Source organism: Bidens hawaiensis, unplaced genomic scaffold, assembly GCF_021521415.1.
Source record: "Bidens hawaiensis isolate Kalapana, Puna unplaced genomic scaffold, B.hawaiensis_p1.1 tig00419396_1, whole genome shotgun sequence".
In the NCBI taxonomy this organism is placed as follows: domain Eukaryota; kingdom Viridiplantae; phylum Streptophyta; class Magnoliopsida; order Asterales; family Asteraceae; genus Bidens; species Bidens hawaiensis.
The window spans coordinates 418,650-490,738 of record NW_027504847.1 but is presented as its reverse complement, the minus strand read 5'-3'; the positions used below and the strand labels follow the sequence as shown (position 1 = coordinate 490,738).

At 35.1% G+C, this 72,089-nt stretch overlaps 2 protein-coding genes across 3 annotated transcripts; one reads left to right on the top strand and one right to left on the bottom strand.

The window, feature by feature from the left end:
- The first annotated feature begins 24,877 nt into the window (after positions 1–24,877).
- LOC143608543 (auxin response factor 2B-like) lies at positions 24,878–30,513 on the top strand. Of its 2 annotated transcripts, XM_077083561.1 has the most exons (15): positions 24,878–25,091; positions 25,616–25,731; positions 25,826–25,921; positions 26,349–26,405; positions 26,495–26,650; positions 26,747–26,831; positions 26,914–27,004; positions 27,097–27,261; positions 27,353–27,472; positions 27,548–27,623; positions 27,704–27,875; positions 28,670–29,487; positions 29,579–29,769; positions 29,859–30,039; positions 30,107–30,513. In XM_077083561.1, exons 1-14 carry the CDS (start codon positions 25,031–25,033, stop codon positions 30,001–30,003), a joined length of 2,349 nt encoding a protein of 782 aa, XP_076939676.1. In that variant the 5' UTR covers positions 24,878–25,030; the 3' UTR covers positions 30,004–30,039; positions 30,107–30,513. The 2 variants fall into 2 exon arrangements, with proteins under 2 accessions (XP_076939676.1, XP_076939677.1); XM_077083562.1 differs by lacking the exon at positions 30,107–30,513 and having other exon boundaries at positions 24,880–25,091; positions 29,579–29,773; positions 29,863–29,999.
- An 8,178-nt stretch (positions 30,514–38,691) lies between these two features.
- Positions 38,692–40,802, bottom strand: LOC143608540 (transcription factor ICE1-like). Its single transcript, XM_077083557.1, has 4 exons — positions 39,578–40,802; positions 39,225–39,464; positions 38,966–39,136; positions 38,692–38,882 (listed from the first exon to the last, which is right to left on the bottom strand). Exons 1-4 carry the CDS (start codon positions 40,571–40,573, stop codon positions 38,799–38,801), a joined length of 1,491 nt encoding a protein of 496 aa, XP_076939672.1. The 5' UTR covers positions 40,574–40,802; the 3' UTR covers positions 38,692–38,798.
- Positions 40,803–72,089: the final 31,287 nt, after the last annotated feature.

Genomic DNA, 72,089 nt, shown 5'->3' with positions numbered 1-72,089 from the left:
TTATTTTAAAATATATATATGTATTATTTAAATTAAAAAACCAATTTTATAGTAAAAAAATAAACGGGTCTTGGGTCTCATCAAACCATAAGTATATTATTAACTTTCATAAATATTATTTATAATTAAAAAATCAATTTTATAGTAAAAAAAATAAACGGGTCTTGGGTCTCATCAAAACCATATAGCTTTTAAACCGAGTTATAACATCTCATTTATTTGTCAAACAATTTATCATCAAACCATTAGTATATTATTAACTTTCATACAATAAAAAAAGTATAAATTCAAAAAATAAATATATATTAGAACAAACAATATAAAACAACCCTCGTAATACGGGGATAAAAACTAGTATGTACATAAATTATGATAAGTGCCAGCTAAGATGATAACTTAGGTTAATTGGGATAATATTTTTAATTTAAAAAGTAAAATAGATGATAATAGTGTACAACGAAGGTGGAACATGCAACATAACAGGAAGCATTCTTAGTTAACTCGCTTTAAGGGCACGTTTAGTTTAATATTAAACTTAAATATTGTTTTGCTAATAATTAATATTATCTACAGGTGTTGAAAGCTGCTTCAAGATAGTTTATGTTCGAAATAAATTAGTTTAGTGTAACTATTAAAATTTAAATATTATTATTATAACTTATTTTTTAAAGTAAATCATAATTAGATTGAAATTAAACAAAGCTAAGGGAGGCAGTGAGGTTAATTGTGTCACCTACAACTAAATTATTGTATTATTAACACCAAAATAATTAAAATTTAATATTCTTAAAACATAAAAAAATTGGTTGTAAGATGGTTAATTGGTTATACGGTAGATTAAATTATGAATTTAGTCAAAATGTTAGTTACCACTTCACGCGTTTGATCCTTTATATCGATAGATAATAAAAATTTTGTTTTAAAATTGATACAGAATAGTCAGTTTTTTTTATTATCAAAATGATGCATAAAGATTGATTTTAAATTATGCATAACTGATTTATTCAAACGGTCATATGACCGTTAGAGGTGTAGATAGTAGGCACAACTATACTAATCCGGATGAAACTCATCGATAGAATCTTGGGGTGGGGCGGTAATCAACCAATCTTGTCATTACCGAACGCTTGATTAACCAATAAAAATGATTTTAATCCTACATTACATGCATTTTGTGTGGCCTAATAGTTTTTTTACTACAAATTTAAACAATCCTAATAGCTTTTTTACTATAAATTTAAAGAATTCATACACGCTCAAAGCTAGCTATTAACTTATGCTTAAGTTAACTGAACCATTTTTCAATAACCGGGTTAGTTAAACCCATTATAATAGAATGGATTTGTTATGCAAATCTCAAAACTGTAACATCAGCAGAATGTTTGTTTTCATATCATAAACGAACCGATGCGCCCTGTGTTTATACCCCTAACTCATCACATTCAACATAACTATAGTATTAAACAAACGTTAGGGTAGACGAGACAATGAGGTTAATCATGTCACAATCAGGGCCGACCCAACCTTTTTAAAGGCCTAAAGCAAATAAAAAATTTTTAGGCCCTTTTACAAGTTAAATTATTATCAACTTGTTAATTTATTTTGTCAAATATTGATTATAATAAACTTTAATAACATAAATATTTATGTAAATATTAAAACATTTAACCTTTGAAACGTACCATCTATAAATGGATTTAGACATTTCTTATAAATATCATAAGATAATATACATAAAAAGGTTAAATATTGATAAAAAAGTATAATTATAAATAACGTAAATAATGGAAATGTGCAACAAACTATTTGATTATAAAAAGAAAAAAAGAGTAAAAAGATTTTAACAAAAAAAATTGAAAACACAAATAAATTAACAGAGAAAAAAATGAGTGGCTGACATTCACTTGTGAGTTTTCCTTTAACCATTAACCATCTCCCTCTTTAAAAAAAACCTGCAACCTCTTTTTTATTATTACATATGTATGGGAAACACTTCACGGACTCAATTGAAACTTCCAGCTTGTCCAATTGATCTGGCTTCCTACTCCTATCGATCTCTCCACCTGATGGTACAAACTTAGGTTCTACATGCTTTTAAAATATGGAGGCCTTATTAAATTAGAGGCCTCAAACACCAGCTTCACTTGGTTATATAGTAGGACCGGTACGGGTCACAATTGATCCAACACATCATTTTGTGTACCCACCTTCACCCACATCACATACCACTTTAGTTATTGTATTATCTAACACTAAAGGTAAATAAATATAATATTCCTAAATATGCTAATTTTTAAAATGTATGCCACAAGAAAAATAGTTACGAAGATTGTTCTACGTCAAGTTTAAATTATAGATTTGGTCACCAACAACGATCGGGTGTAATACATCTTTCTCTTCATTTTATTTCCTTTAATGCGGCTCGAAAACATAACCTAATAGGCATTGGGACATATGAGACTCAGACTTAGCTCGTTTACAACCTTAGGCCTCACAGTTATATTTTATTTTAGGCTTCATATTTTGTTAGTAATGTAAATTCTTATTAAAGGATAACGTTATTACACATATATTTTTTATATATAGATATAAGTGTGTGCATATGTATGTATGATGCTATCCAACATTTTGAACCGGTTTGGCCAGTAAAACTAACCATTCGATCGTTGATATGGTTAAACGCACATTAGAAATGAAACTACAAGACAATGCTTAGTGAGACGCCTACCCCCCATCCCCGATCCTAGATGATCAAAACCATATACGCATTGATGAACTTTATGTACAAAAACTTCAATATGAATGCTCCAAACGTGTAACAAAATCTAGACCTCAAAATCCCAAAACAACCATGCATACCCCCCCTCCCCCCCCCCCCCCCCAAAAAAAAAAAAAAAAGAAAAAAAACACACACACACACACACAAATCTATTAATCCAACTACGTTGTTATATTGTTTGTCTTCACCCTTCACCAATTAGGGTCATGGTCTTCAATCTTCATCTCTTCGTTCTCCTTAGCCATGGGTCCATTCTTTTGTGTGGCATGCGGATCCAGGTAAACGTTAGTTATTTGGTAAGGGTGCAAAACAGTCCACTCTTAACCAACTAAGGTCTAAGTTACACACCAAAACCAATGGTTTAATTTCAGTTTTAATATTAGTAGAAAAATATAATGTTTTCATATTTTAATTTGACTTTTGAATCCTATGAGTTGTGTTTTAGCTAGGGTTTTTAAACCAAAACATTGAAGATGAACAACCGTTATTATGCCAAGTTGCAAACCGAACTATTAATTGTAAAACAATTGTTTCTTTCATTGATGTTACCTTATTACCCATTTTAATAGCAATATGCATATATAACACCTAAAATTCATTATAATAATTTATTATCGAATAACTACTATAATTTGTGGGACCTTAATATTTAAAAATTCAAAAAAAAATATATATTAATTCTTGGTGTTATACCAAGTTGAAAAGAATGCTTAGAATTTATTGTCATGGTATAAAATTGAAGTGGTGATGGGCTATAATAATACACAAAAGTTGAAAGATAAATAGTTGAAAGGATTGAGTGGAATATGAGGAATCACCATTTCATTTGTACCAATAGTAAAGTTTGATATGTGATTTGGCATTGGGTGCTTCTAGAGAGATATACAAGGAAATTGATAATGAAGTTGGATGAGTATTGCTAGACAAATTCCTTGTTATTCTCAAGCTCTTGAAGGAAATATCTTTCTTTTCGAAAGACAAGCTTTATAATATAAGAAACAACCTAGTTAGCAGACCGCTAATCAGGAAAGAAACATGTCAATTTCATGAAGAGAATAACTGAATGAGATTTTGCAACCAACCTGTTCACCCAACCTTACATTTACTGTTACGACTGGAATACCGTAAACTTAGAAACATGTATGAGGTTATTTCACCTTATCTGAAAAATAGTATATCAAGGAGTGGGTTCATTTTTTATATTTGAAGTGGGGGTTGGAGACATGTATGAAGTTAATATCGTAACACTTGGTGAACAATTACTAGTACTTTCATTGTGATATCACATGCTTCACGTGAAATATGAACAATTACTAGTTTTTTATAACTACGGGTCCATTCTTTTGTTCTTGACTTTTTACACATGCATCATCATCATGGAGACATGGACCAATTTCATTATGATTTCAATATGAACAAATATGCATAAAAGCGCGGTTTTATATTGTTTTTGATAAAGATTATGGGTCCATTCTTTTAGCCTTGAGCTTTTATACATACATTGTCATCGTCATTGACCGCTGGTGTGATGATAACGGTAAAAACATTACTAACATGTAAAACTAAATGTCATCTAAACTTTTTTCAACAACACTTTATTTTCCGTTAAGTGTGTGTGTGTCACTTCCCATCCTTAAGTGCAAGCATGCACATCCTACCCTCGAGTTGCGCTTATGGCATATATTGAACACACACACCACTGCACAACGAATGCAAAACACATACCTACTTCATGGCTCATGCTTAACTAAATCGCACAAACAACCACTATCAAGACACACAAATATTATCCAAATCTTATGATAATACTTGTAACACACTAAAAACATTGTATACATACACAAATAGACATCTATCTTCCTTATATGAACAAAACATGTATACATATTGATTGAGAATTTGAAGAAAACAAGTTGTGAAAGGATATAAAAGTATTGACAACCAAAATAAAAGAAAATGGATTAGCTAATTAATATTATTAGATAAATTTTAAATAAAGCTATCACACTTAATATTCGCACGTTTTTCATATCATATATTGTCCTAGAAACAACATGAGCATGTCAAGTGTTGTCCATTCACATGTTTGTAGCCTTCAATGCAATGCACGTTTCTTATAAGATTTTTGTTTGTCCTATACGTAATGATATTCTAAAGTACATTACTTTTTATTTATTTATAAATATATATGGTCAAGTGACGTAGCGTGATGATAAAATTGGATGTCAAACACGTTGATTCTAAGAATACCCGTGAAGAACTTCCCAAAACTCTCAAAAAATACGTAGATCGTAAATAAGATAAATAATTGAACCTGTTAATTCACACGAATACCAGGATCAATTCTTCCAACTATCGTTGATTCACGAAGAATACCGATAATTAGGTCCTTCACACACTAACACACACTGTGATAGAGAGGAAATTATTTTTTTATATATTCCAAACCTTCTTTTTCTTACATGACAAAATCTCAAGTATTTAAAAGAAACTATAAACCATTGGGCTTCTAATGATTAAACCAAAAGACATAAAGTATAATTATAAACTCTTGTAATTCCATAACCTATGTCTTCATTATTTGGTAAATGTTTGATCTCCCCACATCATTCTCTCCACCTTTGAAAAACTCGCCCTCGAGTTTTTGTCTTTGAACCGTAGCCACCTGGGTCAAAGGGACCATCCATCCGATTCCAATTTATAGTTATGATGACCTGCTCAAATAGTTCAACTTTACTAATCATCTTGTCCGACTCTAGGCTTGTGCCACAAGGGTCAAAGGGGCATCGATACACTTTCTTTTTTCTTCAGGTTCATGTGATCTTGATAATATTTCTTTGCTTGCATATTTAATAATTGACCCCATTATATCTTGTGCATTTTAAGATATAATTGATTGACTTCTAACCTTAGAGTGTTGTCTTTGAAACTTGCATACAAATCTTCATAAATGACATTGCTAACCATATTAATGTTAGCATTTGACAAAAATCTATTCCAGTGGTTTTTTTCTTCTTGAGTAATATCCACGCCACCTGAATAAATTGTAGACCACTCATGTTTTCTTTTTAAACTTTCAAGAACATCATCGGTTGCCCAAACATACCATTCCTCGTCCTCGTATTCATCAAACACGGGCCAAGAATCATAGATATTGTCCCCCTCACAAGCCATATTGAGTCAGGAATTCGGCTCTGATACCAACTGACGTAGCGTGATGATAAAATTGGAAGTCAAACACGTTGATTCTAAGAATACCCGTGAAGAACTTCCCAAAACTCTCAAAAAAGACGTAGATCGTAAATAAGATAAATAATTGAACCTGTTGATTCACACGAATACCAGGATTAATTCTTCCAACTATCATTGATTCACGAAGAATACCGATAATTAGGTCCTTCACACACTAACACACACTGTGATAGAGAGGAAATGATTTTTTTATATATTCCAAACCTTCTTTTTCTTACATGACAAAATCTCAAGTATTTAAAAGAAACTATAAACCATTGGGCTTCTAATGATTAAACCAAAAGACATAAAATATTAATTATAAACTCTTGTAATTCCATAACCTATGTCTTCATTATTTGGTAAATGTTTGATCTCCTCAACATAATCAAGCTTCTCATATTACAAGATTTTTTAGTGAACCTACTTTGCTTCGGTGTAACATTTGGTGTTGTATGTAGATGGTCTACATGACACCAATTTCATTAAAAAGTTGTCTAGATATATTAACGAGTCGCTACTAGTTTATTTCACAATAAAATGTTTTGTAGGCAAGTTTAATCATTACAATATGACATAAATACAAATTTTTTCTTTTAAACATACCTAATTTAAGAATCATGTCCTTTAAAATGTTTACCTTCAAGTGATGTCATTTACATGTTATGTTTATTTGATTTTTGTTCTTTAAGCTAACTGTCATCCAATTTGTAACACCATGAAAATTTCGAGTTCAAAGTATCAACTTTCTAAAGTCTAGGGACTAAAATTGTCAAAATCCAAACTTAAGGGTTAAAAATGAAAAATTTGTTTTCCTGATCCATCGCGCTACGCGATGATTCAGAAGAGACTCCCATCGTGTACCGCGATGGGGTGTCTAACAATGTTTGACACGTGTGCCACGTGGCACTATGTGCTGCCACGTGTCCCCACGTGGCAACACTGCCGCCACGTGTCGCCACATGGAGCGGCGCCTGCTACGTGTCAACACGTGGCAGGTCTACACCTCTGCGTCATTAGGTCTATATCGCGGTACGCGATAGGCCTGCCCAGGGATCTATCGCATAGCGCGATGGGACACCAAATTTCGCCTATAAATAGCAAGGTCCGGGTTTCATTCTTGGCATCCCACGACTCAGCTCTCTTACCTCTCTCTAACATCTCTCTACAATACCACAATCGTATATTCGATTTACCTCGATAAACGTGCCATATTTCCTCGTTAAGCGTGTCCCGAACCTTCAATTGTATACCGACGTTTCCTTAAAGAAGTTGTGCCACCCTCCACCCACATACCAAAAAGGTGTTGTTGAAATGGCAATGAGTCTCGATAAGAGTGTCAACGAGTATTGAAGTTTGGTGTACTTGTTTGATGATCGAGAAATAAAGCGGCGTCGTAGTGCTGCTCAAGTCCCTAGGATTCCGGTACGCCACTAAGGTTAGGCGTCATAATGATTTTAATATAATATAATATAATATTATATTCAAGGCTTAGGCCTAAAGTCGAGGATATACTCGATACCTCGATAAAAGAAAAGAAATGCAAACATAACAAAGAAAAGAATAAAGAAATGATATGTTAAGATAAACATATATATGTGTGTAAGTATATATGTACATATTATTTGTCATGATTTTATTATTTATTGAATAATGAGTATTCGTAAATAATAAAAGAAAAGATTACGTTTCTTGGAGAAGAAGAAACGTCGGGTTTTGAATATAAAAACTAAAGGTTTATAATTTACTTTTAAACAAGAGGTTTTCAAGTAAATAAGAATTGAACTAAAGGTTCAATCGAGGATTGAGATATAAGACTAAAGGTCTTAAGCCGGATCGTGTATCCGACTAACAAGTATTTATACTCGTAACTATAGGTTCGAGATAAAGAAAAGGGAAAAACCCTTGGACGGTGAGTGAAGCCGATCCTAAAGAGATAAGGTGAATACGCTCCCAAACTTTTAAACTTGTTTTCAAAAGAGTCAACTTGTTATATGAAATTGTTTACAAGGAACTATCTGTTCCTAAAACCGTTATAACTATGGGTATAAACCTAGCCCTCAGGCTGTGGTATACATATGTCTGGATCCTTACATAGGTGGTACTATGCGATGTATGGGCATGATCGCACCACCCTTGGTCGTAAGATGCTCTCCTGCAGGGAGTACGACCGTATGTGTATATTTACGGGTACTTAACTAAGTCGAACACTGCGGTGTTTGCTGAGGTGACCTAGCGTAAGAGGCTCGTATTTATAATGTGTTATTTGACTTGGTTATTCCTAAGCCACGTTGGGCCGAGGCAGGCGTAGCCTCGAGGAGTAATTAAGTAAAAGAAAATATTTTTTGCGTCAGCGTGTTCACCAGCATTCGTTGCTGACGTATTTTCTTACATTTTGCTGGTGAACAAGTTTAGCACTCGGAGTGTCGAAGTGCTACTAATATCCGATGGCTCGGATTATATTGTAATAACTTAATATGGTGGTTTGTAATCATAAACACATAAATATTTTGTAATAACTTAAACGGGTATTTTATAATCCCGTCTTTTGATTATATATAAAGTTACACTTTCGATCCTTAAAGTTTTATAAGTCTTCCGCAACTAAATGCAACTCTGATTTATTTACAAACACGATACCAACTTATGGGTCGCACTCCTAGGCCCTAGACGGGGGTGTAACAGGTTGGCATCAGAGCCATCGATCTTAGCGAATTGGGTATCATAAAACAATACCCAAGCTTCGATCCAAGTTTAGGAAATAATTGCTTATGTGTTTAGGGATAAGATAGGCTGATAACCTTTCTTTCCCCTCTACATCTAAACCACCCATAAAATGTAGATGTCATTTAAAGCTCACATCGAAAACTTTATATGCAAGGCTGAGGAAGCCGGAATAGCCGAACCCTATCCCGAAGACAACATGAGCGATGGATACTACGAGGCATACTTTGATCAAGACATGGAACGAGACCTGTCCAAGCCTTTATACTATCCCAGAAGTCGACACTACCCGATTGACGTCCCCGATAGTCCACCGAAGCCAAGTGTTGAGGCATCAAGGCACTCAAGCTATCATCCACCGACTATGTCAATGTATCAACCGTCAGAAGTACCAACGTATCACCCATCGGAGATCCTTACTTATCAACCCACGAAGGTACCACAATATTTCCCAACTGGTTATGTACCGCCAAATCCACATCCGTCATATGCCTTTTTGTCTAACATACCTATCAAAGAAGAACCAAAGTCTCCATCTTCTGATTGGATGAAATGTCATTCGGACCCTTGCCGATGGTTTACCGGAAGCTCTACCTTTAATGAAGTCAGCTCAAAACCCAACAATGGAGAAGGACCGTCCCGAAAGCCCAAGATGAGGATTATGATTCCTTTCGAGAGTTTCAAGATCCCTTCCATGAATATTGAGACTACACAACCTACGGAGGAAGATGAATCAGAAGAAGAAGAGGAACCCATGGAAGAAGAAGATCCCGACGAAGAGGAAGATTCCAAAGAAGATAAGAAAGACCCTATAGAAGAGTCCGAGGAAGATATGGAAGAAGAGCATCCTGAGAATCATAACGAGATATCAAGCTCGATGAATGAATCACTCACTTCCCACAATGCAAGCTTTGGTTTTGTGGATCCATATGTACAATACTTGGAGAAATTAAGGATCCGAACCTTGTCAAGCTTTCCACCATTTCAAGGAGAAGTTCCTTCAATTCAAGAGCAAGCCGATGAGATCCGCGAGCAGAATCAAGCTGCCAAGACTTACCTCTACCTCGCAACCGACAAGGCTTATGTTCCGTATCCTGAACCGCGGAACCATTACGAAATGTTGACGCTGGGTTACCGTGACCAACCTCCGCAGTATGGATACCCCAACATAATCGCGCAGTCATATGAAGAACACCTGGATCGCGCATTACACGAGACCGATGACTGGAGGAAGAAGGTAGACAAAGAGGAGAAGAAAAAGAATAAAGTCGGAGAAACAATCCTTCGTAAGTGCAACAAGATAACGAAGGTTGTGAAGAAGTTATTAAAGAACTAAGGATGGTGGAGATGTGAAGACTATGTGTAAAATAGTGTTCTGTATGCTATGTGTATAAATAAAGAACGTTTGAAACGTTCTAATGTAATGATAGGACAAATTATATATATCGTTGGAACGATATATATAAATGTGTAATATGAAATATATATATCTTGGGATATATATATATATATATATATGTGTGTGTGTGTGTGTGTATAATAAATAAACGTTTGTTTAATAAAAGAAATGTTGTACAAATTTCAGACTTGAATTGAAAAGAAAGAAAATGTCTGAACAAAGTAACAATAACGAGAATGAAAATGCTCGTAAAGAGAGAGAGAAAGAAATGAGAGATAAGGGGAAAGGTCCTGAGAATGTGAATGAAAGGGATGAGGAAATTCCCGAAAAAAATATATGAACAAAATCCAAAAAGTGATTAAAGATGCTGTTAGGGAAGAATCAGCGTTTAGATCTCAATCTAGACAATCTAAACATTCCCGAACTGTTAACCCTTCCATTCATCCCTCTAAATCTGTTAAATCTCATCCTAAACCATTCCATGATGAAGAAAGCGATCATGGGTCTAATGCCGACAAAGGTATTAGGCAAAAGTTTAAAAGGATGAATGTTAGTGGGTGTACGTTCAAAGATTTTAAATACTATGGACCGAAAGAGTTCCATGGTGATGGGAGCTATCACAACCGTGAGATGGCTCGAGTAGATGGAGACTCTTGTGATCACAAGCAAGTGTTCTGAGGAGGAGAAAATTCAATACTCCGCTCTCATGTTTAAAGGTGAAGCGCACGAATGGTGGAATGCTCTGTTGATGAGCAAGGGAAGAGATAAGATGTATTCTTTGATGTGGGATGAGTTTAAAGCCTTGGTGATGGCGAAGTTTTGTCCCATGCATGAAACCGACCAAGTGAAAACAAAGTTTCTTAATCATAAGGTCGTGGGGACAAATCTTCGAGAGTACAACACGAAGTTTCTTGAGTATTGTCGCCTTGTTCCCCAGCTGGTTAACCCTGAGTCCAGCAAAGTAACACGATATATTTGGGGACTTCCGCGGGAAATTCGCGACATGGTGAGGTCTCACCTACCTCAAACCGCCGACTCCATAATAGAGTTAGTTGGTTACTTGATGGGCGGCATGGTCCGCAACAAGGAAGAGGACAAGAAGGTGACTCCAACAAATGCTCAAGGAAAGACTGGAGGAAGTTCCAACTTTAGGGGCAAGGGCGTAAACCGAAACAACTCTACGCCATGCAAGATTTGTAAGAGATACCATAAGGGCCGATGCAATTTCGCCCCGTCTCCTAAAGTATGTGGGTCCTGTAATCGTACGGGACATGATGCTGCTAACTGTTAGAAGAAGAAGATGACTTGCTTTAATTGCAAGGAGATGGGCCATCTGAGTTTTTAGTGCCCAAAGAACAAGCCTGCTGCTGGTGGTGCTGGTGAAAGTGGCCAGAACAAAAAGGGAAACGCTCGAGTCTTTGTACTCGACACAAAAAGGGCCGCTGATATGCCGGAAACCGTAACCGGTACGTTTTCTAGTCAACGACACCTATGCTAGAGTTTTATTTGATTCAGGTGCGAATTTAAGTTTTTTAGATTATAGTTTCTGCAGTCTATTAAACGAACCATTAACAAAATTAGATAAAACTCTAAGCGTCGAGACTGCTAGTGGCGAAATCGTTAAGATCTCTGAAGCCCTTGAAAACGGAAAAATCCTTCTAGCTGGTTATATCTTACCAATTTGCTTGTTGCTTATGAGTTTGGTTGGTTTTGATATTGTACTTGGTATGGATTGGTTATCCGATAACCAAGCCCATATTATTTGCAATAGCAAAACTATTGAACTTCAAGCCCCCGATAAACGAACGATTCGAATTGAAGGGGACAAAGACGCTGGCCAAGTTAGCATAATTTCTATGATTAAGGCTAACAAATGTTTGAATCAAGGATGCTTCGCATTCATGGCCTACGTCACCAAAGAATCAAAGCCAAAAGAAATCAAAGACGTTCCTATCGTTTCTGATTTTTCTGACATCTTTCCTGATGAACTTCCTGGAATTCCTCCCGATCGTGAAGTAGAGTTTAGAATTGATCATATTCCCAATACTGCTCCGATCGCCAAAGCTCCATATCGCTTAGCGCCAACCGAAATGAAAGAGTTAAAGAAGCAACCCGACGAGCTTCTTGAGAAAGGTTTCATTCGAGCGAGTTCATCGCCTTGGGGAGCGCCAATTCTATTCGTCAAGAAGAAGGACGGATCTATGCGTATGTGTATCGACTATCGTGCGTTAAACAAAGTCACAATCAAAAACCGATATCCACTCCCTCGTATCGATGATCTTTTCGACCAACTTCAAGGTGCTAGCTATTTTTCTAAAATCGATCTTCGTTCCGGCTATCACCAACTCAAAGTCCTGTCTGAAGATATTCCAAAGACTGCTTTTCGAACAAGGTATGGACATTATGAGTTCACGGTTATGCCGTTTGGACTTACTAATGCTCCGCCCGCATTCATGGACATGATGAACCGAATTTGTAAGCCTTACTTAGATAAATTTGTTATCATCTTCATCGACGACATACTTATCTATTCTAAATCCAAGACCGATCATGAAATTCATCTTCGAACGTTGCTTGAAATTCTTCGAACCGAGAAGTTGTATTTCAAGTTCTCGAAATGCGAGTTCTGGTTACACGAGGTGCAATTTCTTGGTCATATCATCAATGTTGACGGCATTCAAGTGGACCCCGCTAAGATTGAAGCTATCTCTAAGTGGAAGATCCCAAAGTCGCCAACCAAGATCCGAAGTTTCTTAGGTTTGGCCGGCTATTACCGTACATCGAAAACTTTTCTCGTATCGTCGTTCCCTTAACCTATTTAACTCGTAAGAACATCAAGTATGAATGGGGAACGAAGCAACAAGAGGCGTTCGATATACCTAAGCAAAAGCTCACTCAATCACCTATCTTGGCTTTGCTAGAAGGTACGGAGGATTTTGTTGTCTTTAGTGACGCGTATCACTTGGGTTTGGGATGCGTACTAATGCAACGCAAGAAAGTAATTGCTTACGCCTCTCGTCAACTCAAAGTACACGAGAAGAACTACACGACTCACGATTTAGAGTTAGGCGCCACAATCTTTGCACTTAAGATATGGAGGCACTATCTCTATGGAGTAAGATTCACCGTGTACACTGATCATAAGAGTTTGAAACATATCTTTGACCAAAAAGAGTTGAACATGCGCTAACGACGATGGATGGAAACGCTCAACGACTACGATTGTGAAATCGTTTATCATGAAGGAAAAGCCAACGTTGTGGCTGATGCCTTAAGTCGCAAGGAACATGAGAAACCCAAAAGAGTCTGAGCATTGCGTCTAGAACTTCAAACTGATCTCATTGAACAAATCAAAACCGCGCAAACTCAAGCAATCAATGAAAACCAAATCGCCGATGAAAAACGCAACAGCACCATTGACTCGTTAGTCAAAGGTTACGACGGTATCCTTAGACTTGATAATAGGATTTTGGTACCAATCATTGGAGGTTTGCGTGAGAAAATTTTGAATGAAGCTCATGAATCGAAATATATGATGCATCCCGGAAGTGATAAGATGTACCAAAATCTCAAAGAGAATTATTGGTGGAACGGAATGAAAAGGGATGTCGCTTCGCATGTTGCGAAATGTTTAACTTGTTTAAAGGTCAATGCTGAACATCAAAAGCCTTCGTGATTGCTTCAACAACCCGAACTTCCCGTTTGGAAGTGGGAGTTAATCACTATGGATTTCATTACCAAACTCCCGAAGACGACTCGACAACACAATGCTATTTGGGTGATTGTAGATCGATTGACGAAATCCGCACACTTTATACCCATCAATGAGTCATACTCTATGGATAGATTAGCGCGTATCTATGTAAACACCATTGTCGCTTTGCATGGAGTACCGCTATCTATAATATCTGATTGAGACGGTCGTTTTACGACTCATTTCTGGAAAAGCTTCCAACAAGCAATTGGTACGAAATTGAACCTTAGCACTGCCTATCATCCACCAACCGATGGGCAAAGCGAAAGGACTATTCAAACGTTGGAAGATATGCTCCGCGCTTGTGTGATAGACTTAGGTGGAAGTTGGGATGACCACTTACCCCTAATGGAATTCTCGTATAACAATAGTTATCATGCAGGTATTCAAACCGCACCGTTCGAGGCGTTATATGGTCGAAAGTGTAGAACGCCCGTATGTTGGTCTGAAACCGGAGATAATCAATTGTCTGGACCCGAGATAGTCCAAGAAACCACCGACAAAGTACTTCAAATCCGAGAACGACTTAAGACGGCACGTGATAGTCAAAAGAGTTATGCAGACGTCCGCCGTAAGCCATTGGAATTCAATGTCGGTGACAAAGTTCTATTGAAAGTCTCGCCTTGGAAATGCGTTGTTCGCTTCGGTAAGAAAGGAAAGTTAAGTCCTCGATTCGTTGGACCTTTTGAGGTACTCGAATGAATCGGCAATGTTGCATACCGTTTGCGATTGCCCGAGGAAATGCAAGGAATACATGATGTATTCCATGTTTCGAATCTGTGTAAATGTTTGACCGATGAGTCTTTGGCGATGCCATTGAAAGACGTAGAAATAAACGAAAATTTGAAATTCATAGAACGTCCAATTAAAATCGAAGATTCGAAAACAAAGAAATTGAAAAGAAAAACTTTGAAAATTGTGAAAGTAAAATGGGACTCGCGTAGAGGGCCCGAATATACTTGGGAACTCGAATCGGAAATGAAAAGAAATACCCACACTTGTTTGAGTAAAGCAATCTCAATGACGAGATTTGTTTCAAGGTGGGGAGGATGTAACACCATGAAAATTTCGAGTTTAAAGTATCAACTTTCCAAAGTCTAGGGACTAAAATTGCCAAAATCCAAACTTAAGGGTTAAAAATGAAAAATCTGTTTTCCTGACCCATCGCGCTACGCGATGAGTCAGAAGAGACTCCCATCGCGTACCGCGATGGGGTGTCTGACAATGTTTGACACGTGTGCCACGTGGCACACGGTGGCACTATGTGCTGCCACGTGTCACCACTTGGCAACACTGCCGCCACGTGGAGCGGCGCCTACCACGTGTCAACACGTGGCAGGTCTACACCTCTGCGCATCAGGTCTATATCGCGGTACGCGATAGGCCTGCCCAGGGACCTATCGCGTAGCGCGATGGACACCAAATTTCGCCTATAAATAGCAAGGTCCGGGTTTCATTCTTGGCATCCCACAACTCAGCTCTCTTACCTCTCTCTAACATCTCTCTACAATACCACAATCGTATATTCGATTTACCTCGATAAACGTGCCATATTTCCTCGTTAAGCGTGTCCCGAACCTTCAATTGTATACCGACGTTTCCTTAAAGAAGTTGTGCCACCCTCCATCCACATACCAAAAAGGTGTTGTTGAAATGGCAATGAGTCTCGATAAGAGTGTCAACGAGTATTGAAGTTTGGTGTACTTGTTTGATGATCGAGAAATAAAGCGGCGTCGGAGTGCTGCTCAAGTCCCTAGGATTCCGGTACGCCACTAAGGTTAGGCGTCATAATGATTTTAATATAATATAATATAATATTATATTCAAGGCTTAGGCCTAAAGTCGAGGATATACTCGATACCTCGATAAAAGAAAAGAAATGCAAACATAACAAAGAAAAGAATAAAGAAATGATATGTTAAGATAAACATATATATGTGTGTAAGTATATATGTACATATTATTTGTTATGAATTATTATTTATTGAATAATGAGTATTCGTAAATAATAAAAGAAAAGATTACGTTTTTTGGAGAAGAAGAAACGTCGGGTTTTGAATATAAACTAAAGGTTTATAATTTACTTTTAAACAAGAGGTTTTCAAGTAAATAAGAATTGAACTAAAGGTTCAATCGAGAATTGAGATATAAGACTAAAGGTCTTAAGCCGGATCGTGTATCCGACTAACAAGTATTTATACTCGTAACTATAGGTTCGAGATAATAAAAAGGGAAAGACCCTTGGACGGTGAGTGAAGCCGACTTGTTATATGAAATTGTTTACAAGGAACTATGTGTTCCTAAAACCGTTATAACTATGGGTATAAACCTAGCCCTCAGGCTGTGGTATACATATGTCTTGATCCTTACATAGGTGGTATTATGCGATGTATGGGCATGATCGCACCACCCTTGGTCGTAAGATGCTCTCCTGCAGGGAGTACGACCGTATGTGTATATTTACGGGTACTTAACTAAGTCGAACGCTGCGGTGTTTGCTGAGGTGACCTAGCGTAGAGGCTCGTATTTATAATGTGTTATTTGACTTGGTTATTCCTAAGCCACGTTGGGCCGAGGCAGGCGTAGCCTCGAGGAGTAATTAAGTAAAAGAAAATATTTTTGCGTCAGCGTGTTCACCAGCATTCGTTGCTGACGTATTTTCTTACATTTTGCAGGTGAACAAGTTTAGCACTTGGAGTGTCGAAGTGCTACTAATATCCGATGGCTCGGATTATTTTGTAATAACTTAATATGGTGGATTGTAATCATAAACACATAAATATTTTGTAATAACTTAAACGGGTATTTTATAATCCCGTCTTTTGATTATATATAAAGTTACACTTTCGATCCTTAAAATTCTATAAGTCTTCCGCAACTAAATGCAACTCTGATTTATTTACAAACACGATACCAACTTATGGGTCGCACTCCTAGGCCCTAAACGGGGGTGTGACACAATTCCTCCGTTAAGTTGATACGTTGATACACGTGAGTAACATGTGAGGGCTTTTTGGTCTTTTAACATGTCAATAATCCTCTTCCTCCTTCTCTCTCTCTCTCTTAAACCATGGTGAAACACTAGATCAATCACACCCAAATATCTCCCAAATATCTTTAACATGTTTGCATGTTACTCACGTGCATCAACGATTCAACTTAATGGAGGAATTGGATGACGGTTAGCTTAAAGGACGAAAATCAAAAAAAACATAGCATGTAAAAGACACCGCCTGAAAGTAAACATGGTAAAAGACTTGATTCGTAAATCAGTTATGTTTAAAGGACAAAATTTGTATTTCTGTCTTATAACATATCAAACTGGATTGAAACATTTTCGTCTTTTCATGTAAAATGAGAAATATTTAATGTATCAAAATGGTTGAAAGTTTTTTCACGTAAATGAAAAATTATGTTGTTTCTTTTATGGTATCAATCATCGTGACAATTCTTATTACCAATAGTACAATTATTGAGGTTATATAAATAACTAGAAAACATCTTGCGTGTTGCGGCCGACACAATTATAACGATGATATAACATTTGTAGTACATAACCTTAGATGTTAACATTAATCTATGTATAAAAGTAGCCTGCAACATTTGAAGTACATACCACCGAGTTTGTTCACAAAGCTATTAACGTAGCAAAAGTTACCGGCTTGTCTCACGTAACCTGAAAAGTACTGAATTGTCTCACTTGGTACATTTTAAAGTAACGTTTTGGTATTTTCTAAAAAATAACTTTCATATAATTTAGTAAATCAAAACATACAAATAATGGAGTTTGGCTCCACTTGGCGTTTGATTTTGTTTTATGTTCGAATTTGATTATGCTTGTTCAATTGTTACTCGACTTCATCTGTCATCTCCATCCTACATGTATTTTTATCGTTTTCAAATAGCCTCCATTCATTTGTAGTGGTTGTTGCAATTTGATAATTGGTTTAAGTCATAAGTTGCAATTTAATTATTGCGATTTAGAGGCTCGATTTTTTAATTTTTTTATTGGGTATGTTAATAAATTTGCTATTTGTGGGATTTTACTGTGTATGTTTAAAAAAAGCTCAATTTTTGAAATTTTTGAAAAGAGGTATGGCCGATGAAAACAGTTAATTTTGTCGATTATTCTTGTGATTAGGAGGTTCAGTAGATGCAAATTTTGATCTTGACGATTATTCTTGCGAATCACATGGCCGTTTCTTTTTTGTGTTTCAATTTTGGCTTCTATGACGATCGAAGGATTCATGGAAAGAATGCGTGAGCTCGCTTGTCAACTTAAACATCCTTATTGAATTTACAACAGATACCATCTCAAGTGTTCTTTGGTTTGGGTTTCGATCCTTAGTCTCATGGTTATATAATGTTTTTGGGAGAACCAAATTCAAAACAGTTAAAACCGAACATAATAGTTGAATTTGATTCAGTTTTCGTTTCAAACTAAAAAACAAATTTTAACAAGATTGGCACGCAGTGGTTCGAGTTACGGGTTCCCACTTATTTAAAGAGCTAGATGCTGATGAGATGCATGCTTATAAAACAATCAATAGCCGTATGAATTATGCTTTCTCAATTTAACGTAATTGAATTCATAGAAACCGAATTAGTGCGAATAACTAATTCGGTTTGGTTTTAAATAGTTTCAGTTCCATCTGATTTTTATTTTGTCAATTTGTAATCGAGTATTAAAACGCTAACTCCATTTAGTAGAAAGAATTATCAAGACATGTAAGTGACTAAATAAAATTAAAATTAATTTAATTTAAGTTGTATCTTATTTTGATTGAATATCTATATATATACTCTATACTATAGGTATGATTGGCAAAACTAGCTGGTAGCTGTAGCTGGAAGCTGGTGGCTAGAAGTTGTAGCTGGTAGCTGTTAGCTGCAGCCTTTTAGATCTATTTAGATGTTTGGAAGAGTAGCTGGAGCTTTTAATAAAACGTATAAAATTACTAAAATGGGCATAACTAAAATTAATAATAGTATATGTATTTATTTTGAAAGGTTATTTAAGTAAATTATCATACTAAAAGCTTGTAGCTCTTTCTAAACGCTACTAGTATAAGCTTAAGTTTTTTCTCCTGACCTAAAAGCTTCAAGCTCCTTGAACCAAACAGAGCTTTTAATTGAGTATGAACTTTTTCTTAAAAGTTTGAAGCTTGTAGCTCCTAAAAACTTCATGCCAAACATACTCTATATATAAAGCATGAGTTAAGTACCTCTTAAATTTTAAGAGATACCAAACTTATTGTTTTATATACAACACATAATGCATTAAAAATTTAGAAATTAAGAGTAATTAAGTCTTTACTCTTTCAAAATACACTTACAACTTTTGTGGCTCAACTTTACTATCTTTTTTTGTAAAGTTTAATAATGGTTACACTTAGAGATGGCCAAAAAAACCGGTTGGGGAACCGGTTTACCGGTTTAAACCGGAAACCGGTTTTTACGAAGACCGGTTTTTTAAAAACCGGTTTGACCGGTTTAGAAACCGCCGGTTCGTCTTTCGGTTACAAGTTCTAGATCCAAAACCGGTTAACGAACCGGTTATGGAAAAAACCGGTTAATTTTAAAACCGGTTATTATGAAAAAAACCGGTTATTAACCGGTTATTTTAAAAAAAAACCGGTTAATTAAAAAAACCAGTTATTAACCGGTACTAACCGGTTTCTAAACCGGTCCTAACCGGTTAGACCGGTCCGAGTTTTGCACCAAAAAAACCGGTTAATAAACCGGTCCGGTTATTTAAAAACCGGTTTTTTTCCAGGCCAAGAAAAACCGGTCCGGTTATTAACCGAACCAGTTTTTTAAAAAAAAACCGATTTGTGCACCTCTAGTTACACTTATGCCCCTAATTCAAAACCAACTACCCCACGATTTTTTAATGATCATAACTTTTTCATACGCTAATATTTTTTTTATAAAAAATTACATCATAAAAACAAGTATTTTATTTTCTTTAATTCGGGTATAATATTGCTATAATTTTAGTTTTAAAAATTTAGCATGCTACGCGCTTACTATTTAGAACCGGATAATAGGTCGAGTCGGGCGAGTTCGGGTCATTTGTAAAAGCACAATAGGATCGAAATGAGTCGATACAAAAAAAATAGTTATGGTTCGAGTAGAAATGGGTCAGATCAAAACGCTGTCGAGTCGCAATGGGTTTGGGGCCAAACAGGTTGTTTTAAAAAATGATTTATTTCAAATTACTGTATATTTTAAATTTTTGTATATTGGTTAATCATGTTTTAATGTCGGTAACGTGCATTCCCGTCCGGTTACGCGTGTTCAATTTTCGATTACACGCAACTGGCTTTGCACGAGTTACGCGTCTAATTTTAGGCTACGTGCGCACTGTCATCAGGTGACATATGTTCCGACACGGACTATACGTTCAATATTGAGTTGCATGCTCGCCCTGCTGCATTACGCGGACATCCTGCTAATATAGCCTTACGTGTAAGTCTTGATATCCGTATTGTATACCGACAGAGAGTTTATAAAAATATCACATATTGCTATTTCTTTTCGTATAGTTGGAATATTAATTTTAAATAATAAAATGTACACATCAAACACAATTCAAGTTGGGTGCAGCAAAGATAAAGTACTTTAGTCCTACAAGTTACATACATAATACATATCTATTAGACTATTAAAAATAATAAATAAATCACCATAATTTTCCATTGACTTATATTATTATTATTATTATTATTATTATTATTATTTTGAGTTTGGATCAAATACAAATTATTTTTATTGTGTGAAATATTAAAAAAACTAAAGTAATTATTATTACTCTATAACTTCTAAATTAGAATCATTGTTATTACACTATTTTATTTTTTATAACATAATTTTCTAGTTATATGTATGTTTAGTTAAGTTTATTTGTATCAGATCGTATTATTATTATTATTATTATTATTATTATTATTATTATTTTCCAATTATTAGTATAATGGTGGGAAACTTGGGTTTTTCAATATAGACTCAGTTTCATAGACAACATTTTGTGAGGGACATGTGTGGCTCGATGAAGAAAGACTGAGATTTTTGTGATCTCTAGTTCGATCTTGAGGGCGTCCGTGTTTTATCACCAATGGGTCTTCAGGCGGGTGGATTTTCTACGGAACTGGAAATAATTTGAAGACGTTTACGAGTTTTGTACAGCTGAGTTAGGGGCTGTTTGTTTACATCTGAATGGAACCATATTCAGATGTAAACGTCTGATTCATTCAGACTTCAGACTGTTTGGTTCCAAATATAAAAACATCTGAATGGTTAAAATTATGTCTGAATCATTCAGACTTGTTGTTGCTGAATGGGACAGAGGCTCATTCAAATCTGACTCATTCAGATCTGAATGAACCAAACAGACCCTTAGCCAACTGGTGGTTGTCTTCTGCCATTAGATCACCCTCCACGAAGTATTTAGACAATTGTAAAAAGAAATACAATATTAAAAGAGTAAATGTTGGGGAAAATGAGGAAAAGGGGACTTGTGCTTTTCAAACAAGTGGGAAGAATGGATACAAAAGAGGTGACTAGAAAGAAGATAAGAAGGTGTGAAGAGGGTGCATGATAAGGTTACAATGCACCTTAACTCATGGAACAATAATCCACTTGTCGGACAAAGATTCCTGTGTTTGTAACATGTGGTTGTAGCCACACATAAACTCGATCCTATTAGACAAATCATGGGTTTGGTCCCTACACCCTTCCATCAAACACGTGACATTTGGTTCCTTGTCACGTGGCCATCTCTTTGGGGTTTTTTGAACGTTCAAGACTCTATGAAATGAAAACTTTAGTTGAAATTATAAGTTGTATATTGACATTTGTGTTGAAGTTAATCAAACCATATATCCTTAGTCTAGTCAAATTAAGATATTGAGTCAAGAAACATCTGGTCTTAAATATAGACAACGCGTTTTGAACGCATTAGTTGTGAATAAGAGAAAAGTTAAACATTGACGAGAAGGTTTCGGTCTAAAAGTTAGGAAAATTTGTGAGCAAATAATTGACAATTTAGACGGTGTTGATTAGATTAGGTCGTATATTAGCGATGCAATTCAATATTATATAAGTATAACTATGCAACCATGTATGTAAGTATATGTCTATCCTATAAACTAGAAGTTATAATTTTATCATGTGTTACTTTTTATATAAAGTTGGAAATTTTTTTATCATTGTATCAGTTAGACAGTTACCTAATGTAAAACGTGTCATAAGTCACTGAGAATTAGTATACTATTCAAATCATACCGCATACATTAAAAATTGAAATTCAAACCAAAAAAGTTAATTGGAATTCGAATTTTTAATTTTCGATGTTTGAATAGGTTACCATCCAAATCGGGTTTCAAGTTTGGTTGGAATCGAGTTTGAACTCCAGACTCTTGAATTGATTCAACTTGAATATTTGAACACAAATTATTATTATAGATTTATAGTAATGTTTTTTGGACCAACACAGCCTGGACTTTCAAATTTTCGTTTTATTTAATTTGTTTTTGAAACCAGTCTCGATTCAAATTTTATTCTAACTTTTTAAAATTATATTACCTGAATTGAAAAACCCGATCATCACCATATATGAAGTAAATTAAACGAGACTAGTTTGTAATCTACGTGTATGACTAAAAAAACACTCAAAAGATTATATATTATATATAATAAAGTTATAAAACTTTTATGTCGTATAATTTATGATTTATGACACATATTTTCCTTCTACAAGTGGCCTCCCGGTCCTTTAAAATGTGCACAAGATTTCTGGTCTGGAAAGCAGGGATCACTATTATTGGCCAATCAAATAAAATATTAAACGACACAAACCACCTTCTACATTTGTTTATATACCATGTTTCAGTTTAGTTTTCTTATGTTTTATAATCGGATCTTTTCATTTTATTCCTTTCATGTTACACTAGTTTTATACTATTAATAATTATATAAAAAACAATATATTGTATAAGTCCGGACTTATATCAGAAATGACGAATTTATCAGTTTATATTGAGTATTTTTACGGCCATTGAGCTTAACTCAACCGGCCGGGAGGGAAAGTAGAAATTTGGATTGGGGATCGCAAGGTCTTAAGTTTGAATTGGGGTTTTTTCATGGACGGCGGGTTTCCCCTGAAATAGGAGATTGAGGGCTTAGGCTACCCAACGCTGTCTGTGATCGCAGGCATATGAGACCGTATTTTGCCATCAGATTATTCCACGTGCTAATAAAAAGTAGATTTATGAAGTGTTTTATCAAAGAGTGGTCCATTATGTAGACTTTTGTAAGAGATTAACTTAATTTTTTTGAAGACTGGTCCATTATCTAGCCATTGACGGGTCCAGTATCTAAGCATCTAGCCTTATTTTTTTTCTTTTGATTTTATTACGAATTAAGGCTTTTAAACACATTTTTTGACCTTTTATTTTTCCAAATAATAAGCACGTGAAAGTTAAGCTTATATATATATTCCGGCACAAATTACTGTAAACGGAAATGATATAGTCGTTTAAAAAATTATTGATAATAAGTATTTGTCTTTTTAAACGTTTACAAACGTGTCATATTATTTGTCAAATCGGATTTTCCCTCTTATTTCAGACACACCCATTTCTATCCAATGATAAGTCAACTTTTAAACACTCTTTAAAAGTTATAATAATAATAATAATAATAATAATAATAATATATTCATATCCAACATGATGATTTGAAACGAACCAAACAACCGACGACATAGGCATTTGCAGGTCCATCGATTTGGATTTGCATGCCCAATAGGATGATTTGAAGTGTGTTCTAATGATTAATAAGATTACTAGAATTTTTGATGATCATGAAACTTGATAGGAAAATTTGGATAAACTATATGTTCAGAAAAATTCTTAAAATTTCTCTTTTTTAAAAGAGAGAATCCCATTTTACCCTCTCCTTTTTTCATGATTCCATTAATTCCCTTTATAAACTTGTCGCCTAAGACCATATTTGAAATACACGACATGTTTTGTCTGAAACTCATCTTCGACGACATGTTTGCCTCAAATGCGTCTATGATGACCATTTTGGCCTCAAACTCATCTTTCATGCCCAGTTGACCACAAACTCGTCTTTCACAACCTATTTAGTCTTTTATTTGTTTTTTTATATATTATATTATTATAAGTAAAATTTACTCGTATTTGTTTTTTTACCTTTAAAATATAAAGTTTTACAAAATTTCAAATATACACACGTGCTGACATAAATTTTGATCAAAATCGAGCAAAAAAAAATTTGATTAAGGTGGTGTTTGGGATTCCTTATTTTGCCTCCTTATAACTTCTCATTAAGTTAATAAGTTACAAAAGTGTAACTTATAGAACTTTTTCTCTCACAATATAAGCAATCCCAAACACCTTCTTACTTTTCAAAAAGTTTATAAGTTATAAATTGATGAAAATAAGCAATATCAAACACCCCTAAACATTCCACTATAAATTTTTGTTTAAAACGTGATGATTTGAATTTAAATACAAAAAAACAGTCGAATTTACATACTTTAAAACCGATTGTAATGATCATTAGAAAGAGCTATGAAATTTCCAACGTTCATGAATCTTGACAAGAAAAAGCTGGACACTATTTGTATGATTTTATTATTATTAATTATTAATAAAAATTAAATACATTTTCACATTGAACGAACAAATTTCTCTTGTTTAGGGAACAAACAAATAGTGAGAAATGAGCATAGACATCCAACTATCCAACCGTACTATTCGTGTACAATATTCAATACTTACCCTTTTTATAAAAAATATATCATTTTATTGGTTGCAAAAGTAGCCAGTACAAAAGTCAAATCACCGGCTACAGCCGGTCACCACACGCACTTGTGTTACACAATTACCACCCGCCAATATTATTATTATTATTATTGCACTACCAGTTTCCACCCATCTCTCTCTTCATTCATCAGAATCATCATCACACAATTTGTGTACCTAAGTCGTTCAGTTACCCGCTTAATTAATTAACCTCCGTTTTTTATTTAACTTTTTAAACTTATTTAACGTCCAGTTTGAGCTGATTCACAGCTGCTGAAGACGGAGAGTTAGGGTTTCGTCGGAGTAAGATGACGTCAGCTGATGTTTCTAATAGAAATGAAGCAGTTGCTGATTCGATCAACGGCAAAGGTATATTCCGGCGTGTTTTGTTACTGTTGCTAGGGTTTTGTACTTTAATTTTGTTATAAGCTTGTAATTGATTGTATATATGTTTGTAATTGTTTGTTTATATGATTCGATCAACGGCGAAGGTATATTCCGGCGTGTTTTGTACTTTAATTTCGTTATAAGCTCGTAATTGATTGTAATTATGATTCGTTCAACGGCAAAGGTATATTCCGGCGTGTTTTGTTACTGTTTCTAGGGTTTTGTACTTTAATTTCGTTGTAAGTTTGTTATTGATTGTAATTGTTTGTGATTATGATTCGATTAAAAGGTATATTCTGGCGTGTTTTATTACTGTTGTTAGGGTTTTGTACTTTAATTTTGCTGTAAGCTTGTTATTAATTGTAATTGTTTGTATATATTATTCGATTAACGGTGAAGGTATATTCCGGCGTGTTTTATTACTATTTATAGGGTGTTGTACTTTAATTTCGTTGTGAGCTTGTTATTGATTGTGACTGATGTTAATTTATTGTGATTTTGTTTAGTTGATGCGGATATGGCGTTGTATAAGGATCTATGGCGAGCGTGTGCCGGTCCACTGGTTACAGTGCCGCGTGAACGAGAGCTTGTGTTTTACTTTCCACAAGGACATATAGAACAGGTTTTGATTTGAATTGTTTTGTGGATTTGTGAGCTAGGGTTTTGAATGGATTTCTATTGAGGATTGGTGTTATTTGGTGTTTATTGTTGTGTAGGTTGAGGCGTCGACTAATCAGGTGGCGGATCAGCAGATGCCGGTGTATAATCTTCCGGCGAAGATACTTTGCCGTGTTGTTAACGTCGAGTTGAAGGTACGATTATTGAAGATGTTAAGTTTGATGGTGTGCGTGAAACCAAAAAAAAAAATTATCAGAACAAAAACGACGGTTTGATTTTATGTTTTTGTAAAACCGAACCGGGTCGAATTTATAGATTTTCATTTTTACTTTTAAGTAATTTATATAAGTATTTATTTTAATTTAATAAAATGTTTTAGCCTAAATGTATAATAATCAATTAGTTATTAACAAAATGATTTAGGCCCAAATTCATTATCGTGGGCCAGCCTATTATTTTTGGCCTAAAATTTTCAAGCTCATAAAAACTGAAAAAAGCAAAAATCGAATGGTTTTCAAAAATTTAAATTCAGATGTTTCGGTTTTTGGGTCGGCTTTAGCCCAACCGTGAGCACCTGATTCAGTTGATTATTTTGTGATGGATGTGTGTGTGCGTGTGTAGGCCGAACCGGATACAGATGAGGTGTTTGCACAGATCACTCTTATGCCTGAACGTAATGTGAGTATCATGAACTTGATGAGTTAACATGATTCTGTTATCTTGTGATCAGATTGTTGATTGTTTTACCAACATTTTTGTGATGGCAGCAAGATGAAAATGCAGTTGAGAAGGACACACCACTGCCCCCGGAACCAAAGTTTCGTGTGCATTCGTTTTGCAAGACGTTGACTGCTTCGGATACTAGTACACATGGTGGATTTTCAGTTTTCAGAAGACATGCTGATGAATGTCTTCCACCATTGGTTAGACCGCTTAATGAAAAAGATTACTATATTTTTTTTTGAGTTGGTTTAATTTGTGTCGTTTGTGATTGGTGTTTTCTTTTTCTCTTTGTTCAGGACATGTCTAAGCAACCACCAACACAGGAATTGGTGGCGAAGGATTTACACCGAAACGAGTGGCGTTTTAGACACATATTTCGCGGTAATTGACTAATTGCTGAAATTTTTATTAGTTGATCAAATGGAAACTTGTTTGTTGATTAATAATTGTTTATAAATGGCAGGTCAACCACGAAGGCATCTGCTGCAAAGTGGTTGGAGTGTTTTTGTTAGTTCTAAAAAGCTTGTTGCCGGTGATGCTTTTATCTTTTTAAGGTATAATAATTAATGTCACTTTTAATAGTCCATATATTTAATTATTTATCATTTCATGTTTTCTTGACAATTGGAATGTAAATAATATGCAGAGGTGAGAATGGTGAGCTTCGAGTAGGGGTAAGACGTGCAATGAGACAACAAGCAAACGTTCCTTCATCTGTCATATCCAGTCATAGCATGCACCTTGGTGTCCTTGCGACAGCCTGGCATGCCATTCAAACCGGAACAATTTTCACAGTCTATTACAAACCTAGGTATGTTATATGATGGAATACAAATGTATATCCTTGTTTATATAAGTCACTATTCAACGTTATATGTTAACATTTTGCTTAAATTTCACAGGACTAGTCCTGCAGAGTTTATTGTTCCATATGATCAGTACATGGAATCTATCAAGAATAAGTACTCTATCGGGATGAGATTTAACATGAGATTTGAGGGTGAAGAGTCTGCAGATCAAAAGTATAGTCGTCACAAGTTACTCATCTTCTTGAACCGTCTCTTGCTTTCAGTATCATAATTTGTTTACTATTGTAGATTTATGGGAACTATCGTTGGAATTGAAGAACGTGATCCAAAAAGCGGTTCTGAATCTAAATGGAGATGTCTGAAGGTATTAGTTTTCTGCTAATCATGTGAAATTGTAGCTTTATGATGGCTATCGCAAATGTTAAAAGATGTATGTTATTTTAGGTACGTTGGGATGAAACGTCTTCCATTCCTCGTCCAGATAGAGTGTCTCCATGGAAAATAGAACCCGCTCTCATGCCTCTTGCGATTAATACGCTTCCGGTGCATAGACAAAAACGACCTCGGTCAAACGTTTTGCCTTCGTCTCCCGATTCCTCCGTTCTTACTAGAGAAGGTAGTTATTCTAAAGGGATTCTAAAATGGGCTAGGTAACAGGTCAACTTGTCAAAAGGGTTCTAAAACGAGCGAGACTAGATTGAGTTGACCTGTGAGCTTTTTTTTGTCTACATTTTTTTTTAAAATTATGAATGCTTTAAATGATTAAAAAAAAGTATAATGTATATGGACTGTGGAGGCCACCAAGTACTAACTTTTTTGGTTAAAGCCACTCATATATTGAAAGTTTGAAACTACCTTATAGGACCCATCATCCATTGTTTATACCAAATCCAGCCAAAATATAATGAAACATAATAAAACAACAATCTTACCTAGTTTTTTTTTGTTTACATTGAAAATTCATTATGTTTTGATAGATCAATACAAGGGTACTTTTGTCTTATAGGCATTTTTGTTATTAAGCATGATTCTGGTATAAATCAAACCAGGTGCATGCATTTAAAGAAGTTTCAGAATATAGTTGACCTTAATGAAAAAGGTCGAATACATGGATGGCCTCCACAATCCACATGCCTAATCCCTTTTAAAATATTTTACTATGATAATCTATAAGTCTTTGAATAAGTTGACTTAGTAGATTGTACGCATTAAAAAGTCTTCTGAAGACTTTTTAAAGTTGTTTGACTCAATTCCTATTTATAAGATTTTCTTTTGACCCGTTTGAGATAAAACACGACTAGGCCTGTTAATGAACCGAATGCAAGGCTTATCCAACACATTGATAGTTGACTAATCTAGCAAATGCTGAACTAATTAGCAAGTTGACTTTCTTTTTTCTCGGTTGTATAGGTTCATCAAAAATGCCTGCAGCAGACCCTTCACCAGGAAGTGCATTCTCTAGGGTCTTGCAAGGTCAAGAGCTATCGACCTTGAGAGGCACATTTATTGATAATAACGAGTCAGATTCAAGTGATAGACTAATCCAGTGGACACCATCTGCAACAACAGATAATGAAAAAGCCGACCTTTCTGTTTCTCGATGTTACGGGTCGGACAAACCTTTACCTGGTAGCAGGACCACTGAATCCTCCTTCACAGACCTATTATCGGGTTTTGGGTCCATCAACGGTTCTGTTACTTCTGCAACCGAATTCTCTATACCAACCAGTGGTAACACAAACCGATGGCCAATGTGCAGTTCACCCTCCAATCTCTCACTCAGCTTGTTAGGCAGCGGTATGAAAAGTAACCTCCAATCAAGTCAAATCTCATACCCGACAACACGCGATATTAGGTATATTGCTTTTGACGATTACGCCCTTCATCCTAGCCCGCAACACGGGAAATGGTTGATGCCGCCACCTCAGTCCAGTGACATGATGCAAAAACCGGTTAAGCAAAACGTGCCTACAATACCTAAAGATGGAAGCTGCAAAATATTTGGTGTACCCTTGGCTGCTAACATAAAAGTATCAGATGTACGTCAAGGTTTGCAACCGCAACCTCAACAGTACTTTGACTTTGAGTCTGATTTGAAGTCTGGACAGTCTACAAAGTCGAAACCAATTAATAATTTAGCAATTGGTCAAGACCAAGAGAAAGAATACCAAAGTTTCCAGTCAGTTAATGTGAAAGCTCAGGGTGTTTCTACAAGAAGTTGTACAAAGGTATTATTTTTTTTAAAAGAACCTTATTTTGACCTGCCCGTTTTGCCGAATTTTAATATTGTTTTTGACTTGTAAACCATGATATTTGTAGGTTCACAAGCAGGGTATTGCGCTTGGTAGGTCCGTGGACCTCACAAAATTTAACAACTACAATGAATTAATCTCTGAATTGGATGAGTTATTTGAATTCAATGGTGAACTAAAGAACGGTAACAGAAATTGGCTAGTCGTGTATACCGATGACGAGGGCGACATGATGCTTGTTGGTGACGATCCTTGGCAGTAAGTACTTCTGCATTTTTGTTAGAATTTTGTTATATATTTATAAGTTATAACTCAAATCTTGTATTCATTATGGTTTATTTATTTAGGGAGTTCTGCGGTATGGTTCGGAAGATGTTCATTTACACGAGAGAGGAGGTTCAGAGGATGAACCCCGGGACTTTAAATTCAAGATTCGATGACAACTCATCGGTAGCAGAAGGCATGGATGAAAGGAAACTCGAGAATGCATGAGTGTTGGCTGTCTAGATTAATATACATAAATATTAGGTAAACTTTCTTACATTAGTTATTTAACTGATTATAAATACGATTTTGATGGCGATGGTTATAACAGGTTTTGAACTATTCGTGTTGCATTGCATGAAGACGGTTGATCCAACTTCTTGATGAACTGCGGTCTTGGTAATATATTGTTTTCAATTTTGAACAGCTGAAGCTAATATATATATATATATATATATATGATACATGTAAGCGCGTAATATAATGACGATAGCTGAGAGTGTTTTGAATTTTTTTTATTATGTACAGTCTGTTATGTGTTCCCAGTTTTTGCATGCTTGTTAGAAGTTATATGTGAATGAAGCCCGAATCATCTTATCTTGTATATAGTTTAACGTGTGATCATGCGCTTGTGCTTTTAATGGTCACCTTTTGTATTGTCTTTGACCAAATGCGCGGTTGATGTTCGTTTAGCTTTGATTGTGCAGTAGCTTCATAACTTGGATTAGATTTATGATACCTGAGCATCCAACCATTGTGCTGTAAATTGCTAGGTTCAATCGGTGTCGGAAAGACGTGCTGGTTATATAAGCTCTTTATGAAGGAAAATAATGAAATAATAAGTATAAATACTTTTCCAATATAGTAGTAATATAACGTGCTTTATGTTTTTGCTCACAAAAGTCCGTTAACAATGTTTTACACATACAAGTCCCCGACATGTTATTTTTGAACAAAATTATGACCTAATTTGAAATAGCTTGATTTTTTTTGTGTGTGGAATACATCTGAAATAGCTACCATCTATATGTTAAATAGATCATGTGACAGGGGATAACGCTTGTGTTCAACTCTATCTCCTAAACCCGACTTCCAAACCTTAGCTTATATATAAACCTAAAACGCTAGAGGTGTAAATTAATCCCAATTGGAGTCCGCAGTTATGAGAAGTTGGTTTGGTGGTAAGAGGCCTATCATCCCAATGTGAAGATGCATGTTCAATTCCCATTTGGTCTAGTTCAAAGGACATCTGGGTCAAGGGATGAATCATGGTTTTAATCCCGGGTCACATTATAAAGATTAAAAAATAATGAGTCCGCAAGAAAAGGAAGTCATCATTTGTTGAAGCCTACAATTATCCTTCCCATATTTGATTCTTGAGTGAATGGAGATCCATTTTGATTTTTGAATGGAGAATCTATCAGCCAAACATATATTTTAAAAAATTAGGAATTTTGGAACCATGACCTAATGTTGACGCATTGTGGGTTTAGTGAAATTAGCAACAAGAACATTGCACCAAGTTCTTTGGTGGTCACTAACTCACAAATCGATAAATCAAACAACATCTCGTTGCTAGAGATGAAGTTCAATACAAGGAATTATCATAGTTAATACAATTTTTGCGATTTTGGTTTGTGGCAATGACTTCTTGTACGGTGAGGCCGTTAATGGATGATTGGAATTGTTTCGGTGCCATTTTTTAGGGTATGGGGGTAGTGAAAAACTGAATACGTAAGTTAAACAAGCGGGGTTTCATTTTGAGATGCCACAAATTTATAGATAACGGAATTTCAGTTTGAGAGGTTTTAAGTTGTTGTGACAAACCAAAACAATAACTATCAATTTATAATAACCTAAGGCGAGGTTAATGGGTTTAAAAAATGTGACCTAACCAATTTCAAACGGCTAGAAATCGGTTTCAAACGTCTAGTAATCGATTTTGAACGACTAGTAAAATCAACAGTTCTAATGATGTTTTTGAAAAAATTTTAAAGGTGTGACCTCCAGCAGTTCTATTCTTAGTTAGGCTTATTAATGGCCAACCGTACAAATATGAGATTATTAAAATCTAATTTATCAAAATCATAACAATTAGATAATTATAAAATAATAATATAAAACTGATAATCAGGAATGATTTCTAATGATGTTTTTGAAAATTTTACTTCTTTTGAGACCATGCGTTCCCACAAAGCGCCGGAAGTCTGAATTTTCATCTTTGTAAAGTTTAACATGTGATGATGCACTTATGCATTTGATAGCCACTTTGCGTTTTTTTTGGGTCAAATGCGTGTTCGGTGTTCGTTGAGGTTTTTTTGGGCAGTAGCTTCAAAGCTCGGCTTAAATTTACGATACCTAAGCAACAGACCATTGCACTGTAAATGGGTTCAACAGACCACTCAGTTTTAACTAATAATTCATTGTTAGTAATTTTTTCATAGTTTTCTAAATTGAATGACAAATAGACGATTATATTATGAAATTTGGCTGTATTGTAGTATTTTTTTTCTTTATATATGTGTTTCCCTATAAGGTATGAGTGGTGACCGATACATGCCTTCTCTTTTTAACGTGTTTAAGTCATTCAAATATTCAAATAAACTAGATAGCTAAAGTAGTGTATCATATTCATGAGTAGTATGCGGTCACTATTACACGTTTCGTTTTATAAGGAAATAGTAAAACAAAGTGTATAACCTAACGTAACAAGCTATGTTATATTGTTATGTAGACATAGATTTGTTCAATGTATGGAATATCTTCTTCCTTTTAATTCCATTCATTGGTGGGCCAATTAGTGGGCTGCTGGATTTTAATTTTGGGCCTCATCTTCTTTACCTTTTCGTTCTGATGGGCCAACTCATGAGTTGGCCCATTATTCATTTATTACTACATTAACAAAATAACTTGATTACATCTTTAATAAATTAGTTGCACCACTCGGACGAGTTGAGCACCATGTCGAGATAAGTTTTACATCAGTTAATCCGTATATAACCAGATTGAAATTCGGATAAAACTTAACCGGGTTAAGTTCCTTTTAACGGATGTCCAATGAGGAAAAAAATAGTTTAAAAGGTGAATTGATGGGAATAATATTCTCATGTAGTATTATTATCGATCAATTGCAAAAATGTAAGACTATTAAAATCCGATTTTTCTTATTGTTATCTCAATAGTATAAATAAATAACTATAATCTCACGTTATTAGTTTATTTTTCTATTTACTATTAATTTTTAATCACACACAACAAATAACCAATAATTTGATATAGCATTACTTTGAAATTTGGACAAAACTTAACTGGGTTAATTTGTTTTTTAACGAATGCCTAATGAAAACAAAATATAAGGTGGGTTTGATGACAAAAATATTCTCAGATGATATTATTATCGGTCAGCTGCAAATCTCGGTAGTATAAATAAATAACTGTAATCTCATGTTATTAATTATTATTATTATTATTATTATTATTATTATTAATATTATTTTTAATCACACACAACAAATAACCAATAATTTGATATATTTTATGTTATATTATATTAGATTCAGTTTTTTGTTTGAAGTTTATTTTTCTGAATTAGTTAATTTTTTTTATGTATGGACATTAAAAAAATGTTTATACAAGATCTTAGAAATAATCTTATTTTGGTTATACTTTAAAAAAGTTTTAAGTTAAACAACCTGCTTTTCCTAAAAGCTTTCATATATTTGGCCTTGTCTGCCGGTTCTTTGTTTCTACAAGTACCTTCGACATGCCCACTATTATTATTATTATTAAATTTTTAAAAGGCATGATTTTAACCGAGTTTAAATAGCATACTACATGTGAGTAAAAAGACAACACTAATAATAGCATATATATTTGGCTTTATAGGTCTCCTTTTATTATTCAGAAGTATTTTAACTGATTGAGGACCAAAAAAAAAAAAACTTGAAATAAAAAACTGAAATATTCAAAACGAGTAACGTCATGGGTATGAAATCGGTAGACAAATGATTTAAATATATTCATAGGTTTGAAACATGTATGATATATTAAGTGAGAATAGTCTCATTACCCGTACATTTTAATCCGCATTGTAACCTAGTATATTATATAATCTTATAGAATTAATATATAGGTTTATATAATAAAATTATTAAAATAATAAAAATGCTAGTGTGATTCAATATTTGATATTTCAAGTCATTTTAAAGTGACTTTAAGATCGAGTTTTGAGTAACTGCATTTAGATAGTTAACCACATATAATACCATAACATGGGTATGCCCGATGAGTAAAAAGTAATAATACCCAACAAATATGAAACCGGGTATGTAATATTTTTGTTGTCGAATATAGATTAATAATATCTATAAAATTTAGAATAAAGTTGTAAGACCGGTATAACGGTAACCTCATAAATGTTTAAAAAAATGTAATGTTAGTTATCTTCACGATTAAAAGTGGTATCCGCAAGTGAATAGTGGAGACTAAAGATGTATTTCTGAAAAAGTTGGGACTAAAATTGTAATAAGCCTTTATCACATGGACTATTATGTAATTAGTTTCTATAATACAGTAAACTATTTAGTTTTTAATGGCATATATATGTATGTAAAAAGAGAAAATGGTTCAAATAAGAATAAAGAGTTTTCTAGGAATGGTAAGAACCAACGAAATTTTGACATTTGGCATTACAAATGATGGTGAAAGAACAATTCTAGGAAACTATGTAGGTTATAATGATGAAAGAGTAATTCTAGGAAATTATGTAGGTTATTGGTAATTTTAAATCTCAACAATTGATTAACATGATCAAATAGCTATGATTTATTCCTAGTCTTCATAGGAAACTACTTATTTTTAGAATAACCCTCCCCTGTAAAAAGATATGTTAAAATATTTCATAATCAGGAACACAAAATATATATAAATATATTGAAATTTAATGGAATTTGAGGTTTTAAATTTTTTAGGCAATTTGGATCTTAACAATTCTACATTTTCTTTCATCGATTGACTGATAATAATACCAACTGATAATATTCTTGGGGTGTTGCTAAACGTACCACCCCTTACTCTATTTTTATTAAATATACCCCCTCCTAAAGTTATTACATAAATTACAATTAACTCTTAACATTATTTATATATATATTAGTTCCTACAACATTACTTTCATTTGATAACCTCCACTACATATATCAAATTAAAAACTTTCAAGTATTACTATTTATTTATTTTTTTAATATTAATATTAATATTATAAATATTTATAATATCTTTTTTTTAATTTTAATAGTATATATATTTATAATATTCTTATTTTACCGCTTTATCTTTTACAAAATAAACCAAAAACCCAAAACCCTAAATCCTAAACCCGAAACCCTTAACCCAAAACCCTAAACCCTAAACCCGAAACCCTAAAACCTAAACCCTAAACCCTAAACCCGAAACCGAACCCTAAACCCGAGACCCGAAACCGAACCCTAAACCCTAAACCCGAAACCGAACCCTAAACCCTAAAACCGAAACCCGAAACCGAACCCTAAACCCTAAACCCGAACCCTAAACCCTAAAACCAAAACCCAAAACCCAAAACCCTAAACTTGAAATCATAAAAAGAAAACGCAACTTGTAAAAAAAATAATATTAAATCCTTACTTATGTGCTAATTTGGTAATTATATGATTTTAAGGTTAATATGATAGTTGGTTTTTCCAAGGGGTGGGGGGGTATGACAAGCAACCAGCGGGGTACATTTAGCCTAACCCTATTCTTGTTAGAGGTTCCGCTTTAAAAAAAAATTCATTGGACCTCCGTTAAGAAATTTAACGGCATTAAGTTTCATCTGAATTTCAAACTGATGTTTTGGTTCTTTTGATCGGAAGAAGGATAGAGTCGATTGATGTAAAACCTACCTTGAAACAGTGCTCCAAACAACGTAACGGTGCTTCAATTGGGTGTTTAAACTTTCAATTAAGAAAAATCAAGCAGTTTGGAGCACCGCTTTGAGATAAATTTTACATCAATCGACTCATATTCTCCTTCCGGTCCCATAAAACATCAGTTTAAATTTCAGATAAAACTTAACGTCGTTAAGTTTTATTTTTTAACGGAGGTCTAATAAGAAAAATATTTTAAAAGGTGGGACCTCCGGCAATAGTATTCTTAGTTAGGCTTATTAATGGCCCACCGTACAAATGTGAGATTATTAAAATCTAATTTGTCAATTTTAAAATCATAACAATTACATAATTATAAAATGATAATATAAAATTGATGACGTGGATTTAATCAGGAATGATTTCTTTTGATGTTTTTGAAAATTTTACTTCTTATGAGACCATGTGTAGTGGGGCGACTCCACATCCAAAACGCTCCCAAAGCGCCAGGAACACCACCCCGGGGCACCTTGAGGTGTTTTGATGTGGGGGCGCTTCCCACAAAGCGCTGGAAGGGGAGAGGAGAGGAAAACTGATTGCCTGCTTTATATGTTTGATTTTTATAATATAAAAAAATAATAAAACTATAATGAGGTGGCATCACTACACCACTTTTTGTAAAACGCCTTTATGGTGACGTGACGCCACATAGCGTAAAAGACACCATAGAGGCTTCAGCCACTATACATAGTTTGAGAAGTGTTAGTTAAACACGTGAGGATGACTATTTTTTTATCAGGAATGCAAGATGTTAAGTGACTATGGATGAGAACGGTACCATATCGGTACCGATACCAATCGAAACTCGTACCAAATTTGCTTTTCCATGTATGTGACAATGTATAGGGTTATGCTCTAATTACTGGAACTCGTTTAGCTTCTTTGAGCTTGCTCACTAGTTTTGTATTTCAGATTTTTACACAACTTGACGTGAGTATTAATGAAAAAGTGATTTCCAATGATATTAAAAAAATATCCTTCTCTTAAAGGCGATTATCCGTTAAATGCTCTAGTACATGACAATGATGGTATTTTGATATTGCAAGGTGTTATGTGACGTTTGGAAGATTACGTTCTAGTTTTCGAAACACTTTTGGTTTTTTTTTTCAGCGTGTTTGTTGTTTTTATGTGTTCGATTATAACACCAAATGACGTGGGTTTATACAAAAAGTGATTTCTAGTGATATTTTAAATAAATGCCCTTCCTTTTATGTGAAACATTGGTTAAACACGTGATAGTGACAAGTTTCCGAGATTGCGGGTGTTATGTGACGTTGTGCAGCGTCCGTTCTATTTTATGAGAAACATTGGTTAAACACGTGATAGTGACAAGTTTCCGAGATTGCGGGTGTTATGTGACGTTGTGCATCGGGCCGTTCTATTTTATGAGAAACATTGGTTAAACACGTGATAATGACAAGTTTCCGAGATTGCGGGTGTTATGTGACGTTGTGAAGCGTCCGTTCTAGCTTTCCCAACACTTTTAGTTTCTTTAAGTGTATTCGCTATTTGGTGTTTTCAATTCACACTGTGTGATGTGGAACAAATGAAAGTTAGAGTGATTTCTATTTATATTTATTTTAAAAAAATCGTCCCATCTTTTGACGATTGCGAGGTGTTATATGACGTTGTGGAGGGCTCCATTCTAGATTTCCAAACACTTTTGGTTTTTCTTTTTGTGTTCGTTAAATGTCGTGTCTTTGATTCCAACACTAAGTGGCATGGATTTAAATTGAAGTGATTTCTAGTGATATTATGAAAAATATATAAATGTTGGATAAACACGTGATTATGACAAGCTTCCGAGATTGTAGGTTGTTATGTAACGTTGTGGAGGGTTCATTCTACCTTTCGTAACACTTTTGTTTTTTTGTTTGTATACGTTATTTTTTTGTGTCTTCAATTTATAGGCCGTGTGAATGGTTGGTTAGACGTGTGACGACGATGGTTTTTTGAGATTACAAAGTGCTATATGGCGTTGGAGATGGCTCTTTCTAGCATTCCAAATACTTTTGATTTCTTTCAGCTTGCTCGTTATTTTTGTGTCTGAGATTCCAACATAACATGACGTAATTTAAACTAAAGTGATGTCAAGTTGTATTTGTTTTTAATATCCTTCCTTTTGAAGGAATTGTTAGTTAAACGCGTGAGAATGACGCTTTTTTGAGACTAAAAGGTGTCACGTGATGTCGTGGAGGGTTCTGTTTTTGCTTTGCAAACACTCGCTTCTTTGAGCGTGTTCGCTATTTCTGTGTTTTCGCTTTCAAGCAACGTGTGGCAGGGTTTAAACTAAAGTGACTATATTTTTATAACCGTTCTTCATTTAAGGGAAATGATGGCTAAATGAGTGAGTATGATAGTACTGAGATTGCAAAGGGTTATGTGACATTGTGTAGGACCCCGTTATCATTACGCCTGTTTAAGCGAATGACGGTGATATTTTTCTAAAAATGCCCTTTTGGCTTCTTTGCCTGCGTTTTTTTTTTGTTTTTGTTTTCAAATTTGTGCTTCCCTTGACATGAAATCTTGGTGAAACATGTAAGGTTGATGGGGTTTGCATCCTTCACCTCACGGATGCCAACATGGCTCCATCGTGGGGTGGAAGGCTCAAGGACGCCACATTATGCCATAGCAAATGCCCGTGGTCACGGATGGGAAAAGAAAGAAGACGTGAGAGGGTGGGAGCTCGTGTGAGAATGTGGGGTCCGGTATTTGGCGTGGCTCTGTCTGTAAACTTGACAAACTACGAACATTTTTATAAAACAAGCCGACAAGGTTGTCGCGTAACATTGTATCGTTAATGTGTCGCGCTAACCATAACAATAACAAACATCAATAAAGTAAGAAATATACCAAAACCGCAAATAAACACTAAATTCAAACAAAATATATTTCATTCCAAATCCCAAATTCCCAATACCAATAAAACTCTAAAACATTTCATAGACTCCCCTAATTTCACTACATACCCCAAATAAAAACAAGAACATTCATATCAAACATAATAAAAAAAAAATAAAAAAAACAACCCCCAAATCACTAAACCACTTTATTCACTTCACTTCCATACTTGCACTTAACTCAAGCCACACCATGGTACCCTGCAGACTCCAACAACACTGCCTTAACTTGATCAGGATGAACATCTTGCCCTTCTTTGCTTTGCTACAAAACCGAAAACCGACAAACAAAATCACACAAACGAATCATAAAAACAAATAAAAAACGTATAAAAATCGAATTGAAACCTCGGCCCGGAAAATATCAAGAGCGAATCCATTGAAGCAACTTATCACAGCTTGTTGAATGTCTAGACCAAGACTATCAATTGCTCTCATGATTGACAACAACAAACCAGGCCTCCTACTGCAAAACATATGGATGTTCACCGCACGCCCCTCTCTTTGCCTAACTTCAATCTAAAACAACCACGAACAAACCGAACATTTTATTAAATTATTCATTACAATGTATCATAATAATATAGTAAGTGTGATTACTGATTACCCTTGCAGGCTGGCCGGTTGGGCTCGAGATTGTGGTGGGGCAAAGTTCTTCTTTGACCCGCGAAGGGAGGCTGCTGGGAGTTGGGGTTAAAGGGTAGAAGCCATTGGCGGTGGCGGTGGCGGCTGCAGCCGCCAAGCCACCTGCAGGGGTGGCTTCAAGTTCAAGGTTAAGGTCATTGATCTTTTGAAGAAGCTCCTTAAGATACTCGATTGCATCGCCTAGAATCGAAGCCCGGTCCATCTGTAATCATGAACATTAAATGCAGTTCATGAGATTCTTGATCAAGCATTGATTTAACATTCAATAAATCTATATCTATATACAAATTTTAAACTAAAAAAAAAAACTCTTACCTTGCTGATTTTGGGGACAACAGACCTCAGCATGTAGAGCCTATCATTCAACTTCTTCCTCCGGCGTCTTTCCGCCATCAAATTCTTCGCCGGAACCCCCTTTTTCTTCCCTTTCTGATTGCTACCACCACTCTCACCACCACCAGCTGCACCAGCGGTGACAGTGCTGGTAGCAACAGAATTCCCACCGCCGCCGATTTTGATCCCCTCTTCCCCAAAATCGGCGGTGGTGTTCATTGTAAACTCATCTGAATCATAATTCAGACAAGAGCCATCCAAACTTAAATCATCCACATCATCCCAGCTCCCAACACTCATCTTCCTCTTCCTGTCATTCATCTCCCCACCCAGAACCCCAGTACCACTCCCTCCAGCAACGTCAACGCCAGTGTTAGCCCCAACTCCAACGCTGGCGTTGACGTTGTTGTTGTTGTCACTCCGACTTTGTCTCAGAGCAGCCCGCTTCTGAAACAAAGTCGGAGGTCCACCGGTCGAAGTTGCAAAATTATCCAACGGTTTTAGCAGCTTCGACCGGTTCAGCATCAGCGAGTTGTCCGGAAACGAGAACCCGTCTCCGGACAACTGAACCAGCTGATTACTCGGATTACTCAGAAACTGAGTACCCGAGTTCAAATTCAAAACATCACTTTGCAATCCTGAATCATAAAACCCCACATTCCCATTCCCAAAGGCATTACCACACCCGAGATCAAAAGGCTCGGGTTGTGGTAAAAAGAACGGGTTCAAGAACCCGGGATTGGGTGGACAAGAACCCGAATCAACTTGCTGTTGCAACAATAAGTTGTTTGAGTGTTGGAACAGTAAGTTGTTGTTGTTGGTAGGTTGTTGCAAGAACCAATTGTTGTTAGGGTGATCTTCTTCAATTTCAAGCATGGATTTGAAAGAAGACATTGGGTTTGTTTGGTGGTGGTGGTTGTTGTTGTCTTGTTCATCTTCTATCCAGAGGTTATTATTATTATTAACCCCGGATAGCATTTTTAATAATGGTGAGAGAGAGAGTGAATAATATGTTGCAGAGAGTGAAGGGCGAATGGATGTATTTATATTGTTGTAAAAAACGTTACTTTTGCGGTGATATGATTACAATTTAACAGAACTTAGCTGGATTAATAATGTACAAGATGTGATGCAAAGGAAACTTGTACTATTCTGTTTGAGTTTGGGGTTGGGTTTTGAGCCTCCAAAAGTGGAAAATGACACTTTATTTAATTATAATTCTGTTTTAGAAATTTGGAAAGATATTTTTTTAAGCAAATGATTATTTTCTTTTGTAAAATATATAAAGGATTTTTAAGATTTTGTAATTATTATCTTATTAAATGTTATTTAGATTTGAAATTTAGGAGTGTGAACTGTGAAATGGAGAAATGGATAGTGTTTGCGGGTTTATGGGTGAAGATGCGATTGATACCATACCGGTATCAAAAATAGCGGACAAAACTAGGTGAATAATGTGATTTGCGTAGTTGTAACGAATGGTTAAATATTTGTTAAACACGTGGTTGAAGTTGATCCGTGTATTTTTTTTTCTTTTTTTTACTTTTGTAGATGTAACTTATTTATAATACATATGAAATTTTATAAAAAAAAATGTATATTATTAAGTGGAACTCTTTAAAATTTTAATAAGTTTTCAAAGTATTCATAGACTGGCTATCTATTTGGTAAACATGTGAATATGTTAAACTCTTGTGTTTTGATGATATAAAAATATGTGATAGATAAAATGTTATATAAATAATGGAGTATATGTTATGGTCATTTAATGTTATAGTTTTATTTAAAAATTTGAAAATTTAATGTCATTTAAAAATTAGGGTGCTATCATAAAAGTAATATATGCAATTAATAACTATACGAAAATGTTAAAATGCAAAGAGAAATAAAAATTAGAAGTGTAAGAAGAATTTATAACATAAAAAAAACCTTAAAAAAAATTCAAAAAAACAGCAAAAAAAATCATGACTCAAAATATAAATAAAAAAGGAACAAAGTAAAATAAACTAAAATTCAAATGTTCCACCTGTCTTTCAGGTTAAAAAGGACGAAAAAGACATAGTGTCTAGAAAAAAAGACACAAAACGGAAATAAACAAAAAACTCAAATATAAATAAAAAAAGACACAATAGATCGCAAAATATAACTCAATTTGAGTAATATAACACAACATTAAGAAAAAAAAAAGACATAATGTCAAGAAAAAAAATACACAATTAATAATGAAAATAAACAAAAAAACATAATGATAAATAAAAAAGACACAAATATTTTTTTTCCTCAACTTTATGTCTTTTTTTTCTTTTGAGAATGAGAAATTGGGGGAAACATTTTTTTTTTTTGCTTTTTTCCTATTTTATATTATTTTGAGTTATGATTTTTTTATTAATTTTTAGGGAGTTATTTTTTTTACCATAAATCATTCTCATCTTTCTCATTTTTGTCCCCCTTTATTGAATAGCTCAACCTCATAAATGAACCTACATCTAATGTTCCGGTATTTAAGTTTTCATAGCTGGTAGATTTCAGTTACAAATGATTAAATATTTTGGTCATTTGAAAAAAATCGTTCGGTTAATCCGTGATTCATGATCAAAATTTTCTTTTTGAACAATTGTTCCATGATAAATTCAAGTTAGTTCGGTTATCAAATCTAACTTGTATTATACTCAAATAAAAGGTAAATTGGATTTTGAATAATCCCAAATTTGACTTATTGGCCGTGATTAATTTCAACCTAAGAAATGTTTATAGAAAGTTCTAGCTTTGAACGTGTTTTCCCCCAACAATCTCATATTATCTGAAAGTTAAAATCGTTAGTTTCTTCTATGTGATAAAAAAAACCCTAAAAACATGTCTCTTACTGCAAATCAAGTGTTGATTAGAAATGTAGGCCTGAAAGTTAATAACTAAAAGTTAATCGCGTAAGTTGTTTAAGGGATTCAAACGAGTGTTGATTAGAAATGTAGGCCAGGCGTATGAAGTGTCCCTTTTAATTTGCAGTAAGAGACACGTTTTTGCCACATAAACAATCCATGTCATAAAAAAACTAATGGGGCTAACTTTCACTTGGTATAAGATCGTCGGAGAAAAGTACATTCAAAGTTAGGATTGTCTGTATATATTTTCCGAGTTAAGATTAATTCCGAGTTGGATCAAAGTTGCAATTCTATTTAAAAACTTGAGTGTTATCAATAAAAAATAACGTATACAATTCATAATGAACCTAAAACTAATGTTTTAAGTTTTTATAACTGGTAGATTTCAGTTACAAATGATTAAATATTTTGGTTATTTGAAAGAATATTTTGGTTAACCCTTGTTTAATGATCAAAATTTTCTTTTTGAACGGACAGAACGGTCATTTCATGATCAATTTAATTTCGTTCGATTAGAGCATTCTCAGCTCATTCTCTATCCATATTCATATAATTATACAAAAAATCACCACACTTCTTTTTCTTGTTTAATTAAATAATATTTTTTTCTTACCTTTGTCTCTATTTTTTATTTCTACTTTACTCACATTCACTTTCAGAAAATATTAAAAAATTATACCGTGTTAAGAGTGAAACCTCAAATTTAACTTTCGACATGATATTTTTTTTCCTCTATTTACAATTACTCATAACTATACTATATAAATTACAAGACCCACTCACATTACTATAGAGGACAAGCTGAGAATGTTCTTATCAAATCTAATTTGTCTTTTATCGAAATAAAAAGAAACATATATCTATATACTATATTATCTATATACTTATTGCATTATAATACATATGAAGATGACAAAAATGTAACTTTATATAAATTTAAAATTTGAATAATTATAACTTTTAAACACATGGTACATGCGAGTTTCCCCCATCTATTTAAATGTTAATAATTTTTATATACAAACATTTTAAAAAAATAATAACAATAACACCATAATAATATGTGTTTTTTAATCTCTAATATGTGTAAGGTATTGCTAAACAAGAAGTTAAAAATGACTGTGTTCGAACTGAGTTTTAATTAACTGGCTAACGCATTATCCTTTCAAATATAATATTATAAATCACAATGATGTGTTTCTTGCTAAATCGTACGCCCCCTCTCTAGATAACTTCTGATTAAGTTTATAATAAAATATGAGAAAAATGATAAAATACTTATAAAAGCTATATAAAAACTTTTCTTAATATATAAATCATTTTTAAACAATAAATTTATAAACTTGGAGCAATAGACGAACCACAAAAGTTTGATTATTATATATTTTTTATTGTTTGTTCTTTTTTCTTTCTTTTTTCTTTTTACAAACATTAGTACCTTTTACATAAGTAAATACTTTTGTTTTCTTTTGAGTACCTTTCGGCATAGTACTTAGACAAGGACAAGATTTATCTACGGATAAAGATGATAAAGATACCGCTAATTAATTATGTAACGTAATCTCACATGATTACTTTGTAACTAACTGGATACCATGTCTTTAACGTATGGATGAAAAAAAATAATAAAAAAACAAAACAAAAAGTCCACTTATATACCCGAAAACTAAAACACATGAGATGGGTAAACCCGAAACCCGACGATTATGGGATTAGGATTTAATGAACTTCACGGGCATGCGATGAGTATGAGATTAGATGATACCTCACCCGATTATCGAAACCACATATCCGTTTACCCGAAACATATACCCGACTTTTTTAGAATATTAATTTTTATTTCCCCTTAATCATTGTCTACTAATGCCTCATTTTAGTAAATTCATATATAAAATGATTATTGAATTTGAATAATCCTATTTATAACATATTGGCCGACAAAAGTCTCAACTAAAAATATAGTTGAAGATAATCCTAACTTTCGACATGTTTTCCTTCAACAAACTTTGATTAACTGAGAACTAACTTCGATAGCAAATGATGATTGGAATTACAAATAACTAAACATGAAATATAACAAAAAAATGGTATGCATATTTTTTTCTTTATATTATTTTGGGGACGAATTAATTTCAGTCTTTTTTTATATAAATTTGTATATAAAATATAACCAAATTTGGTGTATTATGTTTTGTCTAAATAAAGCCAATAATCGGGAAAAGTGAATCAACTTTTTGTGAACTTTGTTGGTATTTGTTATACGGACAAAATTAATCATTTCTCCTCATAGCCTAACTTGTGAAAGATGGGGCCCTCTTTGGACAAGAAAGAAAGTGTAAATATATTTTTTTTATTATTATTAATTTTATCGGCAAAACGAACTGTCATTAATTTGAAGTTAATTTTTTTTCTTTTAAGTTTATCTAAGTTACTTAATAATTGTTGTATCGTACCAATATCGTATCAAGTGTGTGAATAGCGATTGCACATTGCCGGTCCACGCATCCTGCGCTTTTTGGTATCGTAAACTAGACCTGGTATCGGTAATTCGGTATCATATCAAAACGAGTTGATACCAACCAAATAACATTGTTACCGTTACTGTATTAAATTTTCTGGTTTTCGGTTTCGATATTATTTCTATATGTTTTTTTCTCTAATAATGTGTGTTCGTTACTGACTGAACAACCGCTACAAGTGTCGATATTCATTTATATGGTTTTCGATTTCATTATTAGTGGGTTAAGTAGTTTTTAGGTGTTTTTGAACTACTGGTACCCGATTATTACTGTACCATAATGATGGGTATGTTGTTCGGTTTGTGTTCTTAGTCATTTTCAGATTTCGATACAGGGACCGAATAACTTTTTTGTTTAAATTCCGGAATATAATCTACAGGCTTGACCTTAAATGTGTGCGAGCCGCCTTCAGCCGGGACACTTTTTTTGTGGGGGCCAAATTTTCTTATATGTGTTTAAAAAGATAATTCTTATGTATTATAATTAAATTTTTGTCACTCTTAAAAAATTATTGGGCCAAATAAATTTTTATTCTAAATACATTGATTAAAATTTAGGTAATTGGGCTTAAACCGATGCAAATTTAATAATAAAAAAGTTAATAATTAATTAAAAATTAAAATAAAATGTAGATCGAAATAAGGCCTTTAGGAGAGTTTTACGAATCATCGGTTAACGATTATCTATTATCGTATTTAATTTTATTACTATATTTTTGCTATTTTTTATTGTTATAACGTTAATGCCGTTTAAAAAATTAGCTTATGTATTTCGTTACTCGTTAGGGCCTACGAACATGTTTATTTAAGCTCGACCGAGGTATTAAAAATCTCTAAGACGACCGTGATAACTTATTCAAAGTGGAGTATTGTTCAAATAAAGTATCTTTTTTGGCATCGTAAACTATACAAAGTAGAAATATAATACTGAACCGAAATGATACCCAATAAACAACATTTATACCATTATTCATTTTTATTTTTATGATTCTTTGTTTCGGTATCATTTCATTTGTTTTTGTCGAATAATGTCACACCCGGCCTCAGGGCCTATACGTGTGACCAATAATTGTTTGATGGTAATATTTCCACTGAAAATTGCAAGTGGACCTTAACCCAAACAACATCAGTGGTTGGATCATCTTCTTGTCATCGAGTCCAACCACTTATGATTATAGACCCCGTTTTTCATGACATAGAAGATGATGTCGACACTTGTCATTAGATTTATGAGGCTACTCATAATCCTACCCCCGAGCCTAACCAAAAAAAATGGCAAAAACCTCAAAACATCATCTATCAACGCTGATGATTTAGCACTTAATAAGCAAAAGGCTCTGCAATATTTGATTAAAGGTAAAGAAGGGCCAACCATTCTTGAATGTTTTGAGAAGTTAAAGTTGGTTGGTTAAAGCTGATAGATCCTCTATTTTTAGTTTCTTTCATATTTTTAGATTGTCCTTAAACATGAAAGAGGCATGGATAACATTGCTAGATATTCCTAGCGTATTAAGAGGTGGACCGCAATGATGACTACAAGTTTAGGACTAATAAAGTAGTGAAGAACATGGTTTTTTTCCTATGTTAAAAACATTATCTGCTTTTGCTTATGTTGAAAACATTGTAGGCTTTTAGATTTGTTGAAAACATTGCATGTTTTTTTCTTTGACTATGTTAAATACATTACATGGTTGTTTTGTTGCTTATGTTTTATTAACACGGGATCATAATGGGTTATGATAAGAAATTACTTATCGTAATTCTTATGTACTTGTATGTCCATTTTTTTTTCTGATGAGAGGTTTGAAACGAATGCAAGACAGTGATTCGGATATGATGAGACAGAAATACACGTTAGAGTTATTGCAAGGAAATCCCAAGCAATGCATTGAAATGCTATGTATGTCATGTGAATCCTTTATCCGACTATGTGTGCATTTTTGAATAAATTATTCTATAAAGGATAGTAAACATGTATCGGTTGAGGAGAAAATGGCTATGTTTTTTTATTATAATCGGTCATAATCAACGACGCGGTTATCGAGCGTGGATTTCAACAGTAGAAGCAAACAATTCATAATTTTTTTATGAATTTTGGATAAAATGATGCTTTTCGCCAAAGATATGATAGTACCAACTTCTTTCAATCCAATTCCCAACATTCCGAGGCATAACAAGAGGCTACAACGGGTTTTTAAAGGAGCAATTGATGCATAAGATAAACTTTGATACATGTTGTTATCCATACTGGGAAACAAGATTTATATAGAGGACAGTGGCAAAGGGGATCGTTATCAAAACGTATTAGAAATTTGTGATTTTAACCTGATTTTCACATTCATTGTGGTCAGCTGGGAATGGGCAGCACATGATTTTAGAATATTGTAAGAGGCATTATCAGATTCACATGCACAGTTTATGTTGCCACCACTAGGTATGTTTATCGTTTTATTTCTATCTTAGTTTAATATTTTAATAAATTATATATCGTTACAGAGAAATATTATCTTTGTGATGTCGCGTATGCAAACATACGAGAGTTTATCGCTCTATATCGTAATGTGAGGTATTGGCTTGTAGATTTTCGTCGGAGACCTGCATTGACCAATAAATAAAAAATTAACCATGCGCATGAAAAACTTCGCAACATCATTGAGTGTGCTTTTGGTGTCTTGAAAACACGATTTCCTATATTGAAAAGGATGACACCATTTCCATTGGCTACACAATGGAACATTACCATCACATGTTTCGCGCTACATAATTTGACAATGAAAAAGGGTTTGAGCGATGAGTTCTTTACACAATACGATCAACCCAATATGTCGTTATGAAATAGTCATGTGCACGTTGATGCTGATGAAGACGAGGTTGAAGCACATGTACTGCATCAGATCGAGAAATTGTTGACAATTAATGTGAAGTATGGAATGAATAATTTCATAAAATGTTATTGTAGTTTAATGAATATTATTTCAGTGTTGTATAACTATTATTTGAATTTCAATGTTGAAAAACTCTTTTAAGTTTAATATTTTGTTGATGTGTGTATAATGATGTTCTCAAAACTAAGCTTTAAATTTATTAAACAAGACTCCTAAAGAAACCACACAAAACCGGCAAGTGTACCGATCACTAATAGTATAGCACTAATGAAGTCTGAGCATCGAATACAAGGACACGTAGAAACGTTTATGATCACTAAACCCTAACCAAGACTCACCTAAGAATATTTAAATGATTTTTAATATAATTAACTACTTAACCTTACTTACTTAACTAAATTAACTAGACTTAACTAAACTTGATGAAACTCTTAACGAAACTTGGAAGCTTAACTGCAATCGGAGAAAACGTCTACCTAGGTAAGAATCATATTGAAGGTATAATAAATTAATGGATTGAAGAATCTCATGACACCGGTTCCTAAGGATGACTCAACTAAGGTTCACTCAAGAAAGCTAGATCACCTCTCAGTCTCACTAACAAACTCTAACTTACACTTAGTTGATTTTAAGAACAAACCAGGAAACGAATCGTTAAAGTGTCAAATGTCGACTCTCCTCTCGGTCTCACCGACACACTACCCTAACGGAGACGAATACTACACAACCAAGGATAGATGAACAATTTAGTTTAACTTAAACTAGATCAACTAATCGCTCAAAAACCCAAACCCGACAAGAACCGAACCCGCTCTCGGGCGATCCTAATCCTAACAAGCAAAAGCTATGAGACAAGTTTACTTCTTATCACCTCTCGATCTCTAAGAAGGTGCCTACCCACTGAATCTAATCAATAACATACCCACTTAAACCCTACGGTCGATCACCCCGCAAACAATCTCTAAACACAAAGTAAAGAGTTCAAACAAGCTAAAATCAATCAAAACCGATTCAATCAATCAAAGCAAGAGGTATATGAGTATAACTAATCAAATAATAGCCACTAAACATAACCTAATTCAATATTAAACCAAACTTTCATTAACAAATCAAGTCATGATGATCAAACAATCCATATTACTTACTAAAACCTAACAATATTCATCAAACCTAGGCAGAACTAACAAGTTTAGCCTAACATTAATTTTGGACAGCAGCAAACAATTGATTTAAACATCATAAAACTCAACATAAACATAAGTAAACTCATTCAAGAATCAATCTCAATCATACACAAGTCAATCTTCAAGTTACTTGCATAACAATCCAACATAAAAGATCAAATCAACTAGTTAGGGTACTTGAATAAAAACACAAAGTTTATGGATGTATTACTCAATATTATGGCTGAGATTATGAGTGTATATGGTCCCTAGCTGTTGTCCACAACCGTCCTTAGCCTCCTTCTTCTTCCCTTGGCTCAAGAATTGCAAAAAACGAATTTTTCCTCTTGAATGGGGGCTTTTAGGGTTATTTTTTTCCTAGTTGGCTGCTGATTTCGAGATTGATGGCTGTTAGGGTTCTTATTTTCTTCAATTAACTTAATATATTATGCATAAAAGGCTTGGATCTTGTGGGCTTGGGTCGGGTCTTGAGTTGTAGTGTGACACCCGGTAATTTTCCATATTCTTTAATCTTTATAATTGATCAAAATTACGTGTCATTTATATAATTTATATGAGGTATAAACCATAGTATACTTGAAATGTGGACGAGAACAGTCGTTAATGCCTATAGGATTGTATAAAGTGCCGATGAGAACGGCTATATGATGAAGATAGCCCAGTAATAGTTTAGAGGTGACAAATATATCAAGCTAAATATATATCTATGATCCAATATAAGGGGTAATGGTAAGACCATGCCCAGTAATGTCCTAATTCCCTAATTTGGACCAAAACGCCATAAACGTTTAAATAATAGAATATAGTCGCTGAACCGGCCAAATCAACGATACATTATACAGTGAGACGACCAAGATATGAAACTATGAAGGAATTAAAGGTATACTAGTCAAAATAATATGAAGTTAATAATTTAAACAATCCATGAAAGATTACAATATGGAGCACTATTTAACCGAATATAACTCCGGGCTAAATTTAAATATACATCATACCGGGAACCGAAATAAATACCGGGTTCCATACCATCTATAATACTTTATAGGTGACCAAATAAATTAAGAGAAGCTCATAATACCCAAGTCCAATATAAATTCCATAACTTGTTTACTCGATGATCAACTCGTCCTAACGACTATCCACTTAAGACCCGAACCAAGATTGAACTTAGCACTACATTTGGACAACCAATATATTTATTAAATGACCATAATACCTTCCCTTTGCAGCCCAAAGCCGAACCTCAACCTCTTCCCATTCAGTTTTAATGTACAAGGAACAAACACCACATTAAATCTTATAAACCATTATCCATGCATCCATATGTATCATGATCATGTATCATCATCATCTTCAACATCATAATTGTGAATGTACTACATGATCAAGCAAAAATCTTCCTAACCATTCCCTATGGCCGCCTCCCCCATTCCCTCAAATAAACAACAATAAACACCATACTTTGATCACTATTGCACTTGATTTGATAAGATTATAATCCCCCAAACCAAGGGATGTGTTCCCTTGGGTTTTCCTATAAATAAGACCAAGTAATTGGATGAAAAACACCACACACAAACTCAAGAAACATAGCTCCAAACCAACCTCTTCTTCTCTCGGCCGAAGGCAGCAGCAGAGCACCACCACAGCCGCCTCTTTGCAACCCGTTTTCTCTATAATGCTGCTCTGAACATCTTGAACCCTATATATCGTTGGAAAGCTAGAAGAAATCCTTAAACCGTGGTAGAAAGCCTTGAACGGATCTCTGCCCGGAAGACTCGGTAAGAAGCTTTGAACTTTCAAAGGTCACTACTGGAAACTGCATTTTCCAGCAGTACCCCCCCTCTCTTCTTTTGTTCATATCTCACAAACCACTTGGTATTTTTGGGTGATTCTTGTTTAGGAATCCAAGGAAACTCGCAAGGATCACGAACCACCTTTTGAACATCCATTTCCGGCTTCATTTCAGCATTTGGTAAGCCGAAAACTCGAGTTGTAACAGTTTATGGTGGCTGGAAAAACACAGATTCTGTCCAGCCACGGTCTCATCATTTTACTTGACCCTAATCCACCTATTTCATGTTATTTGAACATATTGTAGACTCTTAACATCGTGGTTAACGTCAAGGAACTTGGATCTCGTCTTAAATCGCTCAAAAACCGACATTCCCAAGGTACTAATGCCATGTAATGTTTAGTAGAAAAACATGGACTAAGCCTAAGATACATATACATAATGAGGTGATGAATCATGAACATAAACTTGAAGTGTGTTAAAATGACATATAATGAGGAGTAAATCATGTTGGGTAAAAATTACAAGTGTTAAAAGGGTGTTTAAGGAAGGTTAAGGTTAATAGAACACCCAGTTAAGGTAAAAATGATCTTGAGTAGTAAAACCCACTTATAAATAAACAAGATGATATAAATGTAAAGATGGAATTTTGGTTATGTTAAACTTTAAAAAGGGTATAACTAACGTATTAAAAACCGTATCGGGTTTGTCATAAAAGTAAAAATAATAATAGTAATAATAATAGGAATAATAATAATAATGATAAAATATGAGTACTAGTAATAAAGATAAAAGTATAAATAAAAGTGCACATTAAACATAAGGTGCAATCCTTGCATCAAGTCTTGGAAATAAAAATAACGATGATTGTACGGGTAAAATACAAGGTACACGTATATTCCTATATACGCAAATGAAAATATAAATACCCATGTATAATGTTATAAAAACAAAGGATGTGATAACTATATGTTACGAAGACGAAAATACTAATAATACTTATCGTATACATGAGGAAATGATATATACAATTAATACACATATATTCCTATATATGTGCCATACGTATAAATATAAAATACGGGTTTTTGTGATGGACATTGCGAGTAACTGGAAGGGTGGAGGTGCCGGTAGTCGGGACGTCCTGTCTAGGCTGGTAAACGAATATATCATAGATGGGCCCGTTACCTACCTGGGGAGTAACGATGAGAGCACCAAAACCTATTAGGCTAAAGCATGTCACGAACGTCATGATTGCCGACGAATAATTTGTATCGAGCATTCCCTAATGCTCGGAGGATATATATATAAAGAGGATATAACGGAAATACATAACAAGTATAAGACGTTGTCTAACGTCCGTATCGCTAATGTATAAAAAGTATACATATATACCGTCACCTCATAAGTATGTATCGGGCTAAGTATTAATAGTTATATATTATGTACTGAAGTGCATACGTATACGATATAATACAGGAAACTCACCAAGTATAACGGAACATTATTCCTCATTTAAGGTGAGTCTCACAGCCCCTATTTTCACTATTTTCACTATGTTTTAAACTGTTTTCGGGGCGAGGGACACGTGTTTAAATATGTTTGATCATGGTGTATATCTTGATTTACAATGTGCGTGTACATGAGATATTTGGCGCGCTCATGGTACATAAAGTCCCCGGTATATATTGTAACCATAAACTATAGGCAACTATAGCCGAGGAACTCTACGGGTAGTACTACTGGTCTGACCAACCCACTCGTAAGTGGTCGCGCCACTTTATAAGACGGGTGCTTAGTTTTCCGATTTATTTATTCCCTCGTGGACTCGTGGGATGTTATGTGGGGCTTTATGGTGTATATATATAGTCAAGGAATGGTTACGAACTCATGTATTCACGTTACACTGCAAGTCATGGATACTGCATTCATGACGTTATGAGAATTATATTATAAAGCATTTTATCGAGTCACAAAACTTGTGAACTCACTCAGTTTATACTGATTAAATTATTTTACGTGTCTTTCAGGTATTTAGCTACGTGGAGAGGTCACGGTGTCTCACTACGGTTTTATGTTTAACTATGGAAATTTCATGTATGAGGATTTTATATTTTGGAGTTTTCACGGTTATATCTCCCTTCGGCAGGACATAACTGTGAAATCTCAATATGTTATATGTAAACCTTTTTATGGATATTTTTGTAAAACTTATATTATGAATGAAATCCTCATGTATTTTATCATATAGTTGTTGCTTAACCGCGCTCTCGAAAACCTTTCATGAGTCGCACACCGGTTGTTTCCGCCTATGGACCGGGTGTGACAGACTGGTATCAGAGCCAAGGTTATAGCGAACTAGGATTCAACCCTGATTCTAGGCTATAACCCCTTAAATTCCCTCATGAAAACGTTTTTCATGCATGACATGTTTTCAAAACTTGCATTACACGAGAGTGCACGTGTCTTCACGACACCTTTATCGCAACTAATGGTCTAGTATAGGAATGACCAAAATAAGAGATAGAAAAAAAAAGGCTATATTATCACTAATTAAACCTTAATCCTTTCAGCGATGGCCTTCCCGAACAATGATCCATATCATGGCCTAGCCATCACTGACTCCGACTCCGGCTCTGACTCTAACACTGATAGCAGCAGTGTCCATATGAGCGACGTTGTTCCAATTCCTGATGATCCTATAGAGATCTCCGATGACGAGCCTACCGAGGTAATCAGGCTCGATGAGGACGACAAGGTAACTTATGACGACGACGACCTTGAGGAGATGGAGGAGCTGGCTGCAGTGCCCTCCGAGGAGATACGAGCCGCCGGGCTGAAAAGGTATGCCACGGACTCCGACGATGAGGTGCCCCGGACTATACATGAGGTAGGCGAGTCCTCACGCCCCCAAGGGCGCGCTACCTCCGATGATACAGAGGTCCCCGTACCACCGACCGCAGCAGCCGCCGAGGCTGAGAGAAAGGCCCTTGATGAATGGCTCATGGATTGGGAGCAGAGGGTCGAGGTGTTTATGGAGAGCGTGAAAGGCAAGGCCTATGAGACCAGTCTCCGCCTTGATAACCACTATGACTTGATCTCGGACGCAAGGATGAGAGTGCTAAAGTTGGAGCATATGGTAAGAGATGCATTGCACTTAGCTGATGTGGGAGCGAGGCGGGCCGCTGCCGCCGAACGAAGGGTGATGAAATTGGAAAATGAGGTTAAGACAATTCAAGCCTTTTTGGGAGACGTGTTTCCACCACCGCCACCACCGATGCCATGAAGCGACTATAGACTAGTATTAGAGGGTAGTAATCATATGTATGGGAAGTAATATATTACGGACTACGACCCGATCTTTTGGCAAAACGCTTGTATGTTGTAGGAGTTTGTAGTAGACTTAAACATAAACTTATGTAATCAAATCTTTTGATGTAATGAAGTTATGTTTATGATATATGAGTATGAGTATACGATGTGGTATAATGAGATGTAATAATAAAATCTATGTATGCGAGTATATGATTAATAAGTATGACTATAAGCAAATATATGGGTGTGAATGTAATAAGTATCGAACCCTACAACTACTTACATACGAGCGTGATGCCAATACTAACCGATCCTTCTTAATCTCAACTTGAAGGAAAATGCCAAGGAGAAGGAACTACAGTTTACCTAATACACCTGCGCAATTACAAGAAGTCATAGCGCAAGCGATAGCCGCCTACGAAGCCAGTAGGGGCGACTCAAGTCAAGAACGAAGGAATTCCGCAAACACTGAAAATGTAGCTCCAGAGACTGGCGGTGAGGAACGAGGATGTTCCTACAAAACTTTCATGACATGCAAACTGTGGTCCTTTAAGGGAACGGAAGGAGCCATAGGAGTTATCCGTTGGATCGAGAAGACAGAATCTGTGATAGCAATCAGTGGATGCACAGAAAAACAGAAAGTGTTGTACGTGACATGTATGTTTCAAGATGAAGCCCTATCGTGGTGGAATTTACAAGTACAAACCCTAGGCCGAGACGTGGCCTATGGCAAGACCTGGAAAGAGTTAAAGGAGATGATGGAAAAGAAATATTGCCCAAGGACTGAGATGCAGAAGTTGGAAAATGAGTTCTGGACGCTCACCATGAAGGGAGCCGACATCACAACATATAACACGCGATTTCACGAGCTATGCCGAATAGTTCCTCATATGGCCACCACTGAAGAAAAGAGAGTTGAAAGGTACATCTGGGGATTAGCAACAGTTATCAGGGGACCAATCACGGCCACTAGGCCTGCGACCATGGCCGAGGCTGTTGAACTAGGTCTGAGTCTGACAGAAGATGCAGTACGAGCTGGCACCCTAGGAAAGCCAACTCAGAAGGAAGCAAGCCAACCATTCTCCCAACGCGGCAACAGCCGCCATAACAATCACAAGAGGAGCTGGGCCTCTCATAATCAAGGGTCAAGTTCCACAGAACCCCCTGTCAAGAAACAAGAAACTGTGAAAGTGTATGCCGCCCAGACCACGGATCAACCACGGAAGACGTATAGCGGGTCAAACCCGTGGTGTGACAAATGCAAGTATTATCATGTTGGTGACTGCTCAAGTATTGTGTGTAAGCATTGTCACAAGAGAGGACATGTGGAAGCTAAGTGTAGAATTAAGAATAGTGCAGTAGTTGTGAAGCAAGAACCGGGGAAAACGACACCACGAGCTTGTTATGGGTGCGGAAATACGGGTCATTTTATCAAGAACTGTCCGCAGATGAAAAATACAGCTCAAGCTAGGGCTTTTGTTATCGGGGCGGGTGAAGCTAAGGAAGACCCAAATGTCGTCACTGGTACGTTCCTACTTAACAACCACTATGCGTCTGTGTTATTTGATACTGGTGCGGATTTAAGTTTTATATCCACTGAATTTAAAGACCTACTTGGTTTAGCACCTAGTAAATTAGCAACGCCCTACACTATAGAATTAGCTAATGGCAAACAGTTACGATCAGACGATATAGTGGAAAGTTGCGTACTAGTGATGGGAGAACATGAATTTAACGTAGATCTGTTGCCGATAGATTTAGGAAGTTTTGATGTCGTTTTAGGCATGGATTGGTTAGCAAAGAACCATGCTGAAGTTAATTGTTATGACAAGCAAATCCGCATACCCTTGGCAAGTGGTGAAACGCTGACTATTCAAGGAGAAAGACCTGGCACTGTGATGAAGTTAATTTCGTGTATGAAAGCACGAAAGTGCTTGCGAAAGAAGTGTCAAGCTTTCTTAGCCCACGTGGTGGAGAAGAAGGATGAAGAAAGGAAGATAGAAAGTATACCTATAGTAAGAGATTTCCCCGATGTCTTTCCAGAAGATCTACCAGGGTTACCACTTCAAAGACAAGTGGAGTTTCGAATCGATCTAGTACCAGGAGCTGCACCAGTAGCGCGAGCATCTTATCGATTAGCTCCCTCGGAAATGCGAGAACTATCGAATCAATTACAGGAGCTACTAGACAAGGGTTTCATACGCCCGAGCTACTCACCTTGGGGAGCCCCGGTACTATTTGTCAAGAAGAAAGACGGTTCGTTCCGTATGTGTATTGATTACAGGGAACTTAACAAACTGACCATCAAAAATCGGTACCCTTTACCGAGGATTGATGATTTGTTTGACCAATTACAGGGATCTAGTTTCTATTCCAAGATAGATCTACGATCCGGGTACCATCAGCTGAAGATACACGATGACGATGTACCAAAGACTGCGTTCCGAACGAGGTATGGTCATTATGAATTTCTAGTCATGCCTTTTGGGCTAACGAACGCACCTGCCGTGTTCATGGACTTAATGAATCGAGTGTGCAAACCTTACCTTGACATGTTCGTGATAGTGTTTATAGATGACATATTAATTTATTCCCGAACCGAAGAAGAGCACGAGCAACACCTTCGATTGATTTTAGAATTGTTGAGAAAGGAGAATTTGTATGCAAAGTTTTCAAAGTGTGATTTTTGGCTAAGAGAAGTACACTTTTTAGGCCATGTCGTCAACGAGAAGGAAATTCATGTTGACCCTTCAAAAGTAGAGGCCATTAAAAACTGGGAAGTGCCGAAGACACCGACGGAAATACGACAATTTTTAGGTCTGGCAGGCTACTATCGACGGTTTATTGAAAATTTCTCGAAGATAGCACAACCCCTTACTGCGCTCACACAGAAAGATAAGTCGTTTAATTGGGGAGATAAACAAGAAAAGGCGTTCCAGTTGCTAAAACAGAAACTTTGCAGTGCACCTATTCTAGCCTTACCAGAAGGGATGGATGACTTCGTAGTTTATTGCGATGCTTCGCATCAAGGACTTGGTTGTGTCCTTATGCAAAGAAATCAAGTCATCGCGTATGCGTCACGACAACTCAAAGTGCACGAGAAAAATTACACCACTCACGATTTGGAATTGGGCGCAGTGGTGTTTGCACTTAAGATATGGCGTCATTACTTATACGGCACCCATTGCACAATCTACACCGATCATAAAAGCCTACAACATATATTTGATCAAAAAGAATTAAACATGAGGCAACGACGGTGGGTTGAATTATTGAATGATTATGATTGTGTAATCAAGTACCACCCTGGAAAGGCGAACGTTGTAGCAGACGCTTTAAGCAGGAAAGAAAGGGTGAAGACATCACGTGTTAAAGTCTTAGGGCTAACTATAAGTACGAACCTCACCACCCTTATCCACGAAGCCCAACGAGAAGCTTTGAAGCCTGATAATATCAAAGACGAGGGTCCCCGTGGTATGGTTGACAACTTAGAATCCAAAGAAGACGGTACCCTGTACTTTGTCAACCGAATATGGGTTCATCTCAAGGGAGGATTACGTGAAAGAATACTTGATGAAGCCCACAAGACGAAGTATTCCGTGCACCCCGGTGCAGATAAAATGTATAAAGATGTAAAGGGATACTACTGGTGGCCTAATCTTAAGGGTGATATAGCAAATTATGTGGGAAAATGTTTAACTTGCGCAAAAGTCAAGGCGGAATATCAGAAACCATCCGGATTATTACAACAGCCCGAGATTCCCGTGTGGAAATGGGAACAAATCTCGATGGATTTCATTACGAAGTTACCTAGGACTCCAGGTGGTTATGACACCACATGGGTGATAGTCGACCGGCTAACCAAATCCGCGCATCTCTTAGCTATCAAAGAAACGGATAAGATGGAGCGGTTAGCTAGGTTATATATAAAAGAGATCGTGTCAAGACATGGAGTCCCAGTCTCGATTATTTCCGACCGCGACAGTCGATTTACGTCTCATTTTTGGAAGTCGTTACAAAAAGCTTTGGGCACGCGATTAGATATGAGTACCGCCTACCATCCCCAGACTGACGGCCAAAGCGAGCGAACTATACAAACATTGGAAGATATGCTAAGAGCGTGTGCAATTGATTTTGGTGGTAGCTGGGATGTTCACCTTCCTTTGGTGGAATTTTCATATAATAATAGCTACCACACGAGCATAAAGGCTGCACCGTTCGAAGCTTTGTATGGTCGTAAGTGTAGGTCGCCCTTGTGCTGGGCGGAAATAGGCGATAGACAAATGACGGGTCCCGAACTAATTCAAGAAACTACTGACAAGATATTTCAAATAAAAGAACGACTGAAAACGGCCCGCGATCGACAGAAAAGTTATGCGGATGTGAGACGCAAGCCTTTGGAATTCCAAGTGGGAGATAAAGTTCTTTTAAAGGTCTCGCCATGGAAAGGAGTTCCGAGGTTTGGAAAGCGGGGCAAGCTCAGCCCAAGATATACCGGACCATTTGAGATCCTGGAAAGGATAGGTCCCGTGGCCTATAAGTTGAAGCTACCTGAAGAACTTAACGGGGTACATGACACATTCCATGTGTCGAACCTTAAAAAGTGTCTATCCGATGAATCTTTAATCGTACCCCTAGACGAAGTACATATTGACGAACAATTACATTTTGTTGAAGAACCGATAGCCGTTACCGACTGGAAAGAACAAAAACTACGAAGAAGTCAGATTAAGTTAGTGAAGGTACAGTGGAAATCTAAAAGAGGACCCGAGTTTACCAGGGAAAGAGAAGATCAAATTCGAAAGAAGTACCCACACCTTTTCCCGGACCCAACTATAACGGATAACTAACAACAAATTTCGGGACGAAATTCTTCCAACAGGGGGAGAATGTGACACCCGGTAATTTTCCATATTCTTTAATCTTTATAATTGATCAAAATTACGTGTCATTTATATAATTTATATGAGGTATAAACCATAGTATACTTGAAATGTGGACGAGAACAGTCGTTAATGCCTATAGGATTGTATAAAGTGCCGATGAGAACGGCTATATGATGAAGATAGCCCAGTAATAGTTTAGAGGTGACAAATATATCAAGCTAAATATATATCTATGATCCAATATAAGGGGTAATGGTAAGACCATGCCCAGTAATGTCCTAATTCCCTAATTTGGACCAAAACGCCATAAACGTTTAAATAATAGAATATAGTCGCTGAACCGGCCAAATCAACGATACATTATACAGTGAGACGACCAAGATATGAAACTATGAAGGAATTAAAGGTATACTAGTCAAAATAATATGAAGTTAATAATTTAAACAATCCATGAAAGATTACAATATGGAGCACTATTTAACCGAATATAACTCCGGGCTAAATTTAAATATACATCATACCGGGAACCGAAATAAATACCGGGTTCCATACCATTTATAATACTTTATAGGTGACCAAATAAATTAAGAGAAGCTCATAATACCCAAGTCCAATATAAATTCCATAACTTGTTTACTCGGTGATCAACTCGTCCTAATGACTATCCACTTAAGACCCGAACCAAGATTGAACTTAGCACTACATTTGGACAACCAATATATTTATTAAATGACCATAATACCTTCCCTTTGCAGCCCAAAGCCGAACCCCAACCTCTTCCCATTCAGTTTTAATGTACAAGGAACAAACACCACATTAAATCTTATAAACCATTATCCATGCATCCATATGTATCATGATCATGTATCATCATCATCTTCAACATCATAATTGTGAATGTACTACATGATCAAGCAAAAATCTTCCTAACCATTCCCTATGGCCGCCTCCCCCATTCCCTCAAATAAACAACAATAAACACCATACTTTGATCACTATTGCACTTGATTTGATAAGATTATAATCCCCCAAACCAAGGGATGTGTTCCCTTGGGTTTTCCTATAAATAAGACCAAGTACTTGGATGGAAAACACCACACACAAACTCAAGAAACATAGCTCCAAACCAACCTCTTCTTCTCTCGGCCGAAAGCAGCAGCAGAGCACCACCACAGCCGCCTCTTTGCAACCCGTTTTCTCTATAATGCTGCTCTGAACATCTTGAACCCTATATATCGTTGGAAAGCTAGAAGAAATCCTTAAACCGTGGTAGAAAGCCTTGAACGAATCTCTGCCCGGAAGACTCGGTAAGAAGCTTTGAACCTTCAAAGGTCACTACTGGAAACTGCATTTTCCAGCAGTACCCCCCCTCTCTTCTTTTGTTCATATCTCACAAACCACTTGGTATTTTTGGGTGATTCTTGTTTAGGAATCCAAGGAAACTCGCAAGGATCACGAACCACCTTTTGAACATCCATTTCCGGCTTCATTTCAGCATTAGGTAAGCCAAAAACTCGAGTTGTAACAGTTTATGGTGGCTGGAAAAACACAGATTCTGTCCAGCCACGGTCTCATCATTTTACTTGACCCTAATCCACCTATTTCATGTTATTTGAACATATTGTAGACTCTTAACATCGTGGTTAACGTCAAGGAACTTGGATCTCGTCTTAAATCGCTCAAAAACCGACATTCCCAAGGTACTAATGCCATGTAATGTTTAGTAGAAAAACATGGACTAAGCCTAAGATACATATACATAATGAGGTGATGAATCATGAACATAAACTTGAAGTGTGTTAAAATGACATATAATGAGGAGTAAATCATGTTGGGTAAAAATTACAAGTGTTAAAAGGGTGTTTAAGGAAGGTTAAGGTTAATAGAACACCTAGTTAAGGTAAAAATGATCTTGAGTAGTAAAACCCACTTATAAATAAACAAGATGATATAAATGTAAAGATGGAATTTTGGTTACGTTAAACTTTAAAAAGGGTATAACTAACGTATTAAAAACCGTATCGGGTTTGTCATAAAAGTAAAAATAATAATAGTAATAATAATAATAATGATAAAATATGAGTACTAGTAATAAAGATAAAAGTATAAATAAAAGTGCACATTAAACATAAGGTGCAATCCTTGCATCAAGTCTTGGAAATAAAAATAACGATGATTGTACGGGTAAAATACAAGGTACACGTATATTCCTATATACGCAAATGAAAATATAAATACCCATGTATAATGTTATAAAAACAAAGGATGTGATAACTATATGTTACGAAGACGAAAATACTAATAATACTTATCGTATACATGAGGAAATGATATATACAATTAATACACATATATTCCTATATATGTGCCATACGTATAAATATAAAATACGGGTTTTTGTGATGGACATTGCTAGTAACTGGAAGGGTGGAGGTGCCGGTAGTCGGGACGTCCTGTCTAGGCTGGTAAACGAATATATCATAGATGGGCCCGTTACCTACCTGGGGAGTAACGATGAGAGCACCAAAACCTATTAGGCTAAAGCATGTCACGAACGTCATGATTGCCGACGAATAATTTGTATCGAGCATTCCCTAATGCTCGGAGGATATATATATAAAGAGGATATAACGGAAATACATAACAAGTATAAGACGTTGTCTAACGTCCGTATCGCTAATGTATAAAAAGTATACATATATACCGTCACCTCATAAGTATGTATCGGGCTAAGTATTAATAGTTATATATTATGTACTGAAGTGCATACGTATACGATATAATACAGGAAACTCACCAAGTATAACGGAACATTATTCCTCATTTAAGGTGAGTCTCACAGCCCCTATTTTCACTATTTTCACTATGATTTAAACTGTTTTCGGGGCGAGGGACACGTGTTTAAATATGTTTGATCATGGTGTATATCTTGATTTACAATGTGCGTGTACATGAGATATTTGGCGCGCTCATGGTACATAAAGTCCCCGGTATATATTGTAACCATAAACTATAGGCAACTATAGCCGAGGAACTCTACGGGTAGTACTACTGGTCTGACCAACCCACTCGTAAGTGGTCGCGCCACTTTATAAGACGGGTGCTTAGTTTTCCGATTTATTTATTCCCTCGTGGACTCGTGGGATGTTATGTGGGGCTTTATGGTGTATATATATAGTCAAGGAATGGTTACGAACTCATGTATTCACGTTACACTGCAAGTCATGGATACTGCATTCATGACGTTATGAGAATTATATTATAAAGCATTTTATCGAGTCACAAAACTTGTGAACTCACTCAGTTTATACTGATTAAATTATTTTACGTGTCTTTCAGGTATTTAGCTACGTGGAGAGGTCACGGTGTCTCACTACGGTTTTATGTTTAACTATGGAAATTTCATGTATGAGGATTTTATATTTTGGAGTTTTCACGGTTATATCTCCCTTCGGCAGGACATAACTGTGAAATCTCAATATGTTATATGTAAACCTTTTTATGGATATTTTTGTAAAACTTATATTATGAATGAAATCCTCATGTATTTTATCATATAGTTGTTGCTTAACCGCGCTCTCGAAAACCTTTCATGAGTCGCACACCGGTTGTTTCCGCCTATGGACCGGGTGTGACATGTAGTCTTCAAAATTGATCAAAAAGGCCCCTAGAGTCTTTCAAACTTTACTCATTTCTCCGTCAAAACAAATAACCTACAATTAAAATTCAATCTTTGTAAAATCAAGCAAAACCCATCCATAACTCTTATTAATTAAACAATTAAGTACTTAAAACATGATAAACGATACGGAAAGTAAGTGTGTTTTACAACACATCATTTGTTTATTTAAATTCTAGTTTATTTTAGCAGTTTGTAGTAGTTAAAAAACAAATAGTCTTCTTATTACAACTGCATATTTGCGGTCCACCTCTTCTTCTACCGAGGTCTGCAGATAGCGGTCCATTGTCATCCCAGAGGATCGATGGGAACTTTTTTAGAGATCTGTTTAGGTGTATTGTTGTCGAATCATAGCCTCATAGGACACATGGCAACTTGTGTTATATTCATTGTTTATCTAGCCGCCTGCAAATTGTTGGTGGTGTTGCCATGCCTGCCAGAGGTCCATCATTGTGATGGGTCTCGACACATGTCACACGTCGGTGAATCGTTATCCTCCATGGCAATACGTCATTGATTGCTTAAGCGAGTTAACAAATGACGATCAAAGGTCCTTCGCCCGATCCATTTGCTAGTAGAATGTCGGAAAAAGGCCAATGATCCATCGGGATAACTTTTCCAGAATTACAATTTACCCCTGAACTTTGGCCTAATGACTTTTTGGTCCCTAAACTTTTAAAGTTTTCAAAATTGACTTGAATTTAGACTTAATTCAATTAAGTCCTTCAATTTTATAAATGTTCAAATTTGACCCGAAATTTTGACAGGTGTTACAAATAACTTGTGTCTTGCAATTGTGAACTTTTTCAAAATAGTATGAATATATAGTTATGTTTTAGCTTTAACACTTCTTTGTCCTTTCAATTATGAAGTCTTCATATTATATCCAGTACTTTAGCTTTATCACTTCTTTGTCCAATATATCCTAGCTCGGGTTGATTTCTTAACAAGCAATGAAAAGACGATGTTTTTTATAAATCCAAATGTTCATTGTACCCCAATTTTAGAAGGGACAAACAAATCAATGAAAAATATAATATATAATCAAGAGAACCGAAGCCCTAAAAGATAATACATATATATTCTATTAGCTTTATCTCTTATATTTATAAATACAAATTAAATTAACATGTTAACTGTGAGAATCAAGTAATGTAATTATATATACAACATATTGTAATTACACTACGACGTAATTACATAACTACATTACTTAATTCTCACAGTTAGCACGTTCATTTATTTTGTATGTTAACTTTCCCCTAAATATATTAAGTAGTTTATATTAATATATTTAACACAAAAAGCGTATAGTTAGGCGAGTGAAAGGTGACACTCAATGTTGATTCGTGAATAAGTCATAGAAAGTAATTCACGTAGAAAATAACTTTCACATATATTAAATTAAAGCTTTTTTACATTGAGTAAAAGTAGGCACGCATCTAAGAATTTACATATCTAATAAGATTTTTTAATTTAACAATAGAAGTATAAAAGGTTTTTCATGTGATCATTTTTACCATATATTGTCGAGCAATAGACCATGTGAATCACAAAATTTGGTTGATAGTACACTGTACATAGTACTTTAAATATTTAATTGTATAGCATTGTGTCATTCGTGTTTGTCGATCTTTTTGTTTATACATAGCAGGCCAATTCATGTGATCGTACATCATACATTCTTTTATTTTTATAATAATAATAATAATAATAATATTTAAGTCACTACGATTGGTATTCTATTTTATTACTATAATTAAGAAATTTATATCCATCTTAAAAAAACATGTAATCGATATGATTGGCAACGTACTTTTTTTTCTCATAAAAGTTTATGTGCAATTTTTTTTTTCACATGCTAACATACTTTATTTTCTCATAAAAGTCCGTTAACAATATTTTACACGTAAAAAATAAATTTTAGAGCTGTTAATTTTTTTAAATCATAAAATACCTTAATATTTATAAATTTTAAAAATAAAATCTCTCTTAATTATGATTGGGATGAAATCATGAAAACGTTTTTTTTGACAAATTACCTTATAATAGCGATAAAAATCGGGAAAATTCTCAAAATAAGCGTTTATGAAAACGTTTTTCAGGCTTTAGGTGTCATTTGCAAGAAATTCTCAAAATATGTATTATAATCTAATCGTGACGAGTAGTTTGTATAACTAATTAAAACTGGGCACGTGTCTTTAAACTAACCGTAACGAGCAGATTTACTAACCATTTACTCGTCACGACTAAATAAGTGTTATGTCTCGTAATCAACACCCACGAGTAATTCATAAGTTCTTTAGTCGCGACGAGTAGATTGTAAGGTTAAACTAGTCGCGACGAGTTAACAACTAATAAACTACTCGTGTGGGGAATGTAAACCAGGTAAACTAGTCGTCGCGACTAAATGACTTATGAATTACTCGTGAGCGTTGATTACGAGGCATGAAACTTATTTAGTCGTGACGAGCAAATGATTAGTGAATCTGCTCGTTACGGTTAGTTTAAAGGCACGTGGCAAGTTTTAACTGATTCTACAAACTACTCGTGTGTAATCATAAACTATTCGTCACGACTAGTTTATAATACATATTTTGAAAATTTCTTGCAAATGACACCTAAAACCTAAAAACGTTTTCAAAACGCTTATTTTAGGAATTTTCCCATAAAAATCATATGTTTATATTTTCTTAACTATTTTAAATTTATACAAATCATTTATATGATTTTATTTTTTTTAAACTTACATCATCCACGCTCTAAAGTTTTTTTTAACTATATTGGTTTTGAAAGATTATTTGTTATTATCAACTTGTTGAATAAAAAAATGAAAAACCAAAAAACGAACATTGAATGGACTTTACCTTGCCACGTTTCCAATTTAAAGCATTCATTCATCTCAGACATTTTTTCACATGGTATCAACTAAAAAAGGATTCACAATTTGTTTAAATTTATCATCCGAAGGACTTTATTGTGTAAAAAATGTAAAAAAGAATTTCAAGAGAGAAAAAACAAATTAAATTGGTTTGTTATGCGAAAATAAAAGTTGATATTATGTTTGAATATAGTTAGCATGAGTTATCTCTATTTTAACACAAAAAAGGTTTACACTAGCGAAGAGTGATACTAACAACCTGTCAAAGACCAACAAGACACACCCCGCTTCATAAGCCAGAGAGAGGGTGCAACAGAGAAAATCTTACATCAAATTGAAATTACACCACTTAGACTGCTCTATAGATTTACATTTGAACTTATATTTGTACTGCAAAAAGCCAAGAGATCTATCTCATCAATAAAATCTTCAACCTTGATCGCTTTGTTTTCCAAGATTTTTTCGTTTCTAGCTTTCATAAACTCCAACAAGCTATAATCATGATCCCGTGAAAAGTATACTGGACCAGTAAAAATAGATTTACAAACTTTCAATATCTAATAACTATAAATATAAATATTCTATAAAACAACTATAGAATAATAGAGTAGTACATTAAAGAAATAGCTAACCATTTTTATAATGTAGTAACAAAAATAGCAGTGTAGAGGAGCAAGACACCATATGATGATATGAATCACAAATTTGCTCAATAGTACAATGCACATACATAGTAATTCAGTCGTGTAACACTGTGTCGTGCTGTCATTCCGTGTTTGTTGATCTTTCTGTTTATGTCGTTGGCCAGTTCATATGATGATAATATGATACATTATATTTTCTTCTTATTATGAATTTATGATTTTATAAAATAATACATAACTCTGATATGACTAATGTTTATTTTTTAATTGAACGGCAAGAAGATTTATAGAAGTATGACTAGCAAGTAGCTAGTCGAGCAACAAAGATAATTGGGTTTTGCAACTAGTATACCCTGTTAATGTTTACCTGGCCGTTTCTACTAACAAATCATTGAAGCAAATACAAAACAACCGAATCAAGCACAGATAACATGTATGCCTTTCATTTGGAAGGCGTCTGGTTGTATCCGTCTACAATTACCTTCCATCCTAGACATCTTGCCATATTCAACCCTATCGAAATTGCAACCAGAAAATTTAGCAACACTTGTCTCCTCCTGAGAATCCACCCCACTCCAATTAAACTTGACACATGTGAGTTTAACTCGATATATATTCGTTCATATATTTACATGCAGGGCCAACTCAAAGATTTTGAAAGCCTAAATCAAAATGAGATTTTGTGGTACTTTCATTATTTTGAAAAAAAAAACCTTGAACCAGTCTAGAGAACTCATGATTTATAGCTTAGCAACATACAAGTTTACCACCATACCAATGCATCATTTTGTATTTAAATTGCCTATTATAATATATCTATATTTAATGTTTGTATATTTTTTGGATTTAGAGGCCTTATTTAAGTGTGAGCTTAAAACCTTGCTTGGTTTCGTTGGCCCACTGGTCGGCCCTGTTTACATATCTCAGTTGTCTTTTTATATAGATTAACCTTAAAAGTGCATATACATGCAATAATCCAAAAAAGTACATATATATAACTTGTTTCTCCTAATCGGCTAATCCTATAAAAATAAAATGTTCTAGTAAATCAAGTTTGAGAAATTAACTGCATAAAAAATGAAGATAATATTAATAGGTAGTGTTTTAATGAACCCTAAATCATATGTTATCATTTTCATAAAAGAAATAAAACGTGTGGTGAGGATAGAATTGCGAGTAGGAAAAAAGGAAGAAGGAAAACCAAGAATCCCGTGAAGGTTAGTGGTCACCACCGCACCCTTGCAACTCTCAGTCTACATAATATATATACATATATTTACACAACATAAAATATATGTTATATCAATATCTAGCTATTTTTTCGTATTAATTTCAATAAATGATGTTATATAATGTTCGACCCAATCTCACATACGTCTTAATTTAAGAAAAATAAATTAATGTGTATATAAAAAAGGGGCCCACACCGTAAATAGAAAACGAATTGGCTAGCAGCATCGCATCGTAATAGCATAACCGAGCCTACAACATCGCATTGAGATAACAATTATCAAGCCCACAACATCAATCAGGCAGGCTTAATGATTTTGGAGGTCTAAATCGAAATGAGGTTTTGTGGTTCTTTCATAACAATTGTTTTCTTTAAGAAGCTTATTAGTTATTACATGTCTCGAAATCAAGACCAGCCGCTTAGCAACAACCAAGCTTACCATCAGACCAATGCATATATCTATATATAATGGTGTTTTATTTGTTCTATTTTTTAATATTATTTGAAGGCCTTAATCAAGTGTGGGTCTAAAACCCTTGCCTGATTTTGCTGACCCACGGGTTGGCCCTGACATCAATATAATTGAGCGATCCTCTAGACAGATTTACTAGGCAGCAGGAGGAACTTCGTGATAGTGATAGAGATAGAAAGTGGTATTAGGCTACTAGTAATAGAGATGTTCAAAACGGTTTGGGAATAGGAACCGGAACCGGTTCCTAACCGGTTCCTATATTCAAAACCCCATTTTAAACCGGTTCCAGGCTCGAACCGGTTAGGGAACCGAACCGGTTCTCCCACCCTCGGACCCCTAACCTATCTAACCGGTTCTTACCGGTTCATAAACCGGTTCCTGTACTGGAACCAACCGGTTACAGTGTAAAAATTTTTTTTTTTTTCTTTTTTCGTTTGCGATTTGGATTCTAAACTACGATTCGCATTTTTATAACATGAAAAATAAAAAAAACAATTAACATAAAATTCATTTTATTTACTTCAAGAAGTTCAAAAAAAAAGGTTACATGTTTTAAAATCTTCAAAAACAAACTAACAAAACATTAAACTTATAAATATAAAGTTGTGACATATTATTTCTAGAAAAGCCTTCTTGTTCGTTGTAATTATTGAGCGGCGACTTCTTCCTCGGAATTACTTGTAGAAATGCCTTCTTGTTCGTCGTGCACTCGAACATCAAGTGGTGTTTCATCTTCGAGAGTGGTTACGTGTTGAATACGATCGATTGAGTCCAAGTGATCCTTTAAGCAAATGCACATCTCCACCGACTCCAAATTTAGTCTTGTTCTTCTCACCGATATTACCCTGCCACTAAGAGAAAAAGCGGATTCCGAAGCTACCGTAGAAGCTTGGACGGTTAGTAAATCACGGGCCATGGTGGCAAGAATCGGAAACTCGGTTTCCTTTACCTTCCACCAAGCCAAAACATCAAAAGTGCCATATTCCTCTTCGGATAAACCGGTAGAGTAATCATTTGCACTATACCTTCCTAGTTCGCTTGAAGGGGTGTTACCCCTTTGTTTTTTAGCCGTTACGTTGCGAACGGTGTTCATAAGGCTAATCATGGGATCTCGTACTCTAGTAGCACTTGAACTTGATGAAGACCCCCTCGGCATAGGCATGTGTATGTTTGACCCATATTTATTTAAATAAAAGTCATACATAAATTTAAAATTCAAGTTAAAATAATTTTTTGCCTCTGTTGAAAAGTTTGGGTCAACTTCATGCATATCTAAGGCTGAAAAAATTTCGTCTATCACACATTCAACCCCCGTAACATTTAACATTGGGTTTAAAGCGGCGGCGCAAGTAAAAACCGGTGGCAATTCAAGAAAGTATTTTTTTAATTTAAACTTCATTGGTAATATGATGTTTGAAAACATTGGACTTTTATTTTCAAATTCTTTAAGATTGTTAACCATTAAAAATAACTCCGAAAGAACCAAGGGACTTGTCGGATAATACATTCCCGATAGTTTCGTAGTTGATGTTTTAAAAACTTCAAGAAAAGTCGATAAGTCATTGATAATTTCCCATTTCTCATTTGAAAAGGGGATTGCCAAATCATTCTCGGCAAGACTAGAATGAAACATTTGTAAAGTTTCTCTTTGTTCCAAAGCACTTTGAAACATTATGCAAGTGGAATTCCATCGATGAGGTACATCCCAATTAGCTCCCAAAGCTTTTCTTCCCGTATCTTTACAAAATTTTCTATATTCCATTTATCTTTTTTTACTTTTCTTAAAAACTTCATGTATCATTAGTCTAAAATCGATTATAACTGATGTAACCTCATCCGAAGCAAGTCCGTCTTGCACGATTAAATTAATGATATGTGCAACACACCTTGAGTGAAAAAATACACCATTGCAAATCGGCGTATATTTTAATTTTAATTTATCAACCGCCGATGTATTATTCGACGCGTTATCAAATGCCATTGAAAATATTTTATTTTCTAGTTTATAAGTTTTTATAACATAATCTAAAATTTCAAACAAATTATCTCCCGTATGTGGATACTCAAAGAGTTCGAAAGCAATGGTGCGTTTCATCATTTCCCACGATGACGGGTCTACCCAATGAGCGGTGACACAAAGATAAGATTCGGGTAGACCATGTGGAGCCGACCAAACATCACTAGTTAAGTTTATTCCCGTATTTATATTTTCAAAATATGCAATTAGTACCTCTTTGGCCTTCTTCCACAATTTTAAACAATAACGTTTAAGAGTATGACGACTTACGTGAGTGTATTGTGGTTGAAGCGTATCTCGAATCATGGCGGTTAAGCGAGGGTTGTCGAAGTGGCTAAACGGCAAAGCTTCTTGAATCACAAACTTCGCCATACGATCTTGAACTCGATCAATTTGGTATGTAAATATTCCGCCTTCACTATCCATTTGCGTTTGTTGCGAATCGACGTTCTTTTTCAACGCCTTGCAATACGGTTTTTCGATGTGTTTCTTCAAATTTGAATTCGAAAGTGGGTTTAAATAAACCCCACAAAACTTGCTCCGAGCCTTCAATGAATGGTCACTCAATTCAACCAAATCCCAATTGCACCAAATCTCTTGATTACGATTATGAGGTACAATACGAACGAAACTTGGTTCGGCGTTGGAACCTTGACCAACCGATGATTGTGAGGCAGCCATAACAACAAATATGAATTTAGAAGAAGAGAAAACAAGAGATTAGAGAACTCAAAACGTTGTAATAGCGTTTTTTTGTATTTTTTTGCGTTCGGGTTTGCGTTTTGAGTGTTGTGATGAACCCATGACACCAAATACCTATTTATACTAGTAGTGGGGTGCTTGGGGGAGTCAAAAAACGGCTATTTTTTGACCCCAACGGTCAAAAACCGGCCAAAAAACGATCTCCAACGGCTATACTCGATCCAACGGCTAGAACCGGTTAGGAACCGGTTCCGGTTCGGTTCCGGTTCCTACCCGCCCCCACTCAGAAATGCAAGAACCGGTCACGGATCATCGGGTTGAATCAGATAGGGTCCGGTTCCTACAAAAAACGGGTAGGAACAGGTTCGGGTCCGGTTCGGGTCCACCGGTTCGGTTCCAGGAACCGGTTTATTTGATCATCTCTAACTAGTAACATAGTTGTAGATGTGACATTGGCTTACATATACGTGTGTGTAATTAAACCATTGTAAACCCCATTTAGAAAAAAAAAACTTCATCATCTTAAAAACCATTAACTCCTTTCAAAAAAAAAAACCATTCTGTGTGTTAACAAACATGAATATCTAGTTGCAAGCCATACTAGATTAGGTTTTAGTGTTACGACTCTGCCTGTTGCAAGTGACAACATACAAGCATCATATCTTAAGTCATTATCTTTAGGATACACCAAAAGATATCTTTTCGTAGTGTCTTTTGTCGGCACATGTCTTTCATTGCTTGTCACTTTCAGTCCTAAATGTTTCAGTCTCATATGCACAAATTACAAAAATGTTGACTATATGGTTGCATGAGTTCAGGTATTTCGAACAACATTGTGATTATTTTCCTTGAAACTAACTGTAAAAATATGTGTATTCAAGTTTCCAACGTTAGGAAAACATATAGTGTAGATTTTGCTGGACTTTTTGATATTTGAAGTGTGACAAAATAAATTAAAGGTATAAACACAGTCAAGACTTGTAGTGTCTTTGGTAGAATTTTAATGACTACAATTTTATAGATAGTAGAAGTCACTAATGCACAAACTTCTTAGGGTAGGAGAGTCACTTGATTAATTTCAGGTATAGTACTCTAATCAGACACACCGTCACTAGTGGTTGGGGACTGGGGTACCCGTTTTTGGTATGTCTTAGCGGGTATTAGTTACCTCGAAACAGTAATGCAAGCTTCCAAACGACAAAATTATGCTTCAATTTAGTTGTTTAAACTTTCAATTAACAAAAATCAAGTCTTTTGGATTATTGTTTTAAAGTAAGTTTTACATCAATCGACCCGTATTCTCATTTTGATCAAAAACCCTAACACATCAGTTTGAAATTCGGATAATATTTACCAGAGTCAAGGTTTTTTTATTTATATATTTAACGAAGGTCGTATGAGAACAA

Excerpts from the sequence above, each read along its gene's own strand:
- LOC143608543 (XM_077083561.1), top strand. The coding sequence starts at position 25,031 with ATGACGTCAGCTGATGTTTCTAATAGAAATGAAGCAGTTGCTGATTCG. Across the intron at positions 26,832-26,913 it reads TTTTAGACACATATTTCGCG|GTCAACCACGAAGGCATCTG; the intron begins GTAATTGACTAA and ends TATAAATGGCAG. Across the intron at positions 29,488-29,578 it reads CTACAAGAAGTTGTACAAAG|GTTCACAAGCAGGGTATTGC; the intron begins GTATTATTTTTT and ends TGATATTTGTAG.
- LOC143608540 (XM_077083557.1), bottom strand. The coding sequence starts at position 40,573 with ATGCTATCCGGGGTTAATAATAATAATAACCTCTGGATAGAAGATGAA. Across the intron at positions 39,465-39,577 it reads TTGTCCCCAAAATCAGCAAG|ATGGACCGGGCTTCGATTCT; the intron begins GTAAGAGTTTTT and ends TCATGATTACAG. Across the intron at positions 39,137-39,224 it reads CAACCGGCCAGCCTGCAAGG|ATTGAAGTTAGGCAAAGAGA; the intron begins GTAATCAGTAAT and ends TGGTTGTTTTAG.